This window comes from Phaenicophaeus curvirostris, chromosome 6 (genome assembly GCF_032191515.1).
Source record: "Phaenicophaeus curvirostris isolate KB17595 chromosome 6, BPBGC_Pcur_1.0, whole genome shotgun sequence".
Lineage (NCBI taxonomy): Eukaryota > Metazoa > Chordata > Aves > Cuculiformes > Cuculidae > Phaenicophaeus > Phaenicophaeus curvirostris.
Window position 1 is genome coordinate 5865364 of NC_091397.1, and position 58777 is coordinate 5924140.

At 40.6% G+C, this 58777-nt stretch overlaps 2 protein-coding genes across 2 annotated transcripts; one reads left to right on the forward strand and one right to left on the reverse strand.

Moving 5' to 3' along the window:
- Positions 1 to 16137: 16137 nt before the first annotated feature.
- Positions 16138 to 26352, forward strand: GORASP1 (golgi reassembly stacking protein 1). Its single transcript, XM_069859255.1, has 9 exons — positions 16138 to 16254; positions 17991 to 18071; positions 19087 to 19290; positions 20284 to 20370; positions 20728 to 20858; positions 21394 to 21535; positions 22139 to 22283; positions 23395 to 23550; positions 24235 to 26352. Exons 1-9 carry the CDS (start codon positions 16192 to 16194, stop codon positions 24516 to 24518), a joined length of 1293 nt encoding a protein of 430 aa, XP_069715356.1. The 5' UTR covers positions 16138 to 16191; the 3' UTR covers positions 24519 to 26352.
- A 2541-nt stretch (positions 26353 to 28893) lies between these two features.
- On the reverse strand, positions 28894 to 53714 carry WDR48 (WD repeat domain 48). Its single transcript, XM_069859256.1, has 19 exons — positions 53642 to 53714; positions 46716 to 46856; positions 44769 to 44847; positions 44409 to 44491; positions 44164 to 44293; positions 42477 to 42565; positions 41512 to 41613; positions 40932 to 41156; positions 39472 to 39546; positions 39021 to 39123; positions 38366 to 38463; positions 38002 to 38109; positions 37510 to 37606; positions 36894 to 36989; positions 34708 to 34816; positions 33909 to 33996; positions 33269 to 33345; positions 31646 to 31838; positions 28894 to 31031 (listed from the first exon to the last, which is right to left on the reverse strand). The coding sequence occupies exons 1-19, from the start codon at positions 53687 to 53689 to the stop codon at positions 30936 to 30938; spliced, it is 2037 nt and encodes a 678-aa protein (XP_069715357.1). The 5' UTR covers positions 53690 to 53714; the 3' UTR covers positions 28894 to 30935.
- Positions 53715 to 58777: the final 5063 nt, after the last annotated feature.

The window sequence follows — 58777 nt, forward strand, 5'->3', positions numbered from 1 at the left end:
GCTCCCAGGAAGTCATCAATTAACGTGCAAAATCAAGGCTAAAGCAAACAGTTTCCCAGTTCCCTTGATTAAGTGCACAGCGAGATGTCCGGCTGTGCAAGGAATGGCACCAGTGGGGAGCTCAGAGGGTGAGAAGAGTCCAGTTACCATCTGCAGCAAGAATGAGGATCAGAACAGGAGTTTTAATGCTTTTTACCCTACTCACACATTGAGGCAATGGGCAGCAGTCATGACCCAGTTGCTGCTGCTAAGAGTTCCACTGCAGCTGTTATAGTAATACCCCAGTAAGTCAACATAGGCAATCTGGAGGGATACCTGGATCAAATGACAACGTATTTTACTCTCAAGCCATGCCGTGCCTCTGCAAAAACAGAGTGTGTGCCTAGTCTAATCTTTCCCCCTCCAATTTAAAGCCATACCCCTTCATCCTATCACTCCATGCCCTTGTAAAAAGTCCCTCCCCAGCTTTCCTGCAGGCCCCCTTCAGGTACTGGAAGGCTGCTATAAGGTCTCCTTGGAGTCTTCTCTTCTCCAGGCTGAACAACCGTGCTCTCTCAGCCTGTGACTGAGACTTGCATGTGGTGATACTGTGGTTGCTCTCCATCCTGGAGGCCGTCTTGAAAGCCTCTGTGGGTGAAAAATACTGTAAATAGGCTTCAAGATGCGAAGTTGTCATATAAATTGACTTCTCTTCCCTGTAGTCCCTACAACCCCACCATAACTGCCAGATGCTTCTGCACCAGCCTAATTCCCCTGGTATTAGGGGTTGTAGGCTTTCCTGCCTCTCTCTCAGAGCTCCACCAGATCTTTCTCATAGAGATCTTGTTCCTTCAGCAGAGGAAAAACCCTTCCATCTAGAATAATCATATTCACATAAGGTTTTGTTCCAGCACAGTAACTGTAGAGAAAAAATTGATATGCTCTAATCTGTGCCACTAAGTCAGAAGTTGAGAGGTTCACCCTTTCCCAGCTCAAACGCTTCAAGTGCAACTTACCCAGGCAGCTAAGAACAACCAGATACTGAAACCTCTTTAATAAAGTGATAGAGTTTTTCCAACAAAAAATATTTTTATCCTAAAGTATCTGATAAGAAACTGTGTCTAGATTTGTGATTAATAAAATTTATCTCTACTCACTACTAATTAAACTGATCAGAACTGTTCTCTGTGTGGAAAAAAAGGGGGAGTAGTGACCTATTCACCGCACAGTCCAAGGTTACACAAACACCTCCACACTGCATAGTTCCCATGGGGCCATGAAGCAGGAAAAAAATTATAAATATGGAGAGTTCTTGGACCAAGTCAAACACAAAACAATGCAAACCCAAGTTCAACAAGCCAACACTTTAGACTAATAATTGTTGATGCACGTGTTGTATTCTCTTGCTAGGAATGTATATGTCAGTCCAGCTGTCTGATACTCCATGTAACACAGATTGACCTTTGTCAAGTGCCAGTGGTCACCACCGTCACAGTAGAAAAGTGTTTCCTGCTGTTCAGAGGTTCCCTCCTGTGTCTCAGCTGTGCCCAGTGTCACTGGAAACCACTGAAAAGAGCCTGGGTTCATCTTCTTTCACGTCCTCCCTTCAAACATTTATAGACATTGATGAAATTCTCCCTGCAAGTCTTCTCTTCTCAAGGCTGAGCAGTCCCAGCTCTCTCAGCCTCTCCTCATGGGAGAGATGTTCCAGCTCCTTCAACATCTTTGAAGCCTCAAGTTGCACCAGGGGAGGTTTAGATTGGATGGCAGGAAAAATTTCTTTCTGAAAGAGTAGCGAAGCATTGGAACAGGCATCCCAGGGAAGTGGTGGAGTCTCCATGCCTGGAGGTGTTTGAAAAACATGTAGATGTGGCACTTTGGGACATGGTTTTGTAGGCAAGGTAGTATCGGGCTGATGGTTGGACTTGATGATCTTAGAGGTCTTTATCAACCTTAATGATTCTATGATTCCGTATAGCTTCTTGAGGTTAATTTGAGATAAAAATGGCACTTTAGATCTGATACCACAATAGATTTTGGGTTAAAACAGGATATCCCAGAAACCAGTAAGATAATGAACCTGTGACTTGCAGTACAATTTCTTTTATATTTTGACATTTTAATTAGATTAATGAGTACATTGTGTAAGGAAAGCCCAAAAAAAGAGGGCTTCAAGTAAAAAACTTTGCTAGGTAATAAGGTCTTTCTCACCTTAGATCCTGATCCAGTTTGCAAGGCAGGTACCAAACACTTGGTAGGATCCCACTACCCAGGACGGGGAAATAAGGGCTAACACATTCACAGCCATTTCAGTCCTGGGAAAGGAGCCTGTCATGTTGCTGGGTTTTTAAGAGCCCAGATGCCAACATAACTTCCTTGGACTGAAGGGTACTCCATTTATATATGTCATATTTGGAGAGAAAACCAATACATAGTGATCAATGAACTGAGAGACGAGTAACAACAAATAACACCCCACTTTTTTTTTTTGACTCTTCAGCATCTGACAACATCCAGTTTACTTTTGCTAATTGTTGTAGTTGAATTCTGGCCTTGGCAGTCTGTTCCAAGTATCACACAGGGCTGGGCCATTGCCAAAATACTTCAAATGCTCTTGTTCTAAGAAAATATAAATCACATAAATTACAGCAATCTCCGTTCATATGCTAGTGATTCTATCATATCTTGCGCTGTCTTATAATGCAAAACAAAAGCAGTTGTTAACAGACTGTGAAATAAACCTCAGCACTTATATTTATAGTAAACACACAATATAGCACAAAAAACTCACTAAACATATAACTGCACTTATATTTTTTTACCTTGTAGCTGAATTCCTACAGATGGGTTCTTAGGATGTCATAATACAGAGGAATTTATATGTGAAATATTTTTATTAGAGTAACATATGTCTACAGCTAGATGGAATACATGGATTGAAAGTACTTATAATTAAAACACATGTAAGAGCTTTTCAGCTTGTCTGAACATTTAGAAGATTCAAAAGGAAAGCCATCTTCCATGTTAGATACAATTTCCAGGAATAACCTTTTACAACTGGATGCTGTCAATGTGACATTTCCTCAGTGCAGTATGAAGAATTTGGATGATCTAACTCTTAATCATTCAAAACACTGCTAATCAAATCAAGGTCAGAGGGCTCCTTTAAGTAGTAAAGCATGTTAACCGCTTTAATATGTTTAATGATTGATAATGAGTTTTAAGCATTCATATAACACTATTAACATCATTAAGTATACATATTCGCACAAAGGAAGCATGTAATTTAATATTTTACTGGATCAGGGCCAGAGTTTTCAGCTAGCTGTAGTTTCACTACTATTTCCCAGTATTAAGTACATTGAAAATCTTAGGAAAGGAGCAAAATGTCGATAATTCAAGGTAATTATGCACATCATGGAACTGAAAGAGTAAGTCTTGAGAAATAATGTCCTATTTATTTACTTTAACCAGCAGAGCAGCTTGATCTTGCCTCCAGATTCTGCAGAATATTCAGTACAGAACTCAATTTCTGGTTTCAGTTTTTTAAGTAATTGTGGTGCTTGTATGCAGTTCACTGAAATCCGCTGTTTTCATAACTTTTAAGAGGTATGGGTGTGATTTCCTACATGCAAGTAAACAGTGCGGTTTAGAAAAATCACTCTATGAACCTTTATAAATACTAGTACTCTTAACTGTGCTGAAATTAATGGAAAAGTTTAGTGTCAATGACATCAGAATCTCACCCAGTGTGTTTACTGTAAAAGTACTTTGACCTTATGTGAATAGGAATAAGCACAAGATAACTAATGCACATTCTGTCTCTTTTAGTCCTTACTCAACATGGAAAAATCCAGTGAAGGTACTAACCTCCAAGCATTTTAATATGCTTATTAAGTTAATTTCAAGGCACTTAGTTTAAAGTTAAAAAGCAAATGCTATTCATTGTGGAGAAAAAAATACATAGAAAAGCGAAGCAGAAGACTATTAGCAATTTATAACAAGAAGGAATGTGTATAAAAAGATCTGCAGAATTATTACTTCATTTTTTTGCCATTTCTACAAAAACAGTGAGAGCTTTTTCTACACTGCACATGTCTGTAGTAGCCATTACACAGTAGTTCTGTGGCATCTTTAGCTGATTTTGGTCCTCTTGAAAGCAAGGACAAAACTCCTTTGGTAATTTTTCTACACTTCTTGCACCCTATTGCACAGCTTCCTTCTTCTAAAAATTGCTGCAATATTGAAGTCTATATGGTATTTCCTAGTTTGTCAAATAGTGACTAATATAAAGCAATATGCATCTTTGTCTACAGCAGAACAGACGCTCAAACTGAATTGTGTAACTTCAGGATATGATGCTGAGTACATACTTGTCTGGAGTAACAGACCTGACCGCTTTTCACCAAACATGCGCTGATGCAGAAAGATGGGAATGGAAAGGAAAGAGAAGATGGCTTTCACATCTTGAAGAACTCAAAATGCTTGTTTTGGTGCTAAATGCTATACCAAAGTCCTCAAACTTAAAGCACAGCATGAGCTCCTAATAGGTTCATGCTGTTCTTGAAGAGCTTGTGGTGACCAAAGGTGAGAGAACACTGTGAGCTCTAAAGGAGCTGAGGCAATGGTGGCACCTTTTTCTCTCCTTGGAGAATAATGGGATAACTCATTGCAAGTGGTGAATCAAATTAGTATTATGCTGAGTGTTAAAACTTGGTTTAGACCTTGAAAAGAACTCTATAAAAGGGCGCTGTACTTGACAATTCAATGAAAAATCACAGGAAAACCTCAAGGCAGCAGCCAACTTAACTTACAGACATAAATACAAGCAGAAGTTTTGGATTTGATAGAGAAACAGCATTTCTTGGGAAAGCAGTCTTAACCTAAACAATAGAAGGAATGGCTAAGTTCACTAGAGCATAAAAATCATTTAATATGTTACAAAAAGCCTGTCAGAAAACTTCTGGTCATACGGCACACACCAGAGCCAAAGTCCAAGAGGATTTAGACAAATCTGAATCATATTGCTGACAGCTCTTTGGTCCCAGTCACTGCTGTTTCTAGCTTTACTAAAATATTTCAAAGCTTGATTAGATTGTCCCATGTTCTGTTTGAAAAAAGGAGAGAGCTCTAAATATTCTCAGTATGAAGTTTCCACATTTACCTCTATAAAACACCATGAAAAACATCTTTTTGGAAAAGGAATTGTGAAATGTTTGCTGTAAGCACACATCTGTATATAAACCTGTAAACAATACATGTATGACTTTCTTCTGATATTTAATTTATTTTATAACATACTGATGGATGTACAGGTTTTCTGATACACGACATCCTTTCATTTATAGCTTCACAGTTCTTGCAGATTTACAGATCACGACCTTGCCAGTTCCGGTGCACAGATCAATGCAAAATCAACCACTTGAAAAAGAGACAAATCAGGCACCAATCATGTCAACTCTGCAAACGAATGTATTGGGCTCCTCACTACAGGAAGGACGTTGCACTGCTGGAATGTGTCCAGAGGAATGCAATGAGGCTGGGGAAGGGTCTGGAGAACAAGTCTTGTGAGGAACAGCTAAGGGAACTGGGGATGTTTAGCCTGGAGAAAAGGAGATAGAGAGGAGACCCCATCTTTCTCTACAACTACTTGAAATGAGGTTGTAGCAAGGAGAGTATTGGTCTCCTCTCCCGAGTAACAAGTGATAGGATGAGATAAAATGGCCTCAAGATGTTTAGGGGAAGTTTAGATTGGATATTGGGAAAAATGTCTCTGCTGAAAGAGTGGTGAAGCATTGGACTAGGCTGCCCAGGGAAGCAGTGGAGTCACCATCCCTGGAGATACTAAAAAAACACGTAGATTTGGCACTTCAGGATATGGTTTAATAGGCACAGCGGTGTTGGGCTGACAGTTGAACTTGATGATTTTAGAGGCCTTTACCAACCTTAATGATTCTAAGACTCTATAAAGTTAGCCCTGGAAGAGAATGAGTTTGTTTACTTTTCCCCAACTACCATGACTCTTGCATTAAATCACAAGTGCTTCAGTACCAAGTTTCTGCTTAAATGCTTAGACAAAGAGTGCTTCTGCAATTAATGAAGTACTTTTGTTTAGGAAGTGAATGAATTAAACTGCCAACAGTATATGTTGCTGAAAATCTGCCAAATGAAATTCCTTTCTGGGACACAGATGCTTACATTTCTCCAAAATTCTACATTAAATGTCAAAGTTAATGTTCTTACTCCCACCCTGAAATCCTAGCAAAACCACTAGCCCTGCTAAATGCACAATGCTCCCTTTGTGAAACAAAGGGGAAGAGAATAGATATGTCATGCCAGATGCTAACTCTGTTGTTTAACACAATTCACAGATCTACACCTGTACTACGGTGATGGTGACAAATGAAACACTGATGAGAGGTATTAGCATTTCCTTTCACAGTCTGGAATTCCTTTGAGCAATTGACAAGGATGATTTTTAATTAGAGTAGCAGACAGTATTAGGGTATTGGCTCGTGTGCTTTTCAGTTAGGGGTGCTTACACAGCTCAAAACTGATGATGGGCAAGCTCCATCAGCTGTGCCACTGGTAAAGTTTCAGATACTGCTGAGCTGCTCCAACAGCTTGTTGCTACAAAAAAAAGAAAGTGACTTGTTATCACTTTGCTCCTGGCAAGAAGGCCCTCACTTGCCTTGGGATCTGGAACTTTTCCTCTTACATAGTAAAATGATTTATATTTATGATTTATTAAATTGTGAAATGATATATTCATATTTTTGCTGGTTCTGACTCTGTCATTTTAAGAAGCTGTATCAGCAGGTACAGGATCGGATGATTTTCAGAGGCAAGAAGCAAGGCAGGAGGAAGAGCAGGACCTTGGGATTTCAGCAGAGCGCTGAACCTGTACCCTCTAGTTGGATAACAATGTTTGGAAGTAAAAACCCTGCATGTCTACATGATAAACATTTAATTAAGCTTTTAATTCAGTGCTGCAGGGACAGTCCAAAGACTTATGCAATATACTCTGTCTTGTGTCTTCACATATGTAATGCATTCCAGTCTTTTATTCCCATGGAGACCTACTCTGAGCAGTCAAGTCATAAAGAAATCCCTAAATGTTTAAGCTGAACGGATTCTAGTTACAAACAAATTGCGTTTGTGTATTCTGCATTATGCGGTAAAAGGGAAAAAACCAATCTTCTTGCTATCAGATTGATTATATAGTCCAAATTCGTTTTCTTAATTGTATTTTGATAGATTACTTAATACATATTAGATGTGAAAACTCATAATTACAACCTGTCATTTCAAAACTAAATGCCAAAAAGATCTAAAGCCAAAAGTAGACTAAGAACTACCTGGACTCATATACATAGCTGGGAAATTGGTAAAAACTAATTGGTATCTGCAGTGGATATAATCAACATACTTTTCTAGAGTACCCTGTTTCACTATACACATTGCTTTCTCCATCTTCATGCTCCAGTACTTTTGAAAGAAGCCTCGATCTATAAGAAGTTTGTATTTTTACCAATTCTAGCTTATAAGCAAATCTGAAAGAGTAGTTTCATTTCTGTGCACCTGAAGAAATAACATTTAACAAATTGAGCCTTAAAGCAGTCACATAAACTGCACAGAGGTTCTTCAGCACTGCTGTGAAAATCCCAAATCCACAAATATTCCTTTGATTGCTTTTCCAGCAGTAGAGTCCTTTGCAGTAGTTATATTCAGGTTCCAAAAACAATCATGTTCTTTCACCACTTCCCTCTCCCTGCTGGCCACGCTTCTTTTGATGCAGCCCAGGACACGTTTGGCCTTCTGGGCTGTGAGCATGCATTGGTGGCTCATGTTGAGCTTCTCATCAACCAGCACCCGAAGTCCTTCTCCGCAGGGACACTCTCAATCACATCATCCCCCAGCCTGTATTGAAACCGCAGATCCCTTTGACCCAGGTACAGGACCTTGCACTTGACCTTGTTGAACCTCATGAGATTCACTTCTGTTTTCTGAACATGAGATCTGCCATCAGCTAGGAGACAAAAATTTGTAAAAACAGAAGGAGATGCACAAGTAACAAGCCCTACGTGTGAACTGGCAGTAACTAATATTCCAAATTTAGTTGTTTTAGATGTTATCAGAATACATAATAAAAGAATTAATAACTACCATATCAAAAAAGCATGATGGACATTTCCACTTCCTAGGAAGAGTGAGGTCCAAACCCATTGTTAGGTGTCACACTGCAGTGAATGGATCAATGTCACCACTTTGGCTTACAGTTACCCACAAAAAGGCAAACATTTCATAAATTTTCATATGTGCATATAGACTGAATATTTTTTGTGTGTCAAGACTGCATTTGGGGGTTACAGGTCTCCAATTTTCATCATTCTATTACTTCACTCCTTTTCCATGACTTTTCTGGAAAAAAAATAAGCGATGCCAACCTATCATGCCAGCAATTTCATTATTAGTACACTCATGTAAAAATAGGGTGCAGGCTGAAAAAGCAGTTATTGGATCCTGACAATCAGTCATCCAAATTAAAATGAGCTACATTCAGTATTATCCGAGAAAATAAGAAGTAATTAAAATGAAGTATTTCAATAACAGTTTTAATAAGCATCAAGAGCTTCTTATTCTCTCTCTAGTGAGTTCTTTCATGGAAGACAGAAACAGAGTGGATCAATTTTTTTCAATGCAATTTCAATCTATTCTTATAATTACACCAAGGATAGATTTCCCCATTAGCACAACTATTGCAATATCCAAGTAACTATGAATAATCAGCAAAGAATACTGATTTTTCTGTGCATCATTAATTATCTGAAGTGTCGAGACTAACATTATTTCTATTATGAATAAACAATTAGAGGAAACATGGAGAAAATCAAATACAAATAATAAGATGGGCACTTTTCAGTGTAATCCTGGAAAATGGTAATAGCAATTCTATTGAAATGAAGCTGCATGTGCTTGTTAGACATTAAAACTTGTAATGCATCGCATATCATTAAATATCAGTCAAAGCGTAGATGGAATTCATATCTAATTCAATGCTATTTTCTGCCAGTTAATGGACCTGAGAATCAAGCGTTCACAAATGTAAATGGGAGATTTTCCAAACCAATACTTTATGGGCTTTAAGAACCAGCTTTTACTGCAAGTGGAAAACCATACCTGAGCAATTTTCTTTTTTGTAAGTGTGACCCGATTTTACATTTGCAATATGATATGCTTTTCTGATGATTTACTATGTCACACATGGATTTTTGAATGTTTTTCAGTTTGATACATTTTATTGTATTTTATTGGATAAATACAAAAAATGGCTGTATTTCCTTTTTCTGTTCATGTTCCTTTTTGGCTCGTATTCTATTCAAATGTCAGAAATATGATTTAGGAATTCACCTATGGTGATTCTATGGTTTTGAAAAATCAGTAAATATTGCCTTTTCTGTATTTTTGAGGACAAGATACTAACAAAACCAATTTCTCTCATTTACCTTGTATACAGGTATTATAAATGAGATGTTGACTGAGACTTAAAATTACTTTCTTCACTATCTGTTAGAGTATATGTTAATATGCTTTTATAGCTTTCAGTATCTTGTATATAGTCTTTCTGATTCAAAGTGCTGGACATTAATCAATGCTACCAGTGTCTTCTGAGAAGAAAGTGATGCTGGTTGCTCTGAAGGGACACATTTCAGAGCTCTCTGTTGTGTTTCAAGGGCCTGAAGCAATAATGAAGAGTATGAGAGAGTCATGAAAATGAAGTAACAACTGCAACAATTCCTGACAATTTTTCATCACAGTACCTGTGTTTGTGTGTTGTTTGGGCATCCCCAGGAGAAATGTGCCTTTAAAGCACCTTTTCTTGGTCTGAAACAGAGAAACCAATTCAACTCTCATGCCACCAGATTTGCGTCCGTCAAGCCAGTTGGTATTTTATGGGAGAGCCATTCACTTCTGAAGCTTTGAAGTAACTTAATCCAAACTCTATTCAAGTTATTTCAGTTCACTGATGACTGCATTACTGCTCGACTGCTATCAGCGCAGTCAGCCTACTCCTTCGTCAAACAGTACGACTTAAATGCTGGAACACTTCCAAGAGCTCTGTTTGTACAGTAAATACTTTTGCCTACCATACTGAGCAGTTGTGATAGCATTGGTACAGTAACGGAGACAACAGACTAAATTGCTTAGTCTGTGCAAGTCTCAGTAATAGGAAAAATACGACCATTAAACACATTATGCTACCTGGCTACAATAAATTTAGTTGCAGTCTAGAGCTTTGGAAACTTTCTTTACCAGTGAACATCACTCTGTTATTTATATTAAATGAAAATCCTCTCTTGTGAATACAAGAGGGAGCTTGAAACATGCTAGTACAACAAAATCCACAAAGCTGGATACAACAGAACCTTTGCCTCTGCCTGGCTATTTTTATGTCTAGAAATATCATTATTTATGCTTCTCCAGACTTGTATAATTTAATTCAATTCTTTACAAGTTCTGAAGAGGTGATACTGTTAGTTTTTTTTACGTATTAGGTATATACGGAAATGCTGTCTTATCACTGTTATGGAGACAACTGCTTCCAGAATTACTGGTCATGAGCATCCTCCCCATGTCGTCAAAGTATAAATAAATATGATTGAAGATCTTGGTAGATTCATCAACATGTGCTAGTTAAGTGGAGAATCTTGTCAGATACATAAATATTCTGGACTAAATCGTGTTGCACACACATTGACAACTAGAGTCCTTGGAGATCCCCCAAAGTATCTGAAGTGAAGACTGGCCTCCCCATTCCCTTGGGGGCTGCGTTTAAGGTGAGGCTTTACCACTAGCTGCAGCAGAGTAGCAGCTATTGTCTGCGCTCAGTTTTGGATTCTGGCACTGATCTGGATGCATTGCCTTGGCCATTTAGAAGAGGAAAGCACTCAGGATCCAACAGGCTAGGCTAACACAAATTACAGCAGCTGCCCAGTGCAGGTAAGTAAACCAACCTCTAGCTGGTATGGTTAAAAGAGTCTACAAGGCTGTTGACCTGATATAAGGTAGGTTTGCACTTTAGGTGAGCTGAACAATTCTCCGCAGTCTAGTCCTAAAAGGAACGGAGGGACCCATCTGCAGACCGGACCCGCTCCACAGAGAGGTCTGCTGCTTGCCAGGTGCATCAGGGAAGGAGGTAGCTAGAAAACTTCCTTCCCTGGTTCACGAGACGGACTACTATCCTTTGATAGTAGTCCAAACTGGTAATGATGACCTAACAAACAAAAAGGCCAAAGCCATCAAGAATGGCTTCAGGGCAATTGGGAAAGTGATGGAGGGCTCTGGGGCACAAGTAGTATTCTGCTCCATCCCAATGCTAAATAGAGAGGAGGGGGAAGCCAGGAGGAAGAATTCGATTAATACCTGGCTCCGAGCCTGGTGCGAGGAGAGGGGCTTTGGTTTTTTTGATCATGGGGGGGCTCATGCACCCCCAGGCTTTCTCGCTAAGGGCGGGACACATGGGTCTCCTAGGGGGGCTAAAGCCCTTGCCAGAAACCTAGCCAAGCTCATAAATCGAGCTTTAAACTAGATGTGAAGGGGGAGGGGGTTGAGCCCAGGCTAGACAGGAATGAGCCTGGATGTGGGGAATTGGTGATTGGGAGAGGGTGCGCGGGCGAGGACCACCAGTACCTCACCGCACAAAAAGTGGGGGAGAACACACCTCGGGGTGTTAAGGGAGATGCAGGCACTCTGGTGTCAACTGATCCAGTTACCAGGCAGTTGGGAACGAACCCTGTTCCCTCTAGGAGGGCTGAAGGCTCGGCAGCTCAGCTGAAGTGCATTTACACCAATGCACGCAGCATGGGAAATAAGAAGGAAGAGCTGGAAGCTGTCGTAGGGCAAGGGGCCTATGATGTTGTTGCCATCACGGAAACGTGGTGGGACGACTCATATAACTGGAGTACGACTATGGTGGGGTATAAGCTTTTCAGGCGGGACAGGAAGGGTAGGAGAGGAGGTGGGGTAGCCCTCTTTGTAAGGGAGGACTTGGACATCACTGAGATGGATTGTGGAGATGAGGAGGTTGAGTGCCTGTGGGTCAAAATCAGAGGAGCCCACCAGAAGGTAGATTTTGTGATGGGAGTCTGTTACAGACCACCCAACCAAGGAGAAGCAGCTGATGAGCTCTTCTATAAACAGCTGGGGTTAATCTCTAGATCGATGCCTCTCGTTCTGGTGGGAGACTTCAATCTGCCTGATATCTGCTGGGTGTACAACACAGCAGAAAGGAAGCAGTCTAGGAGGTTCCTGGAGTGCGTGGGAGACAACTTCCTTGCACAGTTGGTGAATGAACCAACCAGGGAAGGTGCCCTCCTGGACCTCCTGTTGGTGAACAGAGAAGGCCTTGTAGGGGATGTGGCGGTAGGTGGACGCCTAGGACTAAGCGACCATGAGATTATAAAATTTTCTGTTCTAGGTGAAGTGAAGAGGGTGGTTAGCAAGACGGTAACATTAAATTTCCAGAGGGCTGACTTTGATCTCTTCAGCAGGCTGGTTGGTGAAGTCTCATGGGAGACAGTACTCAAGGGCAAGGGAGCCCAGGAGGGCTGGGAGCTCTTCAAAGGGGTGGTCCTAGCAGCTCAGGAGAAAGCCATCCCCGTGGTCCGGAAAAAAAGCCGGCAGGGGAGAAAGCCAGCTTGGTTGAATAGAGAGATCTTGAGGGATATCAAGAAGAAAAGAAATGTTTATGGCCTCTGGAAGAAGGGACAGGCCTCTTGGGTGGACTACAGGAGGGAAGTGAGATTGTGTAGGGAAAAAATCAGAAGGGCTAAGGCTCAGCTAGAAATTGGATTGGCCAAGTCAGTGAAAGATAACAAAAAATCCTTCTACAAATATATAAATAATAAAAGGAGGACTAGGGAGACCATACAGTCCCTATTGGACACAGAAGGGACAACAGTAACAGGGGATGAGGAAAAGGCTGAGGTACTTAATGCCTTCTTTGCCTCAGTCTTTAGTCGTAAGGAGGGTCGTTCCGCCTGTGTACAAACCCAGGAGCTAGAGGAGCAAAATGAGGCTCCCATGATCCAAGAGGAGGTGGTCAGAGCCTTGCTAGCCCGACTGGACAGTCACAAGTCTATGGGGCCGGACGGGATTCACCCTAGGGTACTGAAGGAGCTGGCGGATGTGCTGGCCAAACCCCTTTCCATCATCTTCCAACAGTCCTGGAAGACTGGGGAAGTCCCACTGGACTGGAGGCTGGCTGATGTTGTGCCCATCTACAAAAAGGGCCGCAGGGAGGACCCAGGAAACTACAGGCCTGTCAGTCTGACCTCAGTGCCAGGGAAAGTCATGGAACAGGTGATCTTGAGTGCTATCATGAAGCACATGCAAGAGAACCGGGTGATCAGGCCCAGTCAACATGGGTTCACAAAAGGCAGGTCTTGCCAGACTAACCTGATCGCCTTCTATGACAAAGTGACCCGGCTACTGGATGAGGGAAAGGCTGTGGATGTGGTCTTCCTGGACTTCAGCAAAGCCTTTGACACAGTTTCTCACAGCGTTCTGCTTGAGAAACTGTCAGCCTCTGGGCTGGACAGGCGCACACTCTCCTGGGTGGAAAACTGGTTGGATGGCCGGGCCCAGAGAGTGGTGGTAAATGGTGTGAAATCCAGCTGGAGGCCAGTGACAAGTGGGGTTCCCCAGGGCTCAGTGCTGGGTCCAGCCCTGTTCAATGTCTTCATCAATGACCTGGATGAAGGCATCGAATGCACCCTTAGCAAGTTTGCGGATGACACTAAGCTGGGTGGAAGTGTCGATCTGCTGGAGGGTCGGGAGGCTCTGCAAAGGGATCTGAACAGGCTGGACCGCTGGGCAGAGTCCAATGGCATGAAGTTTAACAAGGCCAAATGCCGGGTCCTGCACTTGGGGCACAACAACCCTATGCAGTGCTACAGACTGGGAGAAGTCTGTCTAGAAAGCTGCCTGGAGGAGAGGGACCTGGGGGTGTTGGTTGACAGCCGACTGAATATGAGCCAGCAGTGTGCCCAGGTGGCCAAGAAGGCCAATGGCATCTTGGCTTGTATCAGAAACGGCGTGACCAGCAGGTCCAGGGAGGTTATCCTCCCTCTGTACTCGGCACTGGTGAGACCGCTCCTCGAATACTGTGTTCAGTTCTGGGCCCCTCACCACAAGAAGGATGTTGAGGCTCTGGAGAGAGTACAGAGAAGAGCAACAAAGCTGGTGAAAGGGCTGGAGAACAGGCCTTATGAGGAGCGGCTGAGAGAGCTGGGGTTGTTTAGCCTGGAGAAGAGGAGGCTGAGGGGTGACCTCATTGCTCTCTACAACTACCTGAAAGGACGTTGTAGAGAGGAGGGTGCTGGCCTCTTCTCCCAAGTGACAGGGGACAGGACAAGAGGGAATGGCCTCAAGCTCCGACAGGGGAGGTTTAGGCTAGACGTTAGGAAAAAATTCTTTACAGAAAGGGTCATTGGGCACTGGAACAGGCTGCCCAGGGAGGTGGTTGAGTCACCTTCCCTGGAGGTGTTTAAGGCACGGGTGGACGAGGTGCTGAGGGATATGGTTTAGTGTTTGGTAGGAACGGTTGGACTCGGTGATCCGGTGGGTCTCTTCCAACCTGGTTATTCTGTGATTCTGTGATTCTGTGACTTCCATTGATTACAATGACTTGGACACCAAAAGTTGGTGGATAAGGAAAGAGTAACTGACACCTGGAGAACCTTCCCCATGGGGACAGGCTGAAAGAGTTGGGCTTGTTCAGCCTGGAGAAGAGAAGACTCCGAGGAGATCTTACAGCGACCTCCCAGTACCTGAAAGGAGCCTACAAGAAAGCTGGAGAGGGACTATTCATAGAAACTTGTGGTGATACAGGTGCACACTCTCCTGGGTGGAAAACTGGTTGGATGGCCGGGCCCAGAGAGTGGTGGGAAATGGTGTGAAATCCAGCTGGAGGCCAGTGACAAGTGGGGTTCCTCAGGGCTCAGTGCTGGGTCCAGCCCTGTTCAATGTCTTTATCAATGACCTGGATGAAGGCACCGAGTGCTCCGTTAGCAAGTTTGCGGACGACATTAAGCTGGGTGGAAGTGTGGATCTGCTGGAGGGTAGGGAGGCTCTGCAAAGGGATCTGAACAGGCTGGACCACTGGGCAGAGTCCAACGGCATGAGGTTCAACAAGGCCAAATGCCGGGTCCTTCACTTGGGGCACAACAACCCTGTGCAGCTACAGACTAGGAGAAGTCTGTCTAGAAAGCTGCCTGGAGGAGAGGGACCTGGGGGTGTTGGTTGACAGCGACTGAACATGAGCCAGCAGTGGCCCAGGTGGCCAAGAAGGCCAATGGCATCTTGGCTTGGATCAGAAACGGCGTGACCAGCAGGGCCAGGGAGGTTATTCTCCCTCTGTACTCGGCACTGGTGAGACCGCTCCTCGAATCCTGTGTTCAGTTCTGGGCCCCTCACCACAAGAAGGATGTTGAGGCTCTGGAGCGAGTCCAGAGAAGAGCAACAAAGCTGGTGAGGGGGCTGGAGAACAGGCCTTATGAGGAGCGGCTGAGAGAGCTGGGGGTGTTTAGCCTGGAGAAGAGGAGGCTGAGGGGAGACCTCATTGCTCCCTACAACTACCTGAAAAGAGGTTGTGGAGAGGAGGGAGCTGGGCTCTTCTCCCAAGTGACAGGGGACAGGACAAGAGGGAATGGCCTCAGGCTCCGCCAGGGGAGGTTTAGGCTGGACATTAGGAAAAAATTTTTCGTGGAAAGGGTCATTGGGCACTGGAACAGGCTGCCCAGGGAGGTGGTTGAGTCACCTTCCCTGGAGGTGTTTAAGGCACGGGTGGATGAGGTGCTAAGGGGCATGGTTTAGTGTTTGATAGGAATGGTTGGACTCGATGATCCGGTGGGTCTCTTCCAACCTGGTTATTCTGTAATTCTATGATTCTATGATAGGACAAGAGGGCTGGGGCTGGGCGGGGCCTAGGCTGGTGCTCCCCCCGCCCCCCCGCGCTCCTCCCGCCCCCGTTCGCTGGCAGCGCCCCGGCGTCACGCGGCAGGCAGCGCCAGTCGAGCCGAGCTCCCGATCCCCTCGGCCGCGCGTGGGCGCTGCGCTCGGCGTTCGCTCGCTCAGGCCTGAGCGCGGTGCCTGGCGCGGTTGCCGCCTGAGCCGCCGGTCCCGTCCCGTCCCGTGGCGGCGGCGGCGGGGATGGGGCTGGGCTCCAGCTCCCCGGGCCCCGACGGCGGCGCCGAGGGCTTCCACGTACACGGGGTGAGGTTCTGAAGGGCCGAGGGGTCCCGCCGGGCCGGCAGGGAGGGCGCGGGGCTCGGTGCTGGCGGCTCCTCCGGGGGAGGCCTGGCCCCCGCCTCGGGCGGGGAGGCTTCGCCTGGGGCCGCCGGGAGAGCCGCCTGTGCCTCCTCACGGCTGTGAGCTGGAAGGGACTAGGCTTCAGGAAGAAATTCATCCCTCTGAGGGTGGGGAGGCGCTGGCACAGGTTGTCCAGAGAAGTGTTGGCTGCCCCTTCCCTGGAGGTGCCCGAGGCCAGGTGGGATGAGGCTTTAAGCAGCCTGATGCGGTGGGAGGTGTCCCTGCCCTTGGCAGGGTTTGGAACTGCATGGTCTCTACGGTCCCTTCCACCCCAAACCGTTCTTTGATTCTGTATAGTGTAATTTTGAAAGGCAAGTACTGCAGGCTTTATCTACAGCTTCCAGCTCCCTGTAGGAAGCTTTGTGGCTTTTAAGACATCTGGGCAACACTGTCACAAGCTCTGTAAGAACCTCCACGCACTTATTTTTGTTTACATTTTTATCCTTGACATTGTGTTAGATGATAGGTTTTTGTTAGGCTTCTTGCGCGTTATATGGAATTGGTATGTAGGGTAAACTTTCTTAACCTTTAGTTCGGTTCTGTGTAAACTGGCTTTTGATGCAGTTTAGGAGGGTGGTTTTTTTTGCTTTAAAAGCTTCTGAAGTGACTGTGTACTGCTTCTTTATGTTTTAGACCATGTATAGACAGTCATACCAGTGAAGGCCCCATTAATGCTGCAATTTCATTTTAAAAAAAATAGTAAAACATAGCAATTTGGTAACATAAGACCAAATATAAGATGAAGTAGTTGTAACTTTGCTAGCAGTTAACTTTTCAGTTTAGGTGATGCATTGGCTCTAACTCAGAGCTTAAATTGTGGGGTGGCTTTCAGGAGTCAAGTGTATTGCAGTTTACAGGCTATACTGCTGAGTTCTCAGAAATTAAAGTTACATCAGCGTGAACTGTTAGTGCATTTGCAATGGTTCCCTCAGTCTTACGTTGCTTTGTTAGTGGACCTTGAGGTGGGCATAGTCTCATACACTCTGTGTGTATCATGCCTGTGTGATTTCTAATTGGATTTTTACTGGTGTGAATGCATTTTAATAGCTATTCTCTTTAATTCTTTATTACATCTGTTCTATGATAATGTGCTTATAATGAAATTGAGATGTTGCAACTCTTATTTCCTATGTATCTTCTACAGTCTTCTAACTTGTGGTTAGATGCATTTGTATCATGCTCTCTTAAGCGTTCCTGATCTAAAGTGCTGCCAGTTGTGGAAATCTAACTGTAAATTCTGTTGATATAAAAAAAAAAAACCTGCTGTGGTCTAACTGGGGACTCTCATTGTGCTCAGGCTCTCAGTAGCACGGAAAAAAATTCTGAAGTCACACTTGGAAAACCAGGCCTTTTTCCAAATATTTAATACTTTACTGCTGTGGACTCCGCATCACAATACTCGTGTCTTTTATGGGGTTCAATACCTGTTTTTCACACCTTAATTAGGACACCAGTTGTTGATATTTCTCTAAAACCAAGTTCACAGTTGTGGAGTGCTTCTTGAGCTTTGCCATTTGGCACCTCATCTCTGTTTCAACTCATTTACTCAAGTAAATATTGAATCAAGTGTAAAGATTAACATGGTCACTTAATGTAACTAGAGAGCAAAGTGTAATACAAATAAAATGTATGTTTTGCAGGTTCAAGAAAACTCCCCAGCCCAACAAGGAGGACTGGAACCTTTCTTTGATTTCATCATCGCGATAGGACACACCAGGCTTGTAAGCCTCAAATGATTTTATTTTTACCTCTGCATGAAATATGGGTGTTTTAGTATTAAAACATAGAAGCCAAAGCTGTCACAGTAAAGAAAACTTTTCCTATTGTACGTTGTATATGGCTTTAACAAGATCAAGTAAACTTGGTGGTGTTCACAGTCTCCTCTCTGGCTGGATCCAAACTTGAAGAACATCTTATTTATGTCTTTAGTCGCCTTAACTTCTTAACAGGTTAACACAATGTTTATCTTATTACTGATTCATGCATGTTTTCTGCCAAAGTGAATATTGAACGGGTGAGTCAATGGTAAGAGCTCAACATTTGGTTAAACAAACTTACTTCAACACTTGATAAAACATGAAAAAGAATCATGGCCTGTCTGCTTATACTTCAGGCTGGGAACAGGGTTCCTGCAGGGAGAGTTGTGAAACAAAAGCTGAGTTTTGGGTTGGTTTTTTTTCTTTGTTAAAGAGTCTCACACTTTGGCTGTATGTCCTAGCAACATACAATCTGAACTCATTATGTTTGTCTTGCTTTTATTAGTGGAGTATTCTGCCTGGAAATTATTCTTACAACAGTGGAAGGTCACAGTCAGTCTTTTAATGTGACCAAAACCAATTATGGTTCTCTAAGCTGCTCGCAAATAAGTTGTCCTTTCAAACTCAATTTGCAATGACTTTGAAGGAGTATTGAGTAAGGGCTGGGATCAGAGACATGAAGTAAAATGTTGCTGCTTATTGTTACGACCACACAGTTGATATCTAATATTCTTGATGTTATGGAGAATAGGAACATAAGTGACAAAATTGAGTAACAGTGGTCACTTGTATAAAGGGACACAAGCTGACAGTACTGACTTCTTTCTAATAAAAGAAAATTGAACTGCTGGTGAAACATGGAGCCTAAACTTTGACAGTTTTGGTTCTTTGTATTCAAATTCCACGATAGACATGATGTCTATGTTACAGGTGCAACTAGAAATAATGTTAATCATATCTCTCTCTCTGTGCTCTACAGAATAAAGAAAACAATATGTTGAAAGATCTGCTGAAGGCAAATGCTGAAAAAGCAGTAAAGCTGGAGGTATATAACATCAAAACAATGAAAATAAGAGAGGTGGAGGTGGTCCCCAGTAACATGTGGGGAGGACAAGGTCTTCTTGGAGCTAGCGTGAGGTTCTGCAGTTTCCAGGGAGCCAGCGAACACGTGTGGCATGTTTTGGTGAGATGGAATTCTTCAGTGGCTTGTTAGTGTTCATACAACCCTGGTTTAGAATGTAATGTATAGACGTAACTTAAGTAGAAGTACAATGCTGAAATCACACAGAAGAAGGGAACGCAGTCTTGAAAGTTTGTCTGAGCTGTTTGAATAGAGACAAATACTGGGTGACTTAATGTTGCCTGTGACTGTGAAGAAAAGTAACTCCATCCTGACCTGACTAAATAGTTTGTGATGGGGAGAAGGTTTCTTTCACAGAATCATAGAATCATTGGGTTTGGAAAAGACCTCTAAGATCATTCAGTCCAACCATCAGCCCAGCACCACCGTGCCTGCTAAACCATCTTCCAAAGTGCCACGCCTGCACATTTTTTTGAACATCTCCAGGGATGGTGGCTCCACCACTTCCCTGTGCAGCCTGTTCCAATGTTTTTCTTTACCCTAAAGAATCAGTGGTAAAAGAAAAAAGATTCTGGCTTGATAGGTGTCTCTGTGTTGGCTAAACTTCATCAAAGTAGAACTTGCAAAAAATGTCAAAAAGTTATTTTAAAATTAAGAGGGAGAGCTGAAAGAGTAGAACAGCCTAGGAAAGACTGACATAACCTTTTGCTATGTTTTTGGTTGTTTAAGTAAATGGCAGCTTCTCAACATCTTCAGAGTATCTCCTTTCAAACTGGTAGTATCTTGGTCTTATTCAGCATGTTTAACTATATGTTCAAGACCAGGTTGGATGAGGTTTTGAGCAACCTGATCCAGTGGGAGGTGTCCCTGCCCATGGCAGGGGAATTGAACTAGGTGATCCTTAAGGTCCCTTCCAACCCAAACCGTTCTATGATTGTATGTCACACCCAGTTGTAGACTGTTCAGGAAGTTCTGGTTTATCCCATAAACAAAATGTTATTTCCTTCTGTTCTTTTTGGAGTTAGATTTCCTTCTTTGCACTTGGGGTAGTTTATCCTGCTGCGAGTGCAGATGACACTTATTATTCTTTCCCAGGATGTTGAACCCGCGTCTCCTGCAGCTCTGGCTGGTCTCCAGCCGTACACTGACTACATCGTTGGATCTGATCAGATCCTTCAAGAGGTAGGGCGCGTGTTTCTTCAAGTAGTGACTGTCCTCATGCCTGCCAAGTGTATGTTGTAGGGTTTGTGTTTCATATAAATCTGATTGTATGTACATAAAACGTTTGGAGATAGTTTTTTGGGATGTTGGGAGGTTGATCTTTAAAATGGATGTTTTATGGTCAAGGCAAACATCTTTTTTAATCTGACAGTAAAAAAGTTACTAAACAGCTGCTGAAGTTCCCTAAGTGCTTTTTAATCTTTCTTTGGTGTTTTAATATCTAATATTGAAGTAAATAACTGTGTAAAATGCTAACTTGCTTCCAGCTTCTTGTCTTACATGTTTGAGTTTAATAACTACTACTTTCTTTTTTCTTAGTCAGAGGATTTCTTCTCACTGATTGAGTCCCATGAGGGGAAGCCACTGAAGCTGATGGTTTATAACACTGAAGCAGATTCCATTCGAGAGGTAGTTGTGACTCCCAATGGAGCTTGGGGTGGAGAAGGAAGGTACTGATCTCCGGACAGTCACTGGCTGATGACAGGTTATATACTCACCATAAATGAGCTTCTGTTCAGAGTATTATTATTATTATTGATTATTGTTATCAAGTTAAGTCTTGTTTTCTTGCACTTGTCACACAAAGTCATCCATTTTTCCATTAAAAAAATAGCTTACAACCTAGGAATTAGGCATGTTCTGGCTGTAATCCTGTTCAAGTTGAAACTAATGGCAAAAATCTGTGTGACTTCCCTGGCAGCAGATTCACTAGATATGTTCTCACAGTTAAATGTTCAGTTAAAAAAAAGAAGAAAATTCAAATTAGGTCAGATTATATATTTAGTAAAGATAATGCTATCTATGTTTAAGTGTCAGTAGCAGAGTGCTTCTTGAGTACTAAAAGTGAGTGAAATGATTCTTGCAGGTAGGTGTTTCTTGCCATAGATCAAAGACTCAAGTCTTCTTGCTTTAAAGAGTCAGAACACTTACTAGCTGTGTTAAGAACACCTTTTTTTCAAGTTTTGTTTTACTTCTCTTGTACAGTTTAGGGTGTGGTATTGGGTATGGCTATTTGCACAGAATTCCAACACAGTCTGCAGTAGCGAAGAAAAAGCAAGAAAGCAAACCACCTTCACCCTTACCAGAGGCTGGAACTCCTGTCCCATCTACTAATGGTTACACAGAGGTAAGAAATCAGTTATGTTCTCTGGAGTTTCACAATATTCTACTTGTTTTGAGTACAGCACACAATTTTGCTTGAACAAAACGGCATTAGGTGAAGGCAATGCAAGAACTGATGATGCTAAGCAGATGACAGGGCAGCATGAGTGAGAAACTCTGCTGAGCTGTATCCTTTTTTTTTTTCCCTCAGACTTTCACCTGGTGTTCTTCCATATTCCTCACTGTATTTGGGTGCAATTCTGTACATTCCAATTATGCTTTCACAAGTGTTGGTTGACACAAATTTTGCCACGTATTTTCTTCATGTCTTGAAGACTTGCATACTACCACCATATCAGTTAATGAGAACCATGTTAGAAGAATGCCCATCTCACTAGGAAATCTATACACCTGCTAGAATTAAGTATGGACTGTTCTAAGAATGAACTGGCTTTAAAAGGTTGCTTTGGAACATATCTTAATCCCCAGTTTGACTATCGGTTTTGGCATCGTACATTCTCTCTGAAATTGTATATGTGAAGCTGAGGCAGAATGCTTTCATAGGAAGGGCACCTTCAGGTGAAGCTTTCAATATCAGAAGATGCTTTTCCTTCTTGTGTTATTCCAGACTCCATTATTGGCACCCACTTCTCAGAGTGATAACGCTGAAATAGTTACGAACTTCGATCGTTCCACAGATCAAGAAGTGAGTGGGTATTCACCCGAAAGCTCACTTTCTCCTCCTCCCCCTCTGCAGAGAGTTATGGATCCAGGTATGTCTTAGGTGCTCTTTCCAGCAATTCTTTAGAGGATATCTAACTAAACAAACTAAACCTCATGAAGCTTAACAAGGGCAAGTGCTGTATTTTGCCCCTGGGATGCAGCAACCCTGGATATACATGTACATGGTAACAAGAGGCTGGAGAGCATCCCTTCAGGAAGGGATTTGGGGGTTCTGGTTGATGGCAAGTTGAACGTGAGCCAGGAGTGCCAGTTGTGTCCTGTGGATCAAGCATGGCATTGCTAGCTGGTCGAGGGAGGCAATTCCCCACTCTACTCCACACTCGTGCAGTCCCACCTTGAGTACTGTGTGCCATTTTGGGTGCCACAGCATAAAAACGATATCAAGCTACTGGATAGTGTCCAGAGGTGCGCCACAACGTTGATGAAGGGTCTAAAGGGGAAGCTGTATGAGGAGTGGCTGAAGTCACTTGATCTGCTCAGCCTGGGGAAGACTAAGACTCAGAGCAGTTTACTGCTTCCTCACAGGGGAAGGAGGAGGAGCAGGCGCTGATCTCCTCTCTGGTGACCAGTTAAAGGACTTGAGGGAATGGCAGGAAGATGTGCCAAAGGAGGTTTAGATTGGTTATTAGGAAAAGGTTCTTCACCTAGAGGGTGGTAGAGCACTGGAACAGCTCCCTGTGGATGCAGTCATGGTGTCCAGCCTGACAATATTCAAGAAGCATTTGGACAACACCTTCAGACACATGGTGTGAATGTTGGGGTTGTCCTGTGCAGGGACAGGACTTGGACTCAATGATCCTTCTGGGTCCCTTCCAGCTTGGGACATTCGGTGATTCTAATATGGCCTTAAAAAGGTTTAAGACTTAAATGCAGAACAATGGACATTGGTAGTTGTTTTAGTTAAAGATTTTGACACCAGTGGACTTCAGAGCTGTAGAATTTGATTGCTGCGAGTACTGACAGAGGTTAACATTCTGCAGAAATCTTTCCACTGATGTCAGCTAATTTTTAGGTTAAATCTCTTTGCATTTAGCGGGGAGGGGACTTCATGGGCTTCAGTCTGGATAGAACATATCTTCTTGAATCAAGAACATTGCTTTATGACTAAAAACAGTACTGTAATTTTGCTTTCTCTTTCAGGATTTCTAGATATGTCTGGTATTTCATTTCCTGAGCTCGCTGACTTAACTAAGGTGTCCAACATGCCTTCATCTGCCTCCTTCAATATGCCAGCAGCAGATACTTTGGTAGGCAGTGAAAAGTTAAGGTCGAACAATGACACTTCTGCTTATTTTGGTAAGTGTGTTCAATAGTTCCTGTAAGCTTCTGACCTAATCTCTGGAATAGCACCAGCTCGTGCGTGCTCAACAGTATAATGGTTTCTGGAACTATGCCAATTTTAAGAAAAAAATAGAAAGTGGATTGGCTGAGATAGAAAAAGTAGCAGAAATCAGGTTCAGAAGTGGACAAAAGTAGGCTTTTTAAATAACATTAGAGAACATGTATCTCTTTCTTTAAAATATTGATGATCCAAACTAAACTGCCATTAAAAGTAGGTATTTCTAAAGTCTAAATGATTTTTTGGGCACCACAGGCTCATCTTCACAGTTGTAAAGTGAAAACAAAATCGCAGTTGTCTTAATAATGATCTATCTGTTTTAGAAAAGAAAGACATCTTGTTATAGATGTGTGTCCCTTTTAAAAGGTGTGGTGGGTAAGAGTTGTAACACAAAGTAAAACTTCTAAGAACAGAGCAGACCAAATGGTTCATGGTCTCTAAAAACCTACTTGCACCATCAGATTTTCTGAATTTGAGGAGAACTGAGTAAACGCAACCCATGGATTTGACAGTTGTGACTCTGGTTATGTGCGTGTATGAGGTATCTCACTCAAGCTGATTTTCTAGATGTATGGTACCAGAAGCACTGTCTTGTTAGCCTGAAAGCTTTTGGATTTTTACAAATTATTTTTATTTCCCAGAAAATGCCACAGGTTTGGACCCTCAAGATGTATCCATGTATTCTGAAGGCTCAGCCAAGAAGCCTGAGGTGGATGACCTCCTGTCTTCAATTCCATCTTTACCTTCTTTTGTTCTTCCTAATGAAATTTCTTCAAAAACAACACTAGGAACTGATTCTGACAACCAAGAAACAAAACTGCTCTTAAACAGTAGTGAGAGTTCATTAGCCACCACTCCGCTGAAACCAGATGACGAAGCAGGATGTGAACAGACAGAAGCAGCTGCTGCACAGGAGCATGAGTGAAATGGATGCTGCTTTTGTTTACAGATTGCCATACGCTGTGATGCTACAGCTTGGAATATTTTACTGATCTTGAAAGAGTTAGTTGTTCTATTTTGTTAGAGTAGACACTATTATAAGAGAAATTGTATGAAATACATATCCTATTGTTTTTGCCAATCATTGTTTGATTGATCTGCTCAAACTTTGAATGCTGTCCAAAATCACCAAATTAATGGAGATATTAATGCAGAAACAAGTTGGAGACTGGTGAAATGTCAACTTTCTGAATTCACATTTGCCTTCAGATGCTTCTGAATGTATTTATGAAGGTGCTCTGCCTGAACAGTGACAATTAATGATGACTTTCTCAGTATGACTGATGGCATTAAAAACAATTATTTATGGGTTTGACTTGCTAGCAAGCTTTTCTAATGGTACCTCACTTTGACAGGCTTTGTACCTTTCATGGCCTTTCCTACCCCAAGATATTCCTACTTCATACTCTGCAAACTGTTATTTTTCTTGTTTTAGAGTCTCTTATCTGTAACAGTTATTCCTATACCTTCTCCACAACTACTTTTGCAGGAAAGGAAGTACCATGTGGTTTGAAGTTGCAGCACAGAGATAGGGTAAGATCACATGGGTGGGTCCTGTCATTCCCTTTAGCTCTTCAGTGGAGCATGGGGTGGTCTCAAAAAGGGTGAGAACCTATGATGATGATTTGGAATAAACTTAAGTCAAAGATAATTTTAAGTCAGGTACGTGTGTTTTCAGGTGATTAAGCTTTTCAGTGCAGTTGACTATGTCTTGGTTTCTGTAGTGACAAAGAGTTTTCCTTTAGTTGTGCTTTTCTATTTAAAAATAGGTAAACAATGATTTGTGTAAGACAAGGGCACCTAACATGTTAGTGCAGCAACAGCTCTTGCTTTGTGTAGGTTTTTTTGTTTTGTTTGCACTTGTCTTCAGATTGCTTCTGAATGTAATAGTAAGCACAAAGGAAACAAGTGGCTGTTTTTATACCCCTCAGGGCAGTGATTTATCATGGAATTTTAAAGTTACTGACTGGGAACAACTTCACTAACTGTACCAGCTCTAGTGTGGTGAAAATCCTTCATCATTTAAGAGAACGGGGTACGAGGCTAGGCAAGCCTTCAAGCTATGAACTAGAAGATGCTTATTTAGCACAGTATTGTCTGACTTCTCTCTCAGTCTCCTGATCTGTCTCTACATTGTTCCTAAGGGAGATTAGAGCGTAAAAGGACTGAGGAGGGTGGAATCTAGTAATGATGCAGGATAAGGAGACTGGGTCACAAGGATTTGCCCGTGACAGCTCAGCTTCAGCAAAAGGGTCTTCAGATGAGTACAGCATTATGTAAAATCTGTCCTTTATCTTCCTTCGTCTGCCTTAAATACCATTTCAACGTGAAATAGAGTAGCTCTGAGCAGGATGGTCAAAACACCTGCTTTAAAGAAGAATGCTTTAAGCCCTGCCTGCAGGTAGCAGAATTAAGAATCTGCTCAATGGTCTGTTAAAATCAAACGTATTTTCTTCCCATATTGCTAAAATAAATTTCTTCCCTAACTGCCTGGTACAAGAGTGAACAGCCAAACACTAAAATGAACAATTTAAGTTATTGGTAAGTGTCTGGTCTCAGATCCTGATGACTGAAGGCATCTAGGTAACATGTTTCATTTTTTTGTTGTGGTTTATGTAGGACTGTTTCTCATCTTGTATTTTTGTCAAAACTGTTTCTAAGTCATGCTGTACCTTAAGCAGCCTTTAGAAACTGGAAAATGGGGAATGTCAACTCACACTAAATTTTAAATGTCACAATAATAAATAGGTTAACTCTCAGGGTGGTCTGTGTCTAGCCTGCTTTGCATTCACTGCCTCTCAGGAGGGGAGGAGGGAATTGGTTTATATTTATAAAGACTCTGTTTCTTTTTTTATAGGACCCTGAAAGAAAGAGAAGTGGAAAGTACTTTTTTACTCGTGGGTGCATAAGTTAGAATTAGAATTTCTTAGTTGCAGAATATAACCTAATAAAAGTGGTAGAAGCTCCTGCGAGGGCTGGATCCAGACAGTACCCAGTTTGTCTGAAGCCACAACTCTCCTGCCTTGCCTCAAGTATATGCACCAGGAGAGCTGTCCCAGCTGATGCAGACCATGTGCTATAGACAGAATTGGAATATTTGTGATTATCTCACTGCATTAACGACATCTATAACCCAGCAGTGATACTTCTGCAGACACAAGGCTTATCTCAACAGTATTACAAGGAGGACTAAATAAAGGTTTAAATTGAGTACCTTGTACTGATTTTAGAGCCTGGATACAGCAGATGTGTACTGTGACACCACACAGTGGTTTGGTGTGGCCAGGCACAACAGGACGAGCTTCCTGCCCATAAAAGCTCATCGCCACTAAGCCAGTGTGACAGTGTCCTCCCCACCAGCCTGGCCTTTTCCAGTAAATCCTGATCAAGCTACCAGCGGTGACTGTGCTGGCTGTAATGTCTGCATCCACCTCAGGGTGATTTTGGGGGAAGAGAAGTAACAACACAACAGGCAAGGGACGATGTGTGGTCATGCACCCCCCCAGCCCCGGTGCTGGTTAGGGTCTGACTCAGGTTGAATCTGGAAGAAATGCACCTGTGATCAGTGTGCGAATATGACCATGAGTCAATCACCTTACTGCATAAATAATAAGCAGACCCAAGAGCCCTTTCAGCAATCCTGAAATGACAGTGGGCTGCATGCTGACATCTCCCCTTGCAAGGGATGCCTCTCAAAGTTAATAGAATCCTTGCCACAAGAGACCCTCAGTGAGTGAACTGGGAATAAGTCCACTTTGTGACCCTAGCTAAGAGCTACAAAGGACTGATTGCACATACATAATCCTTTAGACATAAACTGCTGACCAAGACAGAGTCCAGCTATACCTAAACTCCTCTTTAGAAAGCAAAGTGATCCTTTCTGAACCTTGTGACTCAACAGGACGGCTTCTCTGACAGTTTTGTCTGCCCCTGTCGTGTAAATAAACAAGTATACCTTGCCAAATCTCATAAACCACTGTAATGTTTATTATTAAACTTTGTTAAATCTCCGCTTTATATCAATAAACATATTGCTGCTTTTCCTTTAAAAGTAAAATGCATCACTGCCTCTCACAATCCACAACATTGTGAGCCAGAGCATCTGGGTGTCAATGGTGACCAAACACAGGACGGGCACTCCAAGACTCTCTGGGACCTCCACCTACCTGGATACTCACAACTCTACATGTAGACGTGACACTTGTGGACAAATTACAGTGGTGTTGGGCTGATTGTTAAATTCAATTGTAGAGGCCTTTTCCAACCTTAATGATTCTATGACTTGAGCCATGGGACAGTCGTGCTCTGAGCAGCTCTCCACCCTCCTCTGCTCCAGACAGACCGAGGAGCGCACTGCCAGTCCCCTGGTTGCCCCTCTCCCATTCTACACAGACAATCAAGCTAACAAAACCCAAGTCCCCTATTTTTCCACCACTTCTGGCAATGAGGCAGAACTACATTATTAGCTCTTGCCTAGGGCTTACTTTGAGTATTTGTTCTAATGTTTCTAAAAGCTAATGCCAAATCCTTCGAGGGGTTCTTCCTGATCCTGGCTTTCCTGTTTTCAGCACTACCTCACCTGAAGAGAAAAACAATTCCTGTCATACACAAATTAAATGTTTTTCTAGGAGACTGGTTACACTATTCAACACCCGATTTACAACTCCCTTTCCACTATGAACTAGGAAATTAAAAAAATAAATAAATAAAAATCCACAAGTCAGCAGCCTTTCCAGGATTCCAGCCAGAACCAATTTCTTTGTTCCTAATGCCCCAATGAGCTGTGACTCATTAACTCTTAAACGCTGTGCAGGGACCTCTCCTGCTCTTGCCTTCAGGACTCATACAGACAGCACAATTAGAGAAAAAATGACAGAAATTAAAATGGAGTAGCAAAAAACCTCTAACTTGATGCTCCATACAGATGGATGCTGGGAATCTCTGGGAACATGGCTGGTCACTGAATTACTGTGTCCGCTCTGAGAGAAGCCCAGTTGATAGTCCCCATAGAAAATGCTGTTATTTTCAGTATCTGGAAACTCAGTCTTGGTTTCCCACGTGTCTCATAGTGCTATAACCTTTCCACATCCAGAAAACTCTGTGCCAACTAGCACGAGTCACTTGCAGAAGGGCTGTCTTTTCGTATGTACTACATCAGTGCTAGCATAAAATATTTTCATAGTATAAAAGCACACACTGCCCACGTGAATAGTGTTACTCGAGCATGTCCTCCACCCTCAGTAGCATCTCAGATCTTGCATGCATGCTGAATTCTTATATCCAATCACATTACAAGATTATGGGATTTTCTTAAGGCACTGACATTTCTTCAGCCATTCCGTTACGTGAAGCTTCAAAGGACTTTGAAGGCCTTTGTAATACAACCATTAAATGTCAATGGTTCAAGCTCTAAAATTGCATAATTGATCCAATACACAAACCACCTTGAAAACATTTTAACTAAAGCCTTTTATTCTATACAACTGTGAAACATCATTTACCCTTCTGACATTGCAGCCTTTTCTGTCAATCTTTCCTGAAACTGTGTTTCGGGATAGTTAGAGAAAAAAAAAAAACAAACCAAAAAAACCCCAAGAAAAATACAACTTTGGCTGATTTAAAATGAAATTACTGGGAGTAATTCCAATGTGTACAACAGGACAGAAAGACAATCAGAAAAAAAACCCCAAACAGTGCCTACTGGAACAAGCATAGACCCTTGCTGTTAATAAATACAAGTCAGGGTAGTTTCTCAATAAAAGTTACAGTTCTGTTCAACCATTTAATTCACAAATATCATTAAAAAAGTGAAGCTATAGCACAATTGTGTCAAATTGAGCATACACAGAAATGGGGATTAAGAACTGAAACTGACTATCAAAAGACAGGGAAAAAAGCTTAGTTCTGAATCATAGTTTAAGCAGTGAGTTTGTTTAGCTAGGTTAAGAAGGTAATGATGAAATAAAATAGTATGAAATATATTTTACTTCTTGTTTGACCAATACCATCCCAGTGACAATTTACTGGGACTTTCTTTAGGCCTCAACCTAAATATTGATAGTAAGATACAGGAAGGGCAAGAGCATGTCTCCTGAACAAACTCAAATAATATACTGCCCTTTGAAGGCACTTGTGCTTCTGCTTCAGACAAGAATCATTTTTACGCAATTTCTTTACAATGATTTGTAATTTGTTCTGGCTACAAATGGTTTTCTGGGACAGCCCCACATTTGCTTGCGAAAAGCTGAAATGCCTTTACTCCCTCCCCCCAATAAGTTAATCTCTATAAAAGACTCAGTCAATGACAGTCACAGATTTTTAGAAATAACAGTGAAAAGAAGATCCGGTAAATCCATAACAAAAGAACAACTGCATATAAAACTTCGGAAAAGAAGAATAAGTATTTTTATATCATGAATATGAAATCTGCTGAGAAGTTTCTAAAGTTTGACATTAAACATATGAAATTATTTTCAGAATGGTCTGAAGTTTTAACAAAATGTCACATAGTTTTGGAGCACAGTTACCAAAAATTAGACTAGTGTGTTAATAGAACACCTAGGACACAGTGCAGGAAGAAGTTATATATATTTAAAAAAAAAAATCATCTCTTTAAGTTACTGCAAAGCATGTTCACTCTATTACGATGCACAGCATCATTGGATTGACCCTGCTACAATATTCATCTAGTGTTCTTATTCCGCATGTCAACAGCTCTGGAAAGCAACAATTGAATTGCAGTATTAAAATAAGTCTAAAATTAACCCTTCATTTGCAATTCAATGGGCTGATTCTTTCAAGTACACAATACCTGTTTTCTGTTGTTTTTCTTTTCCAAATTCCTTTAAGTGGAAGAAATGTCTAAGTAACCTGTGAGAAATCATTGTAGGAATTTTATGAATGGAATGTACTAAAAATACCTCGTGTGTAGTTCTGAATTATATCGTGAACACAGCGACTAATATGGCTGAAATGGTTTCATATCAAGCATGAGCAGATGAGGATATTATGCTCTGAAAAAACAAAAGCAAAAAGGAGGAAGCAAAAGTCTGCACTGGATTATCACCCATTCTCTGTACACCTCACACAACATGAACCACTCAGGGACTTCCCATCTCATCGGCTGAGACTAGGACAGACTTTAGTTTAAATCATATAGATTTTTTTTTCCTCTATATTACAAATCTATTAGTCACTTCAATTAAATGTATACTTTCCACCCATACTGAGTCATTAGAAGTCTCATCTACCTTAGGGGTTCAGTGGGCTTCTACAGTACTACTCTTGGAACCAGTACAGCATGGTCAAGTAAATAAGCAACCGTTTGGGTCCACTGCTCCCTTCACGTTGATTTCTGGCGATAATGAAGTGTCAGATCACCACCACTCTTCCAAATGAAGTGCTTTACAGTTCGAAGGTCCATATTTGGATCCAAAACCTAAACAGTAAAAATCCATCTTTTATTCCACAAATCTGCTAGATTGTCAGAAATTCAAAGCTAAAACGCCCTGGTTGGGTAAAACAGTCCCATGGGTGAACTGGCACCCACAATAAAACAGGCAAATGCACAGGTTTTTCAGCTAGGAAGTAAACCAGTTGCATTGCTGAAAGTTTACCCAATATAACATATAGCTTAATATTGCTATCAACTCCCCAGTCTTAATGCACTTACTACACTTACTGGATAATTAATGATTTTGAACAAATTTTAAACTCTGCTAAAAATGTGGAATTAAAAACATTCAGAAAAATGGTAGAAATGGAACTCTATGGAATTGCGCTTAAGTTCATTTGTTTAGTATGAGTAAATAATCATACAAAGGCTACTGGTCAGAATCAAATTAAACAGGCATAATATATAAATTCTTTAATCCAGCTGCCTGCAACCATCTGAACTTGTGTCAGTCACCAGTTAACACAGAGTCAAAACATTTACTTAGTTTTAAAGGTAAAAGACAATCTATAGAGTATTTAAAGCTCAGTATTCAGAAATTCACAACCAGTTCATTACTAGACATTGGATTTATTCACAGGCTAGAGTTCCTAACTTACCTGGTCCTGGCACAGAAGCTCAATCTTCTCCTCTGCTAGCACAGCAATGTCCTCCTCTTTTTCTTGTTCTCCTGCTTTTTCATTATTAGAAGAGCTAGTTGTCTGAGACTCATTATCCAAGTTTATGATCTTCTCATACACGTGTTCCATCACTTTTCTCACCTGCAGCATATCACTTGCGGACAGTCGGTCTCTAAATAGGGTAAGCAAAGTTTGGCAGGAAAAAAATTGAGAAACTATATTCCTCACCCTTGCAATATCTTAATCTGTAGCAAACTATGCAAGTACACAGATAAATTCTTTATAAGTTTAGTAAAAAATTATCAGGATAATCCAGAATACCATGACCATAACAGCTATTTATCCGAAAATTCATACAGCAAAAGGGACTCAGAGAAGTGGTAAGACATTCAGAAGACCAAATCAAAATCAACCCTTAGATGATGAGTGCTGCATACAAATCTTGTTCTTTCAATAGAAAATGGATCAGTAAGGGCTGGACAGAAGATACGAAATAATAAAAGAAGTAAGCCAGAACATGCTGTTCAACCTATCAACAGAATGGTTTGGGTTGGAAGGGACATTAAAGACCATTAATTCCAGCCCCCCTGACATGGGCACAGACACCTTCCACTTGATCCGGTCACTCAAAGACAAATTCATCTCAGCCTTGGAAACCTTCAGGGATGGGGCTTCCATGACTTCTCTGGGCCAACAGTGCCTGTCCCTCACCAGAAAAATTTTCTTCCCAATATCCCATCTAAATCCCCCTTCTTGCAGCTTAAAACTCTTACCCCTCATCATGTACCTGCACTCACTGATAAAAAGCCCCTCCCCAGCTCTTCTGTAGGCCCCCTTTAAGTACTGGAAGGTTGCTTTAACGTCTTCTTGAAGCCTTCTCTAGGCTAAACAAGCCAAACTCCCTCAGCCTGTAGCCTACTACCTTAACAGAAGGGCTTTCTGAAGTTATAAGCAGCATTTGTGTTTTCACAAGTCTACAGAGCTCCTCTTTCATCAACTGCCTTTGATGTGAATAATTCAACAAGGCTTAAAGAGGAACTGAGCATTTGTGGAAAATACTGAAAAATGTTGCATACAAATGGTAGGCACATTGTCTATGACAGTGACTTCATACCCAAGGATTGGCACTAACTTCTAACCTGCACAGCTCCCAGTTACAGAAAACATGACAGGTAGACTGTCTTGCACTCCCTACTGTCAGGTCTTGTAACTTTTCCTTTCAGAAAGCTACTATTCATCACTATTAGAATTAGGAAACATAATATAGAAATGTGATTCTGAACAGCTTAACCTATATCCTCCCCTGTTTTCTGATTAAATACTGCAAAAGATGCGGAGTCTAATTTCAGTATATAGGTTTTGCACATTTCTTAGCATAAACTTAAGCAACTGTCCATTGAACCCAAAAGAAACCTACAGATCTTTCAAATATTCTGACATAATTCCATTTTTCACAGTGCTGCTGCTTAAATGAATAGAAATGTCTACAAATTGATGAAGCACAACATAAGTCTCTGGCAAACCAGGTTGTTTTTTTCTTTTTCTTTCTTGTGCTTGCAATTCTCTTTCTCAAGTTTTGAGAGTCAAATCTGCAGTACTTACTTTTTTAGAGTTTTTGCCCCTGATGATGAATGAGGCTGGAGGTAGAAGGGAATCTTATTGAATTTGGGCATATTTTTCTAGAAGGGAACAAATTTGAGAAGTGTTAATTCAGATGAACTGTTATCAGCTCCTATTTCCACCAGCTGGTATGTTAAGTATATTCAGCTCCTAATTATCAAAAACCAAGAGAGGTTCTTAATCAACATAACCATCACAGCCTACTTGCAAATCACTCATACTCCTTAGATGCTTCAATTTAGATGATGCACATGTTGTCTAGCTTTTGAATATAAATTATCCTTTATTTCAAAGGAAATTAGCTCCACACTTGAAAAGGATACCAACTACGCATAGCGCTTTGAATTCTTTTTCTAAGGTGTTCTGTCAAAAGGAAGTGAGCAAAAATACCTTAACTGGACACATCAAAAAACAGTGAATCTCAAAGGGTCTTGAACACAGACCTTGAGACCATTTGTTTCAAATTTTTGCTCTGTTTCTATTTAAGATGTCATTTCAGATTCAGTACAGTAAAAAAAAAAACAAACCCAAAACACAAACCAAAAACAGAACAAAAAAACCACTTGTAGTTCACCTCAAGGAAAACCAACAAAAAAGCAAAATCTGTACAAATGATACTTACATCCACAGTGATGTCAATTACCCACTGTGGCACCGTTTCATTCAAAAGCATAGATTCGGTTTCACCACCTGAATCCCGACATAATAACCTAAGACACAGAGAAATAACCTTTGTGAATGAAAAAAATTATTGTAATATGCATTGAAGAGCTTTCAGGAGAGGATCTGCTGATTTTAATGGGCAGGGAGCTTGAACTCGGTTAGCTGACCCTTCACATCGTCAAACTTATCAAGGAAGTGATCGTGTACATTATAGAAAGACCAGAAAAAGTGGTTGCGAGAAGAAGACAGATCCCTAAAGCACAGAGAGGTGTCTTAGGAGACCACAGGTTATGATACACAGAAATTTAAAAACATTCTTTGCTCATGGATTGCACTGAAATACAAAACTGCCATGAGAAGAGGAAAGGCAATTATTTTCTGCTTGGAAAAAATGAGCTTTTCATGTAAAGCAACTGCTAAGCTCTCACCAAATGAGAAGAATAAAAGCAATTTTGAGACACACGCACATAATTTCATTCTAAAAATAAGTTTGGTTAATTAACAGGAAGAGGGCAACCAAAAAGATCTCAAAACTATTACAAACAACTAAGAAAAACATACAACTTTTACCACTGTAAAACCCCACACCTTGCTGAAAAATGCAAAATAACCATTAGCAGCTGCTTGTTTTGCCTGCCAAAGGTATGTCTTGAATACACAGTACAAAATCGGTGCAAGTATTACATTTTGATAACAATTCTGCTTCCACAAAGGAAGTGATTGTTAAGCCACTGAATTTACACTCCTGAGATTTGTACCTGAACAAAGTGCGTCCTCCAGCCTCACCAAAAATCACTGGTGTGTGTGGTGGCACTTGAAAGTATCCATTTCCTTTCTGGACTCTGTTCTCCTGCTCACCATTCACTGCTGGAAAAAAATATACACAACAGAGACTGCATTAAGCCTTAAAGCTGGAGATATATATATATATATAGACCAAAAAGTTTCTTTTCCACATACAGCTAATGTATTTCTTTAATTAACAAGATCATAAGCATGTAGCCAGTATACAAAAAGGAACACTAGAAAGTAACTAGATTAATACAGGTTTGTGCAAGGCCTATTTCAAAAGGGGAAATCGAGTCCAAATCCAAGTACTGGTTTTCTCCAGTTCCTTAACAGAAGTAGGAGGATTTGTCAAACTGAACAATACCAATATTGGAAGCGAACTAAAGAGATTCCACTGAGACAAGACTATTCCTGCCCCCCTACACCGATTGTATAGAAATGTGAAGGATTTTAGATTTCCTATTCCACCTGGTTTGCTAGATGTCAAAATAGCATACTAGTGAAGCTCAGATGCATGTTTCTTTGAAGGTACTGGATTCTAAATTCTATTTATTTTTAAATAGTTATAGCAGAATGGTCTTCAAACTGAAGAACCTGATTTCACATCAGCTGGATAGGGTAAGATTAAATAAAAATCAGCATTATTTATGCATTTCTAACAGTGCAGTTTCTAGTCAGTCGGATAACTTGAAACAATATACAACTATTTGGATGCCTTCCTTTCACTTGAGAGAGATCATCTTCATTACACTGCTGCAAATCATTACCATATTTGAACATGATGTTGAATACAAGCAATACAGGATATTTAAATGGCTTAATCTCATGAAATAAATGATTCCTTAGCTTTCTGACCAGCAACATAGGTAGAGAAAGGATGGTCAAAAATCATATCAAGCAAAGAAATCAAAAAGAAAATCTATTCTCCGTCAGAAGGGATGAATATGATACTGAAGTAAGAACAACTGAAAATTCTTACACTTTAAAAGACTTCTTTATAACAGTTCTGTTAACAGTTGAGAGAAACAGTACTGCAAATATATATGCATATTTAAGTTCTTGTCTAGCTACACAAACTTCAGCGTCCAACAGATAAAGTGTCGTCTTAAGTCACTGTTCAGTCTCGGTTTCTTAGTAGCTACTTTTGAAGGAGAAAAGGGAGACTGATTCTGCAATGAATACTCTAAACATTCCACTAACCCACAGCTATTCACAGAAATAAGTAGCACAACATCAGTGTTCCAACAACACAAAAGCCTGAGTTACATTTCTCATTTATTGTCTGGCTCTCAAGCTGTAGGCTGCCAATGCACAAAAGCATAAGAATCAGCAAGTTTATCTTGAAAAGTCTGTTAAGTGCTACAACCCTCCATGCAGGTCATTTTTGAAAGAAGAACGTAGATAACTCTCGGCACATAATGCCATAAAATGGCAAGAAATCGCTGAACTTATTATTTTCTTAATTGCGTTATCTGTAGAAAGTAATTTCTGAGTCACTAAAAGACAAGAGTTTTCAGTCAACTCTGAAATAATTTCAAAATAATCCACGAACGTAGGAGTTATCTGTTCTGCCAAATTCAGCCACTATCTTACATTTTATACAGCTGTGCTTATCTTATGCTAGATTAGAGTTAGCATTATTACCTTAAAGCACCACTCTAAGGTGGTTTTGTATAGATCTACATCATGTATTGTTCTAATATCCCTTTAATATATTTTTTCCGATAAAACTTTCTTTTATATTGTATTGTTCGCAATACCTAGAAGCAAATCAGAATTGTGTCAAAAGAATACTGGCTAATGTTGAATAACTGAACTATTGCTCTTTGCTGGTGCTATCAAAGCTGTTTCTTTTCCAAGTCATTTAGTTTTGCCAGTAATTGTTTTTCATCATGTTTCTGTAACTTCAGAATCGTCTATGCACCTACTCTTTTATGAACTAGAGTTCTTAAGATTTTTTTCTGGTACGTCCAGAAGGAGAAAGCTAGTGAGCAAATTTTAGTATAAAATAAATTTAAAAGCACTAAAACCCATCAGTCTATAATGCACATAGACAGCTATAAAACAGAAAGTCAAGTTGTATCTGTTAAACAAACAGAAATATAAACAGAATGCATAAACAAACCTTAAAAAAGGGAAATATTAAAATACTAACCATGATTTATTTCATTTTCTTCTTCATCCATTGGATTGATATGTGTTCTAGGCCAATACTCCAGAAGTGCTTGTAGCAGAAGTCCTCCGAGGTTCACTGTCAAGACATAGTGAGGTAGAACTCCAGTTACACAAAAAACATGGGCATTATAATATTCTAATATTTTATCCGCAACTGAAAGGTTTTCTGCAACTCTCAGTAGTTCTGTTCCTAAAATAAACTATATATAGGCACAGAATTCTGCTTCTCACAATCTCAGGCATTGCAATCTTTCAGGAAAAAGCTGATTTTATAAGCACTGCTGTTGTATCACTCAAATCCTGTAATATTTTTTAGGTTAGGTAAAAGTCCCAAGTTCAGGAATATTACTTTTTCCCTTTTGCTTCTTGAGGGTTTAAAACCAACTTAAATAGAAAACCTGAATATCACTAAAATGTTTTGGAAAAAAGCAAACATTCTTATTGGAGAATCCTCTGCAGAATTTAGTCTCATGAAAATAAGGCTTACAATCCAACTAGCTACTGACTTACATAGCACTGGAACTCTCTGAAACAAATGTTTGAATTTATTCTGCTTTTTTTGTTTCAATAAACCACCAGTATTAGTTTAAACTTACATTTTGGATCGGAACCATCTGGATTGCTAAACCCAGCATCCTTTGCCGAAACCCAGGCTGCAAAGCAGTCACTTTCATCCAAAGTAATTGTCAGCATCTGTTGGAAAAAGACCACCAGGAAAAGGAATGCAATAGCTGTTTTGTGTTAAATAAGTCTATGAATTTACTTTGTTCTCATGTAGCTGGGAATGTGAAGAACTTCTAAATGCATGGCAGCACACTTTGTTAACCTAACTGTATTAATTCATAATTGGTATTGGTGGATTTAAATTGACCATATTAAGAGGAAAAAAACCCCAACAAAATCTGTTATTGAGGTTATTAAGAACTCAGGTAAAATTTGCTGGCCTGCTTCAAAAATAAATCCAACCCATCAGATAAACAATGATTGTTCTTCAAAATTTATAACACAACAAGCCTTTGTAAACAAACAGTTTATGAAAATATACGTAATATGATATTGGAACAACATATTTAGGAGATTTGTCTCACCCCAGTTTTCAAGTCTACTGAGAACCAGTTTGGCACATACACCATTTTAAATCTCTTCTTAATTTCTTCTTCAAAATCTACTTTCCCAAGGTCTTCAACTTTACATGCCTGCACACCAGAAGAAATATACAAGTTCTTAAATTCTGACTATTGAGCCATTTCAACACCTGAAATCTTTTACTTGACTTTCATATATATTTGGAAAGATTAAGACTTACAGTTTTTACATGAGTTCTATAGTCCAGAAACACATGAGTTTAAGGTTTGCATTTTTGCCAAAAAAATGAAAAATAGCTTATATGGCAAGAAATTTTATTTTTTTATCACCGAACAGTAGATGTTTAATCCAAAATGACTGACTTACCTTCAAGACATCCCAGTATGCCACATTATTATTTGTGTCTTTGGTTAATATGTGTCTCTTGTCGTTAAGGATGTGGCACTGAATAATACTAGCACCCCCTAACAAACAAATGAGAGTTAAGGTCACTACAGCAATATTTTTTTTTCCTGATATTACACTGAATTAAACTGCATAACCTGACATGTGATTGTTCTTTGGTTTCATGGTTTTAAGCTGATAGAGGGCAGATTTAGATTAGATATTAAGAATTTTTTTCCTGTGAGGTTGTTGAGGCACTAGAACAGGTTTCCCAGATAAGCTGCGGATGCTTCATCCCTAGAGGTGTTCAAGGCCAGATTGGATGAGGCATTGAGCAACTTGATACAGTGGAAGATGTCCCTGCTCATGGCAAGGGGGTTGGAACTGGATGGTCTTTAAGATCTGTTCCAACTCAAACCACTCTATGTTTCACTATTTCATGCAAGATTTGGATATTACTAAGGTTTAAACAGTACTTTAACTGCAACTAACATTAGATAGACGATAACCACATTGATTTCAACTGAGACAAAACCACAGTATTTGGTGCCTAAAAACATGAGCCAGTTTTAAAAGATCTACCCTTTCTGCTAATGATAACAGATTTTATAAGGTACTGTGGAAAAAAAGCTTTTACCTTTTATAACTTGGTCAGGTTGTGTACACAGGGGTGGTATAGGATTGGTACAATCATTATCATAATCTCCAGATGCTCTAAAATTATTAATTCCCTTCAAAGTCTAAAGAAAAAAAACAAAATAGTGACACATTCACAGTAATCTATAGACTTTGCTTTCACTTATAACAACTGCCACTTCATGCGGCTACTTTGATGATAAGCATTCAGTACCAAGATATTTTGTTTGTAAAAGCAGCATAAATAGAAAGCAAAGGAAATAATTCGAAGCTTATATGTCTTTTGATCAATTTCAATATTAGCATTTTATGATTTTTTTCTTTAATGAAAGCTTACAGATCATAGCAAGTAACAGCCAAATTGCAAGCAACAGTCCACCAGTTCCCAAACCAAGACTGCAAATCCCATGACTACTTAATTGAGTTCACAGAGTATAAAATATGTCACTTACCCATTTACTCACAGAGGATTTCGTTGTTGCAACCCAAAGTGCTGGAGGAGGATCAGCTGATCTATCAAGTTCCATCTAAATAATGAAACCACAGATACTTTCAGGCACACTTCACTCAATTTTCCTTTGTTAAATTAGTATCTGCCCTTGGTAGACCTGCTCCTATGCTTGGATATATCTCAGAAACAGCAGTACTTTCAATTTAGTAAAGAAATACAAAGTTTAAGTGAAAGATAACTAAGCTGCAATTTTTGAAACTCCAGAGAAATTGTTTCAAATGTTCAACAAATAAATTCTAGACAGGAGCAACAGGAGATGCAATGTGCCTAAACAACCATCATTTAAAATTGTAATTATCCAACCGCCCGTTAGACAAGATTGCATCACACTAGACACAGTATTTTCTAAATAGCTTTGCATTCAAATATCTCACGTGGCCAAAAAGAGAATGTAAGAAGTTCTGTATAATTAAAAAGCAGAACTTGACGTATTTGCCCCTGCTGTTACATTTCCTGGACAATAAGGAATCGCTGTTCCTAAGATATTGGAGACACTTTCTGATCTTTGTACAGCTGACCAGTTTTCATTTGCCATTTTCAACTCAAATTTCTGATATTCTGATGTTTTCAAAACTACATTAACATACCCAGGATTTCATCAGAACATACTAAGCCAGTGAAATTCATTCACAAACGAAACCAATTGTTTATATACTGGTATCTGTTTCAATCACACACTCTGTGTTCACCTACACGTTCTACATATTCCACAGTTGTATCATCTAATTACAGTCAGGAAAAATAAAATCCAAAAAAAGCATCTTCATAAGACTCAGACTTGTCCATAAAGTTAAGAAAACATCATGTTTTGGTGTTCAAAGAACCCACAATAAATTTTATTCCTGGTTCCCATGAGCATGCACATATTCTAACAGTTGTGTGCATATATATATATATTGCTGCTAAGAAACATCAATTTTTGTCTAAAGCCTTGGCAATGCCAGCCTAGTTTCTTAAAACCATCCCAGAGTCTGATAAAAATAACTTCTCATGTTTGAAGCATATTCAATTTTAGTAGCATTTGAATTTTCATATTTTGCATGCCTGCCAGGCATTTATCTTCTTCAGACATCTAAGTTTCATATGCAATTCAGGAGAAAACACCAATAAACTTAAGACGTTGTGTAGAAAACACTTGTTACCCAATACACATTCTTTTACCAACTTATACCTCAAGCCCCTATTCCATTAGACAACATGCAATACAGTTACACTTTTATATTGCGAGGTTGCCCAGAGAGATTGTCTTCATTATCAGAGATATCCAAAAGCCATCTGGACACAGTCCTGGGAAACCAGCTCTGGGTGTTCTTGCTTGAGCAGAAGGGTTGGACCACATGACCCCAAAAGATGACTTCTAACCCCAACCTTTATGTGATTCTCTGAATTCAAACCAATTACCTTAAGAACTGGTGCCTTTTCTTCACAGATAAGGACACGGATATCAGGATTTCGTAAATCTGTACAATAAATCTTCCTGTCTCTTCCTCCTGAATAAACATGAGTGAAGGCTTCATTGACCTGCAGAGCCCAAACACCTTCATCGTGGACTCGATATGTGGCTATACATCTCTGCTGCCCAAGGGACCACAGGCGGATAGTCCCATCAGAGCTGCCTGAAAGACACTGAGCAACAAGCATGGTACTTAAATCAGGAAAGTATTTAGGTATTTTAAAATAATTTTTTCCATAAATAGCTTTCATAATTCTTACCGTTATATTTTCCATTAAGACAGGGCTAAACTAAGACTAGCAGTTAACAACTCCTGTCACAATTTCCAGAAATCTTATGTAAACCACCCCAGCTGTACCTACACGGGCTTGTAATAAAACAGCTTTCCTCCACCAGCCTCTCTCCCTTAATTACTAAACATCAGTAAAATACTTGAGCTTCCTTCTGTAATCTAAGGCATAAAATAGTTACTATATTGAAAAAGAACAATGACATCTCTGTTCTGTAAAAAGATATTAAAGCACGTACCTGGGTGCCATCTCTGTTCAACAACAAAGCTTTTACATTGTCTGTGTGTCCTTTGAGTTTCATTAGTTTTGCACAAGTTCTCGGATCCCACACCCTTAGAACCTATGTAAACAGACATTGGATAACTGGCATTAACATAAACCTTCCCATCAACGTGTTTTCTCTACAGAAAATTAAGCCTTTCCAAATAAACTGATCGTTATTCTGAACACAGAGATATCCATCACCAAAACCATACTTCATTAAAACAATACGCACAATATGCACCTCATAATCAGACGTGATTTTCTTAGCTTGATTTTAATTTCACTTGTTTTGGCTCTTTCTGTCTTCTTGACAAATAAAGAAATGGAAGTGACTGAAAACAGGATTGTGTGTTGTGGTCAAGAAACGGTTCTGAGAATTCTTTCAGATGCTTCACTGGTGTATCCTAGTTTCATTTTTATATTGATTTGGAAATTAAACTCTCAAGGTTAGATCAGGTTAAGAAAAAACCTAAAGTGAAACTTCAGGGTGTTTCACCTTCCTTTACAACAAAGAACATGCACTATCTCTTGGGAACATTTAAGCTTCATTAGGCCACTTCATAACCTGTCTCCTGCAGGGATCTTCTAAATTGCTGGCACCACTTCTTTCAGATCTGTGGCAATTGTTTCAGTTTTTATAGTCAGAGTAACGGGCCCGCAAAATCAGAGCTTCTGTGGTGAAACAATGATCTCTGATAGAGGGTTATACAAGATGATCTGCTTGCCTCTCCTATGTATTAAAGCTATATAGAAACACACACGTCTTCAGATTGAAGTAAGTATTTGAATCCTACACCTACACTCTCACTTAAAAAAAGTGTCTATGCTCACCATTAAAAACACAAAAGTTGCCACAGACAGACTGAAAATGAATAAAGTTGTCTCTTTAACCTACACTTTGAACTGAAGTGAAATGAGACTTACTCAATCTTTGCTTACCTTTTCTGTGGACCCTGATACAATAACTGTTCCCATTTGATTCATCGCAAGGCTGTAGATAGAGTCTTTGTTTCCACTCAGGGAAGATGCTATTTCAAAACAAAATTTACATTTTAAATTTTATTGCTTTCATTTGAAAAACATATTAAATCAAAGCCTGTATTTTAGGGTATTTTAATAGCCTTCGATCCATAAAAATAGTGCCACTCTGCCCCATATATAGAGTCATTTTAAAAAAAAGACTCTAGATAGCATACTGTTACAAAAACCATATCCTAATTTTTAACTTACTGCTGCATAAAAACTAACCCCTCACACTTAAGGTCATTACCATCCTGGTGCCCTTCTCAGCTACTTTATTAGAGAATGATACTTCTGTCTGTTCTTATAATATCGTAGCATTTGGATTTAAGTGCAGAGATTTATTTTTTTCCAAGCCAAGTGGCAGTAAAATCCTACACTATCTATTAAAGGCTCTTCTCTCAGTTCAGCAGAGACACATTACTGAAATTATACTGCAGCACTGAAATATGTTACTTCAGCACAGATGCTGCCTCTGTGTTTGGGAAAACCATATGGCAATTCATTAACACCATAACTACCAGAGTTAGAGAATTCTGAACTATCTAGCCAGATACACTTTCAGACAGATTAAAGCACCAACCTCTCTCAAGCGGGAAAAGCAGACACAGCAAATGAAAATCACCTACTCAGAGAGCACCATTAGGTACTTCATCAAGCCTCAAAACTACACTATCAGTATGCCAAAAAGGCTGAGAATAGCAACAAACTGTAGAGCCAGCAAAAATGTGAAACTGTACATAATAATTAATGTATATTACAATGACAAGTTTTTAACACAGTATTTGTGACACAGCATCATAAACACTTGGTCACCGTGGAAGAATTAAGCAGCTTTACTTCAGAGTCCTCTTAACTACCAACTGTAAAAACTTTCAAATTAAATCTATTATTTGTACCAAAATGAAATGAGACCTTTCCACTGTCTCCAAAGAATACCTGAAAGCACAAAGCAGAACAGAAAACTTTTGAGGGCTAGCACCCTGTTAAACAACTGAAATCATTTATGAATGGATAACGTGCAGTGTTATCACAAGCTGGATATCAGGAACAGAAGATAAACTCTTAAATGTACAGAAGCAAAATTTATGCCAGAACAAAAGCAAAGCTTGACTCCACCCTCTTCTGGAAATGCTATTAGTTGGGCGCTATTAGTTTCTTTAGAACGAAAGAAACTCTAGAAATACAAATTTAGTTGCCATCTTAGATGTAATGTCTCCAATTCTGTTTGATCGTGGGCTCAAAACAAAAAAAGCATCAGCCCCTCAGTACTCCCGATTCCAATTATGATTCACTAAAATTCTGTATCACTGTTGCAGCGTTGAAGAAATATTTTTTGTCCCCTAACCAGATTTTCTTTCCTTCACATTTCAGAAAAAAATGTTTAGAGACCTATCCTCTATTCTAAATGCCATGACTCTGGGCTGCTCTAAATTTTCAGCTATTCTATAACGCACCAAACGGACTGAGTATTACATTAAAACCACCTTAAAATTTCTTGCATGGTTATGTATGCATAATTGGCATCTACAGTCTTAAATTATTTCACAGATAATACTACTCAATAAAAAGCATTCTATTTGCCTCCCCTCCCTAGGTTACCTACTTGTTACGGTGTTATTTGAGGCAGTCAATGCTGTTAGAGTATTTACATCCCAGAGGAATATCTGTCTGTCCAGCCCGGCAGATGCTACCAGTTCTTTATCTTTTGCATATGCTAAGGCTTTCACATAATCCTACGATAAAGGAAATATAACTAGATGAATCAACGATATCCATTTTAAGTCTACATGTCAATATTTAAAAGACTGCCAGTAATAACACGTAGAGTTTACCAATACTGTTTTTTACCTTGTGTGTCCTTAGTGTTGACATGCAAAATCCCTTATGTGCATTCCACACCTTAACAGTAGTATCTGAAGAAGCAGATATCACTAAATCGGAGAGAATAAAGAGTAAACTTTAATGGCTTACATATTACTTTTGAGTATAATTGTACTACAATTTTCTTTCAACAAAGATTAAAAGAATCTTATCTAAACACTTCTAACTTTTCAGTAAAACACCTCAAACTATTTACCAAATCTATTATACGCATGACAAATTAATTTTACATGCTAAAGAAAAGGTGGAAAATAATTAAAGCAGCAGATAACATATTTGTATATACAATTTCCGAATACTGTAGTTTTCAAACATTTCAGTACTTACATGTTTTACCATTGCAGCAGAGCACAATATCATTTACCCAATCCGTGTGATGTTCCATAGATGCTATATAAGGGTCTTGCTGCAAATTAAGAAAAAGGTTTATAAGGTCTCTTCACAAATGGAAAAGATTGTGACTATCAGATCCTGTTGTGAATCTTCTTCAACCTTCAAGCGGATCAAAATTTGCCTAATGTGGAGCTGCTTGAGGTCAATTTTCTAGACTTTTGTTGTGAAATAACTATACAGCTATGTAAGATATCATAAATTAGTTTACAGTGGAATTCCCATATATTTTAAACTCAGTTTTATTTCATGTATAACTTCACCTTCAAGTGTTCGGGTTTGTATCCCAGAAAAACTTATAACCAAAGTAACAGGGATAATCAAGCTAATACATTTTCAATTATGGGATTGGACTTGTTCTGCTCTGAAGAGGAACAGAACACTCAAAACGCAATACAAGGATCTCTCAGGATCTCTCCAAGTCACGAACTTCATAAAGTTTTATATTCTGCACTTTTTCACATACATACACACCAGTATATGCTGAGGGCTACCCTAGCTGGAAAGCAGCTTGGCAGAAAAGGATCTGGTGGTCCTGGCGGACACCAAGTTGAACATGAGCCAGCAGGCCGAGGGAGGTGATCCTTCTCCTCTACTCAGCACTGGTGGGGCCACATCTGGAACAGTGGGTCTAGCTCTGCAGTACAAGAGACACATGGATGTACTGGAGTCCAGTACATCCAGTACAGTACATCCAGTACAGTGCCAAGATAGTGATTAAGGGACTAGAGCAACTGTCTTACAAGGAAAGGCTCAGAGGGCTAGGACTGCTGGTAGAAGAGAAGGCTTACAGGGAGATCTCATCAATGCCTATGAATACCTGAAGGGAGGGTGTGAAAGAGGATGGACCCAGGCTCTTTTCAGTTGTGATCAGTGACAGGATCAGAGGCCATGGGTACAAACTAAAACACAGGAGGGAATCTCTGAACATCAGGAAACACTCTTCTACTGTGAGTGTGACTGAGCACTGGCACAGGTTGCCCAGGGAGGTTGTGCAGTCTCCATCCTTGCTGATATTCAAAAGCCATCTGGATGTGGTCCCGAGGAACTGGCTCTAGGTGGTACCACTTGAGCAACAGGGGTGGACAAGATGACCTCCAGATGTCAGAGAATCATAGAATTGTTGAGGTTGGAAAAGATGATTGAGTCCCACCCTTATCCTAACACTTCCAAGCCCACCACTAAACCACGTCTCCAAGCACCACATCTCCACATCCTAAATACTTCCAGGGATGATGACTCAACCACTGCTCTGGGCAGCTGGTTCAAATGCTTGACAACTCTTCCTGTGAATAATTTTTCTCTTAATATCAAATTTAAGGTCCCTTTCAACCTCAACTATTCTGTGATTCTGTGACTACTAGTTTAGTTCTCACAACACAGTTTTTCGGTAAACTTTTAATTATTACATTAAACACAATGGCAAAAGTAAGCAGACCAACAGAGTCTGATCAATGCTTCATTTTTTCCTTCAAAATAAGGATAACAATAAAGGGGAGATGACTTAAGATTCTCCCAAAAATATCAGAATATGCAAAATACTCATCGACCAAAGTTAACAATGCATCAAAACAAATGTTCATAACTAACAGAATCTTCACAGCCTTAGTGACTGTAGTTATGTCTCCTTTATCATTAGAAATAACATCATTCTATATTTATCTTTTTTTGTCTTAGCTGTGACTAGTTCTTTGGAGGAAAAGCCCAAATGTAGGTTTGTAAAATCCCAGATATTTTGTTATAATATGAGCAATATAAAAATTAATTCCTATCATAATTAGGAGCCGTTAAAAAACAGTACAGATGTATACCTGCAGGCAGCTTACTAGCATAACGTGGAAAAAGAAAAATCACTTTAGACTAAGGAATCCTCTCTTGACTTACCTTGTGCTGATTGACACTCCATATCCTTATAATAGAGTCTCGCCCTGCTGTGAAAAGTCTGTTCAATGCTGGATCCAGCTGCAGTGCATTCACCCCATTTCGGTTATACTTCTCCACTTCATCTCTAATCACATAGGAGACCTAAAATACGTTGACATAAATCCAATTATGGTATTAAGATATTGACTAGGCCATAAAATGCTTACAGTTAATTACATTTTTGTGAGGTTCTAAGGTAGAAAATATTAAGAGCTTTACACGCATTCAGTAAGTCTGACCATTTGAGAGTTACCAATACCACCTCAGCCATTCCCCTCAATCCTGAAAATGGGGAAGAATCACAGAGAAAATGGCAGCAGCCCTAGAAGTGTAGCCCAAAGGATTATTTCATCATTATAATTCAAGCTTCGATCCAGAAAATTCTTACTTCAATTCCCTGCTTTGCCCAGATATTCTGGGTAATGCCAGACAACACACTGAGATTGTGTCTCAGTTTTTAGTTTCTATAGCTGGGATGACAACATTTCCCAGGCTTATAAGGGAGAGGATACATTCACTAAGGATTACAAAGCACTGAAAGTCTGCAGATACAAATTCTAGATTCCTATTTAAGTGTTGCTATTATTTTGAAACCATTTTTTTAAAAAAAACTACGTATTTCTAAAGTAATAAGTATTACAAATACTTATTGCTCTTTCAGACAGATAAACTACTCAGTTTCTTTCTTTCTGTATTCCACAGTACTGTGCGTATAAGTTATTTCACTGTTTTGTTCAGAAACACTAGAAGGAGATTTAAGGAGACACACTGCAAAGGTGTGTGTCACACCCTCTATTATCGTAATACAATTACAAGGCACTGTGGTTTCTTCAGAGCTTCTCCATTCACACTGTGCTGCATCTCCCCTGATCACAGGGTTTATACTGAGTTTCTGCATTAGTATGAGGAACGCCCTCACACATGCAGAAATGGAGTGGAAGCTGCCAGCTACACCTCTTCCTGCATTGTGTAAAATAGAATCAGAACAACAAGGTAAAATTTTTAGGTTTGGTATAATCCAATGTTCCCACAGCACTTGGATGCATAAGTACCAGTGTTTTGAAAATGCTTTCAAGGAGTAGGCTTGAGCTAGAGATCTGAAAGCAATTTTTCACTCCAATAACTGCATTAGAGCGGTATAAAGAAAATGCTTTCCAGATCAGATCTCAATTGCACAAAATCAACAAATTAAACCAAATTATTAGCAGTCCTTATCATTAAGAAAATATCATACAGCACCTCTGATTCTATGGCACAAGGACTGATAAGTCCATTAGATGAATGTGGGCTACTCCTCAACAGAATTATCCCATCCTAGTGCAGCACAGTGAGAGAACCGATGCTTCTAGAAAGCACATGTCCAGTCCTACTTCCCATTTTAGAAATGGCTGCAACAACTCTATGGACCAACACTGGAGGACCAAAATCAAGATACACCTCAATCTTTCTGCCTTAATACTCTCCATTACCATCCTACAAGTCCATTTACTGCATTTATTATGTTACATCCCAATGCTCTTTTTAGTCTTTGTTAGCCATTCACAGTCCCTCTAGAGTCACAGCTTGCTCTCCCTGTTTGAGATTGTGTCCTAATTTCCAACACTTTCTGCTTCTCACTCATTCCATACTCATCCATAATATTCTTGCTACCCGTGCTCAAGTCTCCACCTACACACAGCTTCAGTGAGACATTTACTGAGAGAAGACATCAACAACCACACATAATCGTGCTATGTTACAACACTTCAATATTTGAAGTATTTACTATTTGTGATGTGGAGAGCAAAATGTATGAGGGGGTGGTGAAACACTTTTAAGGGAAATGAAATAAAGACAGGAGTTGCATTCTTTCAGGGTTAATAAGTCCGTGGTGGATCTAAGAGTGAATGCTAGAGCTCAGTTCTAGCTCAACATTAGATATAACATCAAATATAAGAAAGGAACTCTACTGTAATAACTGACAATTCTATAAAGTTTTGTTTTCCATCCACAGACAGAAGAGTGCACTCTTCCTAATAAACTATCATAAGAAGTAAGAAGGAAAACAAATCCCTATTGTATAAAGAACAGGTAATGATCCTTCTCTGCATGTCGTGGGAAGAAGCTGAGAGCCATTTGTCAACCATAAAAGTGATTCTAATTAAGCATGTGCTCTCTAAAATTCTTTTTTTATTTATGATACAAAAACCAGAAGGAGCAAAGATGGAGATGAAAGATGGTCAGCAAGTTTACTTGCTACCACACCAAGATTTCAAATGAATACTGTGAGCGGTTAGGTAAGGAGAAGCCACCAAACCACGTTTCATGAACGGAACCTGAATGGAAAATGACGATTATGACACAACAATGGACTTGCCAACTCTCACTGGAGGCATAACAACTTCGTATAAGCAACTATCAGTTGCTTACATCAGAAATAGTCAACAAATTTCTTTTCTCATCCCAAACAAAAAATATTAAATGGTTCACTCTTGCAAACCGGTTATCGAGATGACATAAGTATTTGCTACATTAAATAAACTAGACCATGACACACAAAACACATGGCTGAACTAAAAATAACCTCAAAAGACTTACACTACATGGAACATTTTAGAAAGAGCAATATAATACCAGAAGCATCCAGGCTTGTATTCAAATAAATTATATATTAACACAGAGGGAAAAATTAAGGGTTCCATTAAATCTATTGGAAGGGTGCTGAAATGACTTTCTCAGCAAAGAGAACTTAAAGCAGATCAATGAAAGCAAGTGCAGCTTGATTAAAAAGGCATAACACTTGCGTAAGAGTGGTGGACAGTAGGCAACCCCCATAAACCAAAAAGGTCACAAAGATGAACAGAGGAGATTGCTGATAATTCACATGGTCCTCCATTATATTCTCATTTTATGAATAAAAGCTAGAAAGTGTGTGTTTAAATTTCAGTGTCACCGAGTACATAAATAATAATTATTAGTGAATATAGTAACTAAACAAACATAAAAATGTAAAGTATATATTTAATTATATGTGTATGCAGAGGTATCTAAACAATGTAAAGGCAGCTTTCGCCTGACAAGAAATTTCTGTGATAAAATTCCATGCCAACCACCAGCACCTACATCTTTATCACTCCAGACAAGGTACTGCGCTCTGCAACAGAAGGACTGTGAAGATAACCAGGAGATTTTGACCCTGAGCACTACCTGGTGCTCACCTCAACCAGGGCGGACTGCTCATTCATTGCACTGATTCACAAATCAGTTGCAAAGCACAAACATGATGGTCAGGGGGCAAGGGGGGATTGAAAACAAGATTTATGGGATGTGAAATACTTTATTAATGACCAAGGCCTTTTACATTTACACCACTGTAGCTTTTCTGAACTCCCATAACAAATAAGAATCTTTCCTTGCGGCAGTGCACAAACACTATAGATTCAGTACCCTAAACGGATCAGGAATGATCTAAGAGCTCCAGAGATCACACTACAGTCAACAGAAACATTTCTGCACACAAAGCCAAGTGAATTTCTTGCAGAATCTACCATGAGTCTCCTTCATGGAGAAGTGTATCAGCTGATCTCAAATCTTGTCACTCTTGTTACATTACCTCTCTTGTAACAGATTTTGTCTTAATAGATGGGTAGAAACTGTTTTTCAAAATGCTACCACACCGCCATGGTGTAGGAAAAGGTAACAGCCGAGCTCCGATTGCACTCATGCCTTGTTTGCAAGCAGAGGAAAAAACATCTATTGCCTTAACACCTCGGTAGGGCAGATGTATCCCTTAAAATTTCTAAGTTAAGAACATACTGATATTTGATCTTTTTAATCAGTTGCTGCATGCTCTAGAACAAAAGTAGTGGAAAGCATTAAGAAGCTAATTTTATCCTTTTACAAAGGATAACTGCTTGATTAAGAAATATATATATAAAAAAAATAGATATAGTTTAAACATGCACTTTATATATTCATTATATATAAAAAAAAGAAGTACAATACACACGAAATCTAATAAATTACAGTATACAACATCTAGTGCTTTTAAACACTACTATTAAATGAAAAAATCAGTACCGGAAAGATTTTCTAAACAAAAGGTTTGTTTCATTCTTTATTTGCTGTCTAATGCAGTACTGGTGCATAAATATGACCAACAGTGAAAAAGGTCTGCTTATTCTGTAGGAAGACAGGAATAACTTGAAGTTCATGAGATAATTTTATAATAAAGACGCTAATACAGATCACTTATGGCACAATTTCCATATTACATCACTGGATTTTGAGTGTAGGCGTGAATTGATTCCAGCCAAGCAGAAAGTTTGGGGCAGCGGTCACAATGCAGGCCCTCAAAGGCAGCTTTTTTAAGCCACCTGCTGAAAAGTGGCTTCATCTCAACTGAATTCACAGTAACATATCTGAAAGCTACAGCACAGGGCCCCCTGTTTCTCACCACACAGCAGTTGTCTGACCCACCTCTGCATCCCCATTCCCCTCCCAAATCAGACAACCTTCTGGCTGAAGCCTTCAGACACGCAAAGCTAAGCTTAAGGAACACCAGCAGCCTGGAACCCGACATTTCATATGCCTGACTTACATTTTAATAATTAAAACTGCTGCATTCTTTATGCACAGGTTTTATTTTGAGGCCTAAAATACCTACTCCAATTAAACCTTTATAAACATACAATTACATGTAGAAGCACCCTAAACTTACTATTTTGGATCGTTACCTGTAAAACAAGTGCATCCAAGATAATAATAGTTCTAATTTCCATAAACTTCAACCAGCTCTCCTGCCATGTAAGGAATCAAGTTCCTCCACACCCAGGACACATTTGTTTCAAAAGCTTCTTCCCTTAGCTTCACATGTTTAGGAGAAAATCCTCATCACCACCCAAAAACATGAGGTAGCCGCACCTTAAATGCTGAGGCATTGGGAAGCAAAATAAATCAGTGATTTTAACTTTCCATCAGCAGCTGATGGATACAACAGCCACTTAGAATCCCATTCCATGAACAAAATCGTGTCTCTACTCAAGTAGGTGAAATAATAAGAGCTTTTACTCAAGTATTTATGTATGCTTGTAATAACCAAATTTATTCTTTGCAGATTCAGACTTACAACGTCCTGGCTGAGACACAGATCAGTGTAACAGTATCTGAAGTGAAAAAAGTCATGTAAAACGATGAAAGCGGAAAGATGACACCATAAACCAAAACAAACCCACCTCTCAATACAAGCTTTTTAGCTAAATAAAGTTTGGAAGAGGAATGTAGTAGTAAAAAAGGAAACTATGCACTCTTTGATGCATGCTGCTTTCAAGGAAATAATTTCATAAAGAAATAAAACTACATCAAAGAAGTATCTAGTTATCATTAAATCCCCCTCCTTATGAGAGCAGCCTGCAAAAACTTGTTTATGGCAAAGGCAACAAAAGGGATATTACACTTCAGACTATCTGTATTTTAAAGAACGTCAGAGGTTTTTTTTTTTTGAAAGGCAAAGGAATTCCTTATACAGTATTGATTGATTGCTTATCTTAACCATAAGAAACATTAAAGGCCATAAAGAACTCTACATTTCTGCAGGACGACAAAACACAAAAGTGGTCAAAACCTGAACCCATATCCATTTGGAAGGAAACTAATGCTATTTCAGGCTTAATCAATATTTCTTTTGGTCACAGTGGGCAGATAAAGCTGAAACTTGCACTTGCCACTAGAAGTAGGCAGCTCTGCACATCGATTAAGCGCTAAATCTTTTTCATACTGAAAGCTGTAAAAATGTTTAAAGTGCTGGCAATATCACAAAAAAAAAGAAGCTGAGAACCACAATAAAGCCATTTTCATTACTTGATTGTCAAAGAGTGTTGAATCACCTCCCGCACAAGGACAGGCTGAAAGAGTTTGGGTTGTTCAGCCTGGAAACAAGAAGGCTCCAGGAGACCATCTAGCAGCCTCCCAGTACTGAAAGGGGGCTACAGGAAAGCTGGGGAGGGGTTTTTAATCAGGGACTGCACGGATAGGATGCCAAGGGATGGTTTTAAGCTGACAGAGGGGAGATTTAGGTTAGATATTAGGAAGAATTTTTTTCCTGTGACGGCGGTGAGGCACTGGCACAGGCTGCCCAGAGAAGTCGTAGACGCCCCATCCCTGGAGATGTTCAAAGCCAGGTTGGCTGAGGCTCTGAGCAACCTGATCCAGGAGGAGGCGTCCCTGCCCATGGCAAGGGCGTTGGAACTGGCTGATCTTCAAGGTCCCTTCCAAACTATTCTACAATTTACAGACATTTCAGTAACCCCAGTGTCCACAAAGGCTACACTTGGCCACTTATAAGCCCACATCACGCTGTCTGATGGTCTCTCCAGTGACCTGGGGACACTTACACCCACCAGAATCACCAGCCTGATAGCGAAAACATGATTCTTCATACATTCGATAATACTTCTTGTATCGAAGCCACAATCTCCCTTTAGGAAACGCTGACCGGACCTGAAACGGGCTGCCGGGCGGCGGCTCAGCTCCATCCCCGCGGAGCTGGGGAACCAGACCTCGCTGGGCAGCCAGCAGCAGCTCCTACCCCTCAGGGGGGCCAGGCCGCGTCGCTGAGGGAAACCCCTCGCCCCCTCCACGGTCACTAAGGGAAGCGAGAAGCGCCCAGCGGGCGGTGGCGACATCGTGGGGAGGGTCTCCCTTTCACCTCAGCGTCGGCGGGGGAAAGGGAAGGACGCCGCTGCGCTGCCATAGAAACCCCCAATCCCTGTTTCCTTCAGGGCCGGGCTGCAGCGTCCCTCAGTGGAATCCCACCACCCCCGCCTTCCTCCTCCTTCTTCTCCTCCTCCTCTTCCGCCGGCCGCGCCGCAGCCGCGCCACCCCCTCAGCAGCCCCCGCCTCGCCCGCACCTGCACTTTCCGCCGCCCCGCCGTGTTCTGCCGGTGATGCGCCGCCATCTTGCATGTTGACACTCTGATGCGACTTCCGAGGAGGGCGAGCTGGACAGGAAGTCCCGCCCCCCCACTCCCCGCCCCGAGCCCGCGCGGCGAAGTGGGGCGGGGCCGGGCTCAGGCAGGGCCACGCGTACGGGAGGGGGCGGGGCCAGAGGAAGGGGCGGGGCCAGTGGATGGGGCGGGGCCAGAGGAAGGGGCGTGACTAGAGGGTCAACTGGATGAGGGGGCGTGGCCAGAAGGGGCGGTCAAACGCGGGGGCGTGGCCATAGTAGGAGGCGTGGTCTAAGGCGGATGAGAACGAGGGGGCGTGGTCATAAGGGGCGTGGTCTATCGAGAACGTCACGTTTGGGGCGTGGCTATAGGAGGGGGCGTGGCTAGAAAGGGGGCGTGGCCTTGTGGGGGCGTACTTCTGGGAGGGGGCGTGGCCAGGGCAGGAGGAGGCGGGGTAGGCAGTGGGTGGGGGCAGGTGATGCTTCTACGCACCCTCGTGATGATGTTTTCTGCACTGGAGCAGGTTGCCTAGAGGAGTCGCAGATGCCCCATCCCCGGAGGTGTTCAAGGCCAGGCTGGCTGAGGCTTTGAGCAGCCTGATCCAGTGGGAGGTGTCCCTGCCCGTGGTGGGGAGGTTGAAAGTGGATGTTCTTTAATTTCCCTTCCAACCCAGGCGGTTCTTTGAAATTCCCCAGAAGTTTCCTTTCACTGGAAAGAAGTGTATGTTTACTGTCAAGTTGCTATTTTATAGAACAGAGAAAAACTTGTTTTCAGTGTTTTCAGAAGTATTGATAGAACAACACGTTGAAATCCATAGAGAGGACGTGAGCCGGTGGTTGCTGGGGTTGAGCTCACTCATTCTCTTGTGGAGGGCTGAGTCCTTCAGGGGAGGCTGGTGCTGGGCAGTGCCCCTCAAAGCTTCTGAGCTGCTGGAAGCCCTCTTAGTGCCCATGTCCACCTTCTTTCTATGAGTCTGTGGTGGGGGACAGACGCTTAAAAGCAAGAGAGATCCTGCCTCTCCCCTTGTTTGAAGCTGACCCACTGAAAAGGGAGCAAAGACTCAATCGTCTTCCCCAGAGAAGATCGTGTTACTCTATGTAATGGAAAAGGATTCCTGAAAATGACTCTCTGATGGGATGAAATTTAATACTGTCTTCCAGAGATGCTTCTCCTCTACCACCTCTCGCATATCTCTTTGGCACTTAAACTATTAATGCAAGAAGTGTTCAGCTGCAGCACTGACCATGTTCTGGGTGAGGATCTGTATGAAGTTGCTTATAGGACTGTTTTCCTGGCACATTTTGTTGTACTGGTTCGTTATGGTAGAACAGTAAAGATTCTAATAGTTAATTAGTGAAAAAAAATTACTATGAGAGAAAGGAATTTACAAAAGGATACGGGAGAAAAGATACATTCAGGTATTGATAGTCTTGTTCAATGCTGGTTGCAGCCACAAGTACAAGACTCAACGGCCATTTACTTCTGCTAATTTAAACTTTGTTTATTCTGATACAGGTCACATTTTCTAGCATTGCTAGAAGAGTGCACAGTGTCCTCATCAAAATGGCAAGTAGAGTGGATGAGTCTTAAATGAGATCCACCTTGGCTGAAGTCCTTCCTTAATGCAGAAAATATATATAAGACTTCCTTTGTTACACAGTAAACCTTTCAGCCTTTCATCATGTTTGTGTCATTTTAGGAAAGTGATGAGATGATCTAGTTTATGATGTTAGCTGTTTGCTTTTGGGTTTGGAAGAGAAGGAACATGATATATATTTTAGTCCAGTGATTGTAGTGTCACAGAATTGTTTGTTTGGAAAAGACCTTTGAGATAATTGAGTCCAAAAATACCTGCCTACTACTAAACCATATCCCTAAGCACCTTGTCTACCTGTCTTTTAAATACCTCTGGGGATGGTGGCTCAACTACATCCCTGGGCAGCCTATTCCGGTGCCTGATAGCCCTTTCACTGTAGACATTTTTCCTGATATCTAATCTAAACCTCCCCTGGCACAACTTGAGGGCATTTCCTCTCATCCTATCACTTGTTACTTGAGAGAAAACCAACATCCACCTCATTACAACCTCCTTTCTGGTAGTTATAGAGACTGATAAGCTCTCCCTTTAGCCTCCTTTTCTCCAACAAAGCAATTCCCTTAGCTGCTCCTCGTAACACTTGTTCTCCAGCCCCTTCACCAGCTTTTTTGCTCTTCACTGGACACGCTCCAGTACCAAAATCTTCTTCTTGTACTGAGGGGCCCAAAACTGAACACATAATTCGAGGTGTGGCCTCACCAATGCTGAGTGCAGGGGCACGATCATTTCCATGGTCCTGCTGGCCACATTGCTTCTGCTGTCAACCAACACTCCCAGGTCCTCCTCTTCAAGGCAGCTTTCCAGCCACCCTTCTTCAACCCTGTAGTGTTGTATGGGGTTGTTGTGGCTCAAGTGCAGGACCAGACTCTTGGCCTTGTTGGACCTCATTATGTTTCGGTTTCCATCCAAATCTGATCATCTTTGGCTAAAAAGAGAATTTCTGTGGAGTGAGCAAGCAGCTGTTGAGCCAAAAAGAAAGTGGTGGTGAACTAAACAGGTGTGAGGAGCAGAGCCAGGATGTTGAGATAAGGAGAGAAGTGAGGATGGGAATGCCAGGAATGCATTTGTGAGGTTTGACAGTCACACCATTCAAAGTAAAGGTTGAGAGGATTTAGAAATATGCTGTAAGAATGATTTGGAGCCTGAGAAGTATGAATAATGATGTGAAGTTCAGATGGGATTTGAATTTTCATCTTCTACAGAAGAGAAGATGAAAGGAAAAATTATAGCAGTTTTCAAATAATTAAGAGAAAAAACAGAATAAACTCGTTGTGTCTGTGATGAGCGAAACAAGAAGTAACAGGCTGAGATTGCTGTTCAAGCAGTTCAGATGAAGCACCAGAAAATCCCTTTTTCAGCAGTGAGAATAGTGAAACACCAGAATCTGTTGCGTATAAAGGTTTTGGATTGACCATCTGTTGTAACAAGGGACTAAACAAATATTTCCAGGAATTACATCAGTAGGGTTGATGCTGTTTTGTGCTGAAGTGTGGGCTAGTTGGCTTCAGAACATCACTTCCCCCCTCCCCCCCATTAAAACAAACAAAAAAATTGTACAATTACAAGTAGAAAATGTTTTTCATAAACAAAGACCTCTTTAATCCTCCAGGAAAGGATGTAATAGATTCCGTAGTTGGGATAAGAGCTGCATAAATTCAAGATATGAAGGAGATGCGCATTTTAAGACCAGCTACTCACTGAAAAAAAAATCCCCAAAGGACATGGTAGATTCTACAAGGATGATACTAGATATAATTTATGGGTATGAGTCAGATGTAGCTGCTTGAAATCACTGTATTTAGTCTGTATTTTATGGGATATGAAAATTGGTGATCTTAAGTCCTATTTCATTTTATCATGTGAAAAAATTTTCCTGGGATATCATAGTCTATATGTCTGCATAAGCAAGACATTCAAGTAATAAAATTCACTGTTTTAGACTACTTCATGTCCAAAATCTGCTGTAAAAGTCACAAAAACCCATTCACCAGAACAGCTTTACAATGAGCACAGCATTTGCCGTGGTTCTCTGGAAGTGGTGTGTCATCTGTAACCACACGTCTTGCTGCTGGGTTAAGCCGTGAAAAGTTGCAGAATATCGTGGGTTCCCAATACCTGTTCAAGGCCAGGTAGGATGAGGCTCTGAGCAGCCTGATCCAGTGGAAGGTGTCCCTGCCCTGGCGGGAGGGTTGGAACTGGATGAGCTTTAAGATCCCTTTCAACCCAAACCATTCCCTGCTTCTATCATCATCTGGATTAAAGTTGTGATTTTAGATGACACTCAAGCAGATCCCCAGACTTTCTGCATTATTTATCTTGCCCTGATTGCAACAAGGGAATATTTGTAGAAATCTCAGAAAAAATACTGCAAATGAGTTTACACACACTTTATTTTTAACTGACGTAAGAGACATTAGTTTCTCCACTGGCATAGAGGAGTGAGAAAGAGCTTCATATGAGCAAAGGGCTCTGTAGATATGGCAGGAAAACAGTGACTACGGATACATTTTTAATGACTGCCGTTTGTTGTCAGTAGGAGATACGGAACCATTATGTTGCCAAATGGAAACAAAGGAAGAAACTATATTTTTAAGCTGTTTTGATAAATTCAATGGCCCAGCTAACCAGAGGAAAGGAGCAGGAAGAACTGAAATCTAGGAGGCTTTGGAGAAAGGAGATAAAATGTTCTTTCAGCTTTAACTTTGTTTTAAATTTGCTTTGTCACATTAATCTAACTACTAAGTACTGTATTCTAATTCACTAGTATATATGGTTTGTTTGTAATTTTTAAAGATATTTAGTATTATTAGTTCTTACGAGTTGCATTCTTGAAATGTTGACATTTAGACTGTAATCTTACAGGGAGCTACAGGGAAACTAGGTTTGAAACCACATGATGAGGAGTTAGTGGAGAAACATGCGGTCTCCCTTCCTATATGGATCAGAACCAATCCAACGTTTGAAGAGCTGATATAGGAAGTTCAAAAGCCCTGAGGGCAAAAAACAAATATGCTCCGCTAAGGGGGGATGCTCAGGGACATGGTTTAGTGGTTGATAGGAATGGTTGGACTCGATGATCCTGGAGGTCTTTTCCAACCTAGTGATTCTGTGAAAAGGGTCAAGGTAACTTCAGCACACAAGGCCACGAGTAATGAGCTAGGCTGAAAATAGAACATGTTAATTAGAAAGACAAATGCTGTTTATATAACTGAAAATACTATAAATATGTAACCTGAAAATACAGGAGCAGCTTGCTTGCTTGCTTGCTCGCTCGCTCGCTCGCTTGCTTGGCTCAGCTTCTCACCCCATGTCTGATTCTCTGTCCCCGATGACAATTCGCCACAACATGGCTCAATCGTTGCTAGTGCTCTTGCCTTTCTCATTTCATGGTTTTGTGTGGAGCCATGCGATACAAGATAAGACTTCAAGATTATGTTAGTAAGATTGCATCAGAAATGCTGGAAATCTGTCAGTAATTGTAGTAGCACTATTTTATGTGCTCT

Bases quoted from the DNA above. Each gene is read 5' to 3' on its own strand.
- GORASP1 (XM_069859255.1), top strand. From the start codon at position 16,192: ATGGGGCTGGGCTCCAGCTCCCCGGGCCCCGACGGCGGCGCCGAGGGC. The intron at 20,371-20,727 runs GTAGGGCGCGTG...CTTTTTTCTTAG, and splicing joins CTGATCAGATCCTTCAAGAG to TCAGAGGATTTCTTCTCACT. The intron at 20,859-21,393 runs GTACTGATCTCC...TCTCTTGTACAG, and splicing joins GCTTGGGGTGGAGAAGGAAG to TTTAGGGTGTGGTATTGGGT.
- WDR48 (XM_069859256.1), bottom strand. From the start codon at position 53,689: ATGGCGGCGCATCACCGGCAGAACACGGCGGGGCGGCGGAAAGTGCAG. The intron at 38,110-38,365 runs GTAAGTCAGTCA...TCTGGTGTGCAG, and splicing joins CATACTGGGATGTCTTGAAG to GCATGTAAAGTTGAAGACCT. The intron at 31,839-33,268 runs GTAAGTACTGCA...TACCCTATTTAG, and splicing joins GGGGCAAAAACTCTAAAAAA to AGACCGACTGTCCGCAAGTG.